At 42.4% G+C, this 71,854-nt stretch overlaps 3 protein-coding genes, 2 long non-coding RNA genes, 1 other non-coding gene and 1 pseudogene across 8 annotated transcripts; 2 read left to right on the forward strand and 5 right to left on the reverse strand.

The window, feature by feature from the left end:
- Positions 1-2,494: 2,494 nt before the first annotated feature.
- On the reverse strand, positions 2,495-4,914 carry LOC115107500 (alpha-1-antitrypsin homolog; annotated as a pseudogene).
- Positions 4,915-21,033: 16,119 nt separating this feature from the next.
- On the reverse strand, positions 21,034-23,363 carry LOC135564306 (uncharacterized). Its single transcript, XR_010460891.1, has 2 exons — positions 23,098-23,363; positions 21,034-22,394 (listed from the first exon to the last, which is right to left on the reverse strand). It is a non-coding gene; the product is annotated as an uncharacterized LOC135564306 (long non-coding RNA).
- LOC115108802 (small Cajal body-specific RNA 13) lies at positions 22,524-22,811 on the reverse strand. The gene has a single exon (XR_003860393.1). It is a non-coding gene; the product is annotated as a small Cajal body-specific RNA 13 (non-coding RNA).
- A 111-nt stretch (positions 23,364-23,474) lies between the features above and the next one.
- LOC115107948 (glutaredoxin-related protein 5, mitochondrial-like) lies at positions 23,475-32,407 on the forward strand. Its single transcript, XM_029631754.2, has 2 exons — positions 23,475-23,904; positions 29,824-32,407. The coding sequence occupies exons 1-2, from the start codon at positions 23,595-23,597 to the stop codon at positions 29,994-29,996; spliced, it is 483 nt and encodes a 160-aa protein (XP_029487614.1). The 5' UTR covers positions 23,475-23,594; the 3' UTR covers positions 29,997-32,407.
- On the reverse strand, positions 30,321-44,484 carry LOC115107949 (integrator complex subunit 9). Of its 2 annotated transcripts, none has more exons than XM_029631755.2 (16): positions 44,173-44,484; positions 43,698-43,825; positions 43,181-43,241; positions 43,021-43,083; positions 42,738-42,877; positions 42,328-42,414; positions 40,319-40,439; positions 39,967-40,213; positions 39,594-39,774; positions 39,290-39,350; positions 38,925-39,096; positions 38,547-38,671; positions 38,223-38,390; positions 35,964-36,062; positions 35,680-35,817; positions 30,321-34,966 (listed from the first exon to the last, which is right to left on the reverse strand). In XM_029631755.2, exons 1-16 carry the CDS (start codon positions 44,179-44,181, stop codon positions 34,790-34,792), a joined length of 1,977 nt encoding a protein of 658 aa, XP_029487615.2. In that variant the 5' UTR covers positions 44,182-44,484; the 3' UTR covers positions 30,321-34,789. The 2 variants fall into 2 exon arrangements, with proteins under 2 accessions (XP_029487615.2, XP_029487616.2); XM_029631756.2 differs by having other exon boundaries at positions 43,698-43,841; positions 44,173-44,482.
- A 681-nt stretch (positions 44,485-45,165) lies between these two features.
- Positions 45,166-54,806, forward strand: LOC115107950 (platelet-activating factor acetylhydrolase-like). Of its 2 annotated transcripts, XM_065008870.1 has the most exons (12): positions 45,166-45,304; positions 45,498-45,634; positions 46,469-46,619; positions 47,058-47,151; positions 48,140-48,208; positions 48,751-48,928; positions 49,158-49,271; positions 49,490-49,558; positions 49,684-49,775; positions 52,055-52,234; positions 52,738-52,886; positions 53,638-54,806. In XM_065008870.1, the coding sequence occupies exons 1-12, from the start codon at positions 45,181-45,183 to the stop codon at positions 53,727-53,729; spliced, it is 1,449 nt and encodes a 482-aa protein (XP_064864942.1). In that variant the 5' UTR covers positions 45,166-45,180; the 3' UTR covers positions 53,730-54,806. The 2 variants fall into 2 exon arrangements, with proteins under 2 accessions (XP_064864942.1, XP_064864943.1); XM_065008871.1 differs by lacking the exon at positions 49,490-49,558.
- A 321-nt stretch (positions 54,807-55,127) lies between these two features.
- LOC115107951 (uncharacterized) lies at positions 55,128-57,586 on the reverse strand. The gene is made up of 2 exons (XR_003860280.2): positions 56,536-57,586; positions 55,128-55,748 (listed from the first exon to the last, which is right to left on the reverse strand). It is a non-coding gene; the product is annotated as an uncharacterized LOC115107951 (long non-coding RNA).
- Positions 57,587-71,854: the final 14,268 nt, after the last annotated feature.

The raw sequence follows: 71,854 nt of genomic DNA on the forward strand, positions 1-71,854 counted from the left end.
TTAAGCATAATTTAAAACATTGCTCTCTGGAACTCTGACATGGAGTGCTTTTTAAAACGCATAAAAAAACATTGCATTTGATTCTGACTGTAAGGGTTTTCTTCTGGTGAAAGAGAGGCGGACCAAAATGCAGCGTGGTGGTTATTCATGTTTTTAATAAAGACGACTATACATGAACAGACTAAACAAACCAAGAAAAGTGAAAACCTAAACAGTCCTATCTGGTGCAAACACAGAGACAGGAACAATCACCCACAAAACCCAACACAAAACAGGCTACCTAAATATGGTTCCCAATCAGAGACAATGAATAACACCTGCCTCTGATTGAGAACCATATCAGGCCAAACATAGAAATAGACAAACCAGACACACAACATAGAATGCCCACCCAGCTCACGTCCTGACCAACAAGGAAAACACATACGAACGATGGTCAGAACGTGACACTGACTTGGAATGTCTTTTTTTTTTTGTAGTTCACACCTGAAATACCATCTGTGAGGATTTGGCTTTCTCGGGCTTCTGCTACTCTACCACTAGAAAAATGAACTTTTGACTTACGCCAGAGGACTGAAAAGTTCTGGAAATATGTAGAAAGCCTCTCACAAATGCTCCATATACAGTGCCTTCAGAAAGTATTCATACCCCTTGACTTATTCCACATTTTGTTGTGTTACAGCCTGAATTCAAAATAATATCACCCATCTACACACAATACTCCATAACGATAAAGTGAAAACGTGTTTTTAGACATTTTTGCAAATGTATTGAAAATGAAATACTGAAATATTTAATTTACATAAGTATTCACACCCCTGAGTCATTATTTGTAAACATTTGGAAAAGCATAATTCCACCTTGACATTATGGGGTATTGTGTGTATGCCAGTGACACAAAATATGAATGTAATCCATTATAAATTCAGGCTGTAACACAACAAAATGTGGAAAAAGTCAAGGGGTGTGAATACTTTCTGAAGGCCCTGTAACCTATACTGCTGTCCTTTTATTTAATGACTGCTCCTTTGTCATATTTTTTTACTGTATTTGTACTTTATTCCCTGTACACTGTCTGTATGTTGCACTTTGTTTTGTTGTCTGTGTAAACTTTGAAAAAGAAAAAAAAAACATTTGACTAAAAAGATAATTACAAAAATAAAACGGATTGAAATGCTACGTAAAAACAGGTTAGAGACATAATGGTAGGACGGTAAAACTTCAAAGCATAGATTTAGTGATATGGTCAACAGCTGAGCTGATCTGTGATACACAAACTGAAGAAAAACATCAAACAAAAAGCTCAGGCAGAAAACAATTGATGGAATAAAAAGCACCATAATAGGCTTATATTAAACAAACGTTCAGGTAGACTAGAGCGAGTTATCATTAATTCAATGTGGGCCCCCACCATAATATCTCTATCTTTTAGACGTTCAAATGACTGCTGGGGCCTTCAAGAAGAAGATGGTACATAGAGGTCAAAGTTCTCTTCAGTCAACTTTCTTCTTTACTGTTTTTTTCCCCCCTCTCTCTCTCTTCACAATTCTGCCCCAATGATTCTGTTTCTGTTTCTCCAGTCTCTCTGATCCAGCAGTAATACGAGGTAGTTCTTACGCAACCATGCATGAACCGCAGATTAAAACTACAGGCTTGATGTGATGAGCTCCTGTCCTTACTATGCATTATAGATGGCCATTTCACACAATCCATCTCCATGCCTGGCCTTGTGCATATCACGCCCTTTGATCTCTTTTAAGATTCAATATATGGAGGAGCAGATAAGAGATGACTGGGGTTTGGGGTTGAGACGACGAGGGGGTTTGAAGAAGCGGATGTACAAAGCAGTTTTTTTTGTGTGGTCAAAATGGTGGATGCTTTATGATCTGGTCTGAGACGCATGGGTAGATTAGACACCCCATGAGATGTTTAGAGTTCTCGAGACACCCCATTGAGATGCTATTTTAGACCTATGTCATCTTTGCCAAATTATATGTTGAGATGATCTCAGTTAAGAGGAGCCATCAGTAAAATTGCATGCAGTTAAGCCTATGCTTGAGACATCAGTCCAGTATAAACTATTCAAAATTGTGGGTTCATGTTTAACTTTTTATTATCTAACCAGTGTCTTTCGCAAAAAAAACAGTACATTTTTGGGAGATGCATTAGAAAAAAAACATCCATTCCAGAAAGGCTAATGAAGCCCTTTGTCCAATTGGATTATCTGAAGACAACTACAGAGTCAATCAAATGGAGGCTATGGACATCAGTAACATTTTGACAGAACCGCAAACACAGAGACACACACATACACACGACCCTATTCTTCTAGGTATGCAGTAAATAGTCAAACACATGTATGGGTTCAAAACTCCCTGACTTGCCTAGACAAAACATCCAACACATGAATGCTCTACAGCAAACCGAAAAGTCAGATTCTGATCCTTTATGTTTCACCACTAGCATGAGAGACAAAGACCTTCCTTCAATCTCCTCAGATGTTCCTCCCACTCATTATGTCTCCCTCCATCCCTCTCCGTCTTTCACTCGGCTGTGGGGTTGGTGATCCACGAAGATGATGCTCTTGGTTGTCCTCCAGGATGAAGAGCAGGAAGGGCCTGTTGAGTATGATGGTGTCTGAGAGGGACATGGGCATGATCTCTATCATAGTGACAGCGGCCGCCTCGGTCCCTTTCTCGTCTAGACTCAGCACAGTCTTGTGGGTCACCTGGGGTGGGAACATGGATGGGTTCATTTGATGTCAGACACCATTGTCCTCTAAGTGGCCATAATATAATATAATAAAATCAAAAGGAATTATTCCATCAGAGACAGAAACTCTTCTTCTACTTTGCTCCCAATTCCCTCAGGCACACAAGAGAAAAGAGACCTGAGATGGATGGTACGTATCATCAGAACCTAATCAAATCACAGTTTTTTTTAAATAAGTACAAATTTGAAAAAAGTAACAAATAATAAAACAGCAGCAGTAAAATAACAATAACGAGGCTATATACAGGGGGTACCGGTACAGAGGTAATGATGGATAGAAATCCTTCTTCACTTTGTGGCACAAGAGAAAGAGACCTGAGATGGATGGTACATCATCAGAACCTAATCAAATCCAATTTTATTTGTTGCATATGTAGATGTAGGTAGAGTTAAAGTGACTATGCATAGATAATAAACAGAGAGTAGCAGCAGCGTAAAATAGGGGTCTGGGTAGCCCTTTGATTAGCCTTTCCGGAGTCTTATGGCTTGGGGGTAGAAGCTGTTAAGCCTTTTGGACCTAGACTTGGCGCTCGTGTACCACTTGCTGTGAGGTAGCAAAGAGAACATTCCATGACTAGGGTGGCTGGAGTCTGACAATTTTTAGGGCCTTCCTCTGACATTGGCAAAACTTGATGATAGTGTTGGAGTCGTGCCTGGCCATGCAGTCGTGAGTGAACAGGGAGTACATGAAGGGACTGAGCACACACCCCTGAAGGGCCCCAGTGTTGATGATCAGCATGTCGGATGTGTTGTTACCTACCCTTTACCACCTGGGGGCGGTCAGTCAGGATGTCCAGGATCTAGTTGCAGAGGGTGGTGTTTAGTCCCAGAGTCCTTAGCTTAGGAAACCACACCTTCAGTTTGGTTTCCTCAGAGATGGCAGAAAAGTCAGCTTTGTTATTAAGAATAGATAATGTTATAATGAAAAAGTGCCCTTTTATCTTCTCACCTCCTGAAGAGGCTTTAGTTCCAAGTGCTACACAGACCACATGCCATGAACGAATAGAGAATGTTAAACTACAAAAGTGTCCTATAAAATCAAGTGTTCTCACCTGAACAGTTTCTCATGCACATGTTTCAGGTATATCTTGTCAATGAAGGCCTCCACCTGCGCCATCTTGCTCTTGTTTCCTTTGTAAGGCAGCATGACCACGGGTGGAGAAGTTATGCTGGTTCAACTCATAAAGACCCGTCCTCTTCATGTCCACATTGACCTTGGGGGTCTGCTTGGCATCAAAGGGCTTATCCCACTTCCTTGGGGAAGTAGAGGAAATTGCTACCAAGGTGTAATAAACACGGGGAAGCCAAAAATAGACTAAATGTTACAAGCCTAAATTGTTTTTCGTTCTGCACATACGTTTTCTTTTAATTATTAATTGACACATCTTCTGTTTACCACGTGTGGAAACAAACAATACGACAGTCAGTCAAGTGTATTCTATCATTGTTCTAAAAGCAAACAATAAGTGCAAGCCCGTTCTGTCCTACTACAGTGTCCTCCTACATCTGAAGAAGACGTAGTTGATGAGCACCATGGCCGTATCAGGGTCCAGATCCTTCACCAGGTCTGTGATCTTGTCCTAGGTCTTCATGGCGATGAACTCGTTGATCTCGGCGACGGGTTCTTGAAGTCAATGGTGAAGCCCTCGCTGGCATAGAAGTGCTGGCATCCTCCGGGAACTTGGCCAGGGGCTTGAATCCATCCCTCAGGGCCACGGCGCTGCCCATGTCCAGCTGCATGGCCTCCCAAGTGTGGCCCAACGTGGTTCAGGTGCTTGTAGGCCTCGTTCACCTGCTCCGGTGTAAAGGCACCATAGCCTAGAGCAGAGTACAGGTGGCTGTGGGTGTCTCCCTTAGCCCCAAGGGACAGCATAGCCAGGCTAGTGACAATTACCAGAGGAGAGAAGAAGACGTTCTTGATCTCAGTGTTGGCTTCGCTCAGGCTCCTGCAGAGGGCAAAGGTGAAGTCTGCGTTATGGGGGGCCAGCTTGTGCCAGGACTCCACGGCAGCATGGTGGAGAGTGTGGTCTTCTGTGTGACGGCGTGGTCCCCATTGAGGGGCGCGGCCCAGGATACGCAGAGCAACACAGTTGCTATCGCACAACAAGATATAGCCCGAATTTTATATACCTGGACACCCATTGGATTCTGGAGCAGTGGACATACATTTTCTGGAGTGATGAATCACGCTTCACCTATGGCAGTACGACAGACAAATCTGGGTTTGGCGGATGCCAGGAGAACGCTATGCCAACTGAATGCCAACCGTAAAGTTTTGTGGAGGAGGAATAGTGGTATGGGGCTGTTTTTCATGGTTTGTGCTAGGCCACTTAGTTCCAGTGAAGGGAAATATTTTTGGGGGGTAGATCAGCTTTAATATTGAATATAGATTGTAGTTTCTATCAATGTAATTGTCTGCATCATTTCCAATCCCCCATATCTTTTTTTGTAAATATATATACACACACTACTGTTCAAAATTTTGGGGTCACTTAGAAATATCCTCGTTTTTGAAAGAAAATAACATTTTTTGTCCATTAAAATAACATCAAATTGATCAGAAATACGGTGTAGACATTGTTAATGTTGTAAATGACTATTGTAGCTGGACTATATATCTACCTGGGCGTACAGAGGACCATTATCAGCAACCATCACTCCTGTGTTCCAATGGCATGTTGTATCAGCTAATCCAAGTTTATCATTTTGAAAGGCTAATTGATCATTAGAAACCCTTTTGCAATTATGTCAGCACAGCTGAAAACTGTTGTGGTGAAGCAATAAAACTGGCCTTCTTTAGACTAGTTGAGTATCTGGAGAATGAGCATTTGTGGGTTCGATTACAGCCGCAAAATGGCCAGAAACAAAGACTTTCTTCAGAAACTTGTCAGTCTATTGTTGTTCTGAGAAATGAAGGCTATTCCATGCGAGAAATTGCCATGACACTGAAGATCTCGTACAATGCTGTGTACTACTACCTTCACAGAACAGCGCAAACTGTCTCTAACCAGAATAGAAAGAGGAGTGGGAGGCCCCGGTTCACAACTGAGCAACAGGACATTAGAGTGCCTAGTTTGAGAAACAGATGCCTCACAAGTCCTCAACTGGCAGCTTCATTAAATAGTACCCACAAAACACCAGTCTCAATGTCAACAGTGAAGAGGCGGCTCCGGGATGCTGGCATTCTAGGCAGAGTTCCTCTGTCCAGTGTCTGTGTTATTTTGCCCATCTTAATCTTTTATTTTTATTGACCAGTCTGAGATATAGCTATTTCTTTGCAACTCTGCCTAGAAGGCCAGTATCCCAGAGTCGCCTATTCACTGTTGACGTTGAGTCTGGTGTTTCACAGAAACATGGCCCTCTCGGGATAAGTTGTCGAAGTCAGCACAGCCACCGGGTTTCTTAATGCTTCGCGCCAACAGAAATAAACATCACTCTGGGAAGAAGAAGGGTGGGGGTGTATGCTTCATGATTAACAACTCATGGTGTAACCATAACAACATACAGGACCTCAAGTCCTTCTGTTCACCGGACCTAGAATTGCTTACCATCAAATTCCGACCATATTATCTCACAAGAGTATTCTCATCAGTTATCGTCACAGCTGTGTATATACCTCCTCAAGCAGATACCACGACGGCCTTCAAGGAATTTTTACTTGGATTAAATGTCAGGAATTGTGAAAAACTGAGTTTAAATGTATTTGGCTAAGGTGTATGTAAACTTCCGACTTCAACTGTATATACACAGGATAGATCATACATATATTACTAATCGTGTCAAGGAAAGCACCTGTTGGACTAACTCGATATCATGGCTGGTTGCACAAAGGAAGGGAGTTGGGTTTGAATGAAAGAGTAGGAAGACGGAGGGACAAAGGAATTGGCTCTCTATCGGACCTTGAGAAGCTATGCTACCGTAAATACATCATCTTATGCATTCTAATAACCGCCCATTCAGAAAAGGAAAATGCAATATATATTATTACTCTGAGCTGCGAATCGATTGAAGATGGAAGACTGGTTTGCCCAGCAGAGATCACCTTTGAAGAATCTTTCTGGTCGTAATGTTGTAGAACGGTTACGTTGAAGTACCCTGTTGTTCTTAGGAGATTGTATGTCCTTTCCAAGACCACGTACATTTACAGCTGTAGCTGATAACTTGACGTCTAGGATATATAACTTCTTCTTTAGTGAATAATAGTTCAAAGTTCATACCAAGTTTCCATAATCAGCTCGTGCTGTATTCTGGCTGGTCTAGTCAAAATTCACCTCCATGTTCAAATTCGCCCTTCTAAACGGTTGGACATCAGTCCTCACATTTCTGGAACTAAGGTCAACATCCGTAAACAGGCTTTTATACTGTGGGAGAGAAGAGCATGTTTCATAGTTCTCAACCAATGTCTGTTCACTTGGGTGTGGCCACTGACTGGGCCTAAGTTTTACTATGAAACAATTATCTTATTTAGGAGGCTAAAATTACATTTAATCTTTTCACAAATAGTTTCATATTTAACCATTTAAATTGCACAACAATTCCATGTGAATCTGATAACTAGAATGTGTAGACTTTCCAAGATACAAAAGATTGGTGTGGAAAAACTTGACTGACCTGCACAGAGCCCTGACCTCAACCCCATCGAACACCTTTGGGATGTATTGGAACACCAACTGCGAGCCAGGCCTTATCGCCTGACCTCACCAATGCTCTTATGGCGGAATGGAAGCAAGTCTCCGCAGCAAACATCTATTGGAAAGCCTTCCCAGAAGAGTGGAGGCTGTTATGGCAGCAAAGGGGGGATCAACTCCATATTAATGCCCATGATTTTGGAATGAGATGTTCGATGAGCAGGTGTCCACATACTTTTGGTTATGTAATGTACTTTAAAGGGCAATTCTGCCACTACTCAATCCTATATTCATTATCTCTAGCACCATATTTCTACATATGTGAAAACGATGCATTTCTACTTATCTGTGGTTAAAAAGACAAGAAAGGTCCTAAAAATGCTTCTGTGACATCACAGGGTAGGATTAAAGGATTAAAAAATGGATTTTCAAAAACCTGCAACGAGTTCCTGGTCAGAGGAATGTTATTTTCTTTGTTCCCACATCACCACGAATCTCAGTTTTTGAAGATCACTGTTTTTAAAATGTTTCAGGTTTTGATGATGTCATTGGGTAAAACATTGTAACTTTAATTTTTTTCAACTAAACTTAGAAATGCGCTGATTTCACATATATGAACACCGGTATTGCGCTGGAGGTAATGAAAAGTGTCCCTTTAAGTAAAGCGTTACCATACTCTAGCACCTGTCCAGAAATAATTCCAATACACACAATATAAAATGTGTACAATTTGGGTATTTTATCATCTCAGTCATTTTGAAACCCTGTTTAACAACTAACACACCTCATGGCTTGGCTAAAAGAGTGAAGGAACTCAGCACTGATAAGATACACAGTACTGCATATGTTCATTTTAACCTAACATAGGAACATTTCCTGGGCATAGAATTTGATACATTTGTATTACCATTTCACCTTGCAAACACCTACTCATTCTCACAGATGAAGCACTTAATGCTTATTATAACTAGGTACTGCTAACTATCATAACTAAACTATGATATAATCAAACACTTTCAAAACAGTGCCTACCTTCCATGTCCTCTTTGCCAGAGACAGTTTGGCAGGAACTCTGTCAATTTATGGTCCTGAGAGGATCAGCCAATCACATTTAATCAATTATTTACCAGACCCACTCACTGACCTGGCTGAACAGGATATTCATCTGGCCAGGCTGACTAGCTTACATCATGATGCAACATGGCTCAGCCCTCTTGAGAAAAGCACTGCGGGGTTTAAAGGATGTTCCGGTATTCTTGGTGCTTTTCAAAATAACTCAAAACAAATGAAGAGGTGCAACATCAAGAAGTCTGTCATTCTTTCCCTGCATCACACAAAAAAAATCCGAATTACTTCATTATTGTAGGTCGTTCTTTGTTTGTAGTCCTGTCATTTCAGAAAGCAGGACTACCATGAATACTTTACAATCTCCACAATGTTTTATGGCATTCCACCCCTGTAGAACTGTAGCTGTACAACTAAACTCCATATTGGAACCACCGATTGGCTTATGATGGTGATCGGTCACTGTTGAAAGCTGGGAACAGATTATTGAGCCAACATATTCCTGCCACTCATGAGGGATCTGCTGTCTGATTCATCTTGCTCTATTCTATTCATCATTTTCATCTCCCCGAGTTTGAAATATCACCATGTAATCTGTGGGACTCCAGCATGGAAAAATTGAATCAGAGCTTTGTCTCTGTGTGTGTCTTCGTGAAATGTTTGATTCTAAAACTGAACTCCATCTTGTAATGTACACTCTTTGATAAAAGGGTTCCAAAAGGGTTCTTCGCCTGTCCCAATAGGAAAACCCTATTATGTTCCAGGTAGAATCATTTTTTGTTTGGGGTAGAACAATTTTGGGTTCCATGTAGAACCCTCTGTAGAAAGGGTTCTACATGGAACCAATCAATGTTCTTCAAAGGGTCCTACAGGGACAACAGAAGAACCCTTTTAGGTTATACAATCGTGGCAAAAAGTTTTGAGAATGACACAAATATTAATTTTCACAAAGTCTGCTGCCTCAGTTTGTATGATGTTTATTTGCATATACTCCAGAATGTTATGAAGAGTGATCAGATGAATTGCAATTAACTGCAAAGTCCCTCTTTGCCATGCAAATGAACTGATTTCCCCATAAAAACATTTCCACTGCATTTCAGCTCTACCACAACAGGACCAGCTGACATCATGTCAGTGATTCTCTCGTTAACACAGGTGTGAGTGTTGACGAGGACACGGCTGAAGAAGCCACTTCTCTCCAGGAAAAACATCAGGGACAGACTGCTATTCTGCAAAAGGTACAGGGTTTGGACTGCTGAGGACTGGGGTAAAGTCATTTTCTCTGATGAATCCCCTTTCCGATTGTTTGGGGCATCCGGAAAAAAGCTTGTCCGGAAAAGACAAGGTGAGCGCTACCATCAGTCCTGTGTCATGCCAACAGTAAAGCATCCTGAGAACATTCATGCGTGGGGTTGCTTCTCAGCTAAGGGAGTGGGCTCACTCACAATTTTGCCTAAGAACACAGCCATGAATAAAGAATGGTACCAACACATCCTCCGGGAGCAACTTCACCCAACCGTCCAGGAACAGTTTGGTGACGAACAATGCCTTTTCCAGCATAATGGAGCACCTTTCCATAAGGCAAAAGTGATAACTAAGTGGATCGGGAACAAAACATTGATATTTTGGGTCCATGGCCAGGAAACTACCCAGACCTTTAATCCCATTGAGAACTTGTGGTCAATCCTCAAGAGGCGGGTGGACAAACAAAAACCCACAAATTCTGACAAACTCAAAGCATTGATTATGCAAGAATGGGCTGCCATCAGTCAGGATGTGGCCCAGAAGTTAATTGACAGCATGCCAGGGCGGATTGAAGAGGTCTTCAAAAATAAGGGTCAACACTGCAAATATTGACTCTTTACATCAACTTCATGTAATTGTCAATAAAAGCATATGACACGTATGAAATGTTTGTAATTATACTTCAGTATTCCATAGTAACACCTGACAAAAATATTTAAGGACATTGAAGTTGAAAACTTTGTGGAAATTAATATTTGTGTCATTCTCAAAAGTTTTGGCCACGACTGTACACCGAGTACACAAAACATTAGGAACACTGTTCCCCCGTCCTTAGAACTGCCTCAGTCCATCGCGGCATGGACTCTACAAGCTGTCGAAAGCGTTCCACAGGGATGCTGACCCTGAAGTGGATTTAACAAGTGTCTTCAGTAAGGGATCAAAGCTTTCGCCCGGATTCACCTGGTCAGTCCGTCATGGAAAGGGCAGGTGTTCTTAATGTTTTGTGCACTGTGTATATAGCACCTTTTTTATTCTAAACTCGTTGCCTAAGGACAGGATGATGTTCAATGCTATGCTGTCTCTGTCATTGAAATGATTGTCAATCAATGTGTTCTAGTGTTCTTTCATCCTAATTGAAGTTGTAATGTAATAAAAGTCTGCCCTAACCTGTATAGAACATGAAACTAGTTTATTAACAGAAGAAAGTGTTTTATCTCAAATATTAAAGCAAAACCGAATCTAGAGCAGAACAAGTACATTCTTACCAGTTTTCTTTAACAAATGCCCTTTCATCCCATCATTATGGAAATCTGCTAAATGCAAACGAGCAGGTGGTTTCTGAATCCGATTTTAATGATCAAAACATACGCTTCAAAGTATCCATTTCAAAGGCACAGACAGTCCACAAATACCGTTTCCGATGCAACATTTCCCAAGTTTATATCACAGGGTACATATTAAAAAGAAAAAAGATAATTTTCCATGATCTGAAAACAATTCTTCATCTTATGATCACCAAAGGGACACAAACAGTGGTATGAGTGACAACAAAAGAAAAAGACTGAGGATGTTATATTTCTGTCGGGTCCATGATTGTCCCTATGAGCCGGATGAGGCCTGTGAGCTCATCATACACTCGAAGCATAAATGGTCTGTCGAAAGAAATACTGGAAGGGACAGAAGTCCAGGGCGATGTCCAAACTCCCCTCCCCCTCTGACTCAGTCTCATCCACCTCTAGAGCCCACAGAGAGAGGGGGAGGGGGAGGAGAGAGAGAGAGAGAGAGATGTGTTGAGAAGATTTGGTGCAAGAGGTCTACACAAACATGGCCACAGACACATGCATACACACTACACACACACAAACACACACGTGGATTTTGTATTGTAGATATGTGGTAGTGGTGAAGTACCCCATCATAGCACTGAGACTGCACTTGTGAAGGTGGTAAATGACATTTTAATGGCATCGGACTGAGGCTCTGCATCTGTCCTCGTGCTCCTAGACCTTAGTGCTGCTTTTGATACCATCGATCACCACATTCTTTTGGAGAGATTGGAAACCCAAATTGGTCTACACGGACAAGTTCTGGCCTGGTTTAGATCTTATCTGTCGGAAAGATATCAGTTTGTCTCTGTGAATGGTTTGTCCTCTGACAAATCAACTGTACATTTCGGTGTTCCTCAAGGTTCCGTTTTAGGACCACTATTGTTTTCACTATATATTTTACCTCTTGGGGATGTCATTCGAAAACATAATGTTAACTTTCACTGCTATGCGGATGACACACAGCTGTACATTTCAATGAAACATGGTGAAGCCCCAAAATTGCCCTTGCTAGAAGCATGTGTTTCAAACATAAGGAAGTGGATGGCTGCAAACTTTCTACTTTTAAATTCAGACAAAACAGAGATGCTTGTTCTAGGTCCCAAGAAACAAAGAGATCTTCTGTTGAATCTGACAATTAATCTTAATGGTTGCACAGTCGTCTCAAATAAAACTGTGAAGGACCTCGGCGTTACTCTGGACCCTGATCTCTCTTTTGAAGAACATATCAAGACCATTTCAAAGACAGCTTTTTTCCATCTACGTAACATTGCAAAAATCAGAAACTTTCTGTCCAAAAATGATGCAGAAAAATTAATCCATGCTTTTGTCACTTCTAGGTTAGACTACTGCAATGCTCTACTTTCCGGCTACCCGGATAAAGCACTAAATAAACTTCAGTTAGTGCTAAATACGGCTGCTAGAATCCTGACTAGAACCCCAAAATTTTATCATATTACTCCAGTGCTAGCCTCCCTACACTGGCTTCCTGTCAAAGCAAGGGCTGATTTCAAGGTTTTACTGCTAACCTACAAAGCATTACATGGGCTTGGTCCTACCTATCTCTCTGATTTGGTCCTGCCGTACATACCTACACGTATGCTACGGTCACAAGACGCAGGCCTCCTAATTGTCCCTAGAATTTCTAAGCAAACAGCTGGAGGCAGGGCTTTCTCCTATAGAGCTCCATTTTTATGGAACGGTCTGCCTACCCATGTCAGAGACGCAAACTCGGTCTCAACCTTTAAGTCTTTACTGAAGACTTATCTCTTCAGTGGGTCATATGATTGAGTGTAGCCTGGCCCAGGAGTGGGAAGGTGAACGGAAAGGCTCTGGAGCAACGAACCGCCCTTGCTGTCTCTGCCTGGCCGGTTCCCCTCTTTCCACTGGGATTCTCTGCCTCTAACCCTATTACAGGGGCTGAGTCACTGGCTTGCTGGGGCTCTCTCATGCCGTCCCTGGAAGGGGTGAGTCACCTGAGTGGGTTGATTCACTGATGTGGTCATCCTGTCTGGGTTGGCGCCCCCCCTTGGGTTGTGCCATGGCGGAGATCTTTGTGGGCTATACTCAGCCTTGTCTCAGGATGGTAAGTTGGTGGTTGAAGATATCCCTCTAGTGGTGTGGGGGCTGTGCTTTGGCAAAGTGGGTGGGGTTAAATGCTTCCTGTTTGGCCCTGTCCGGGGGTGTCCTCGGATGGGGCCACAGTGTCTCCTGTCCCCTCCTGTCTCAGCCTCCAGTATTTATGCTGCAGTGGTTTATGTGTCGGGGGGCTAGGGTCAGTTTGTTATATCTGGAGTACTTCTCCTGTCCTATTCGGTGTCCTGTGTGAATTTAAGTGTGCTCTCTCTAATTCTCTCTCTCTCTTTCTTTCTCTCTCTCGGTGGACCTGAGCCCTAGGACCATGCCCCAGGACTACCTGACATGATGACTCCTTGCTGTCCCCAGTCCACCTGGCCGTGCTGCTGCTCCAGTTTCAACTGTTCTGCCTTATTATTATTCGACCATGCTGGTCATTTATGAACATTTGAACATCTTGGCCATGTTCTGTTATAATCTCCACCCGGCACAGCCAGAAGAGGACTGGCCACCCCACATGTGTTCTCTCTAATTCTCTCTTTCTTTCTCTCTCTCAGAGGACCTGAGCCCTCCATGCCCCAGGACTTTGATGACTCCTTGCTGTCCCCAGTCCACCTGGCCGTGCTGCTGCTCCAGTTTCAACTGTTCTGCCTTATTATTATTCGACCATGCTGGTCATTTATGAACATTTGAACATCTTGGCCATGTTCTGTTATAATCTCCACCCGGCACAGCCAGAAGAGGACTGGCCACCCCACATAGCCTGGTTCCTCTCTAGGTTTTGGCCTTTCTAGGGAGTTTTTCCTAGCCACCGTGCTTCTACACCTGCATTGCTTGCTGTTTGGGGTTTTAGGCTGGGTTTCTGTACAGCACTTTGAGATATCAGCTGATGTACGAAGGGCTATATAAATAAATTTGATTTTTGATTTGAAGTAGGGGCCTGAGGGCACACAGTGTGTTGTGAAATTTGTAAATGTATTGTAATGTTTCAGAAATAGTATATATGCCTTAATTTTGCTGGACCCCAGGAAGAGTAGCTGCTGCCTTGGCATAAATAAATACATATACAAACTGAGGGGAAGTGTCATCTCTGCCCCAAATACTTTCTGATACACTTGTACTAAGTAGAACTTTGTTGGTTGTAAGAATTCCTTATCCTGATTAAATAGCAAATAAGCTATGGTTTTTCCAACCCTAACAATCTTTATGTATTGTCACATTAAAGCTTTCCAGTTATCCTCCTACCTGAATGAGTTTCAGGGTATTCTTTAAAGAAACCCCAGAGAAGTCGGCTGATACCCCAGACGCTTTCAGTAGACTTCACAAACTGCAGCATTTCTTCATGAGGAACTTTGGGAAGTGGATTTATGACTGCCTGTGTAAAAATACCAATCAATGTGTTAATGGATTGTGTTTAGAAAGCTGTCTTGTTATTGCATGAGCCCATGCGTTAGGCGACTTGACGCTTACTGAAGCAGAAATAAGTAATTATTGCTGACTCGGGATCAGCTCAGCACAATTCATCATTCTGCTAAACAACACGCACCTCATGACAAGAGTGGGTCTGTAGAAAAGGTCCCTCAACACAGCACACCATCAATCAATATACACCCACCAACAAACACACACCCACAATTCAAACCCACGCATTCGCATATGCACGTGCACATTCACACACGCAGAAACATATACACAAATCCATCCACCTGCCCACACAGACACAGTCACCCATTCACCCACACACTCGAACAAACATACACCCACTTGCTCCCTCCTTTGAGGAGAGTCGAAGCCAGTGTACCCAGGATTCAGGTTGGAGCCAAAAGTCCATCCTGGCTGCAGAGAGACACTCCTCCGGGAGCTGAACCTCTCCCTTGGGCAGCAGGAGGGAGGCCAGTCTGGGGGAGGCCTGGTGGAGGGGGTCAGGGGAGGAAGGATGAGTAGAGTAGCCACAGCACTGTGGTGGAAGAGTTAGTATCATACAGCTTCCTCAGCTCTGTAGACTTCACGGAACATCCTGGGAACTTCCACACGCGGCGACCCGTTCACGTGGAAACGTCGTTGACGGTGTGACGCCCGTCGAATGGATGCCTCCACTTACCTGTAGGGGTTTGCAAATATCAAATGCACTGTGGACGACACTTTCCTACCCTGTCATTCAATTACAAACATAGTACTTTCATAATATCTTGTTAGGTTTATTTCATATACTGTAGGCCACACCAGTGGTTCCCAACCAGGTGTACTCGGACCCCTGGGGGTACATGGGCCTATCCACAGTGAATACTTGAAAACTCGCCCATAAGGTTACTGGTAAAATGCATAAGAGGGTACTTCAGAGGTACTCTGGGCAGAGAGAAATTCAGTTGGTGGTATGGTAACCAAAGAAGGTTGGGAACCACTGGTCTACACTAAAGATAAAGATTACATTATTTACTGTGCTCAGAACTAATTTGACAAAGAGAATAATTAACTACTGAGTTAAACAAATATATTCCTTTCATTTGCATCAGAGAACTCGTAATTATATATTTTTCTAAAAAGGGAACATTGTACCTTTTAAAATGTATAAGGTTCATCAGAATGAGTTTGTCTGAGCCATCGTGACTGAGCTTCAGGTCTCTGACCAGCGTTTCCAGTGCTGTGTTGTTGTTTACGCTGGCCATGGCCTTCTGGGGTTGGGGCAATAAGATTCTTGAGTAACTTCTGGTAGTCTGGCTTTGGTTTCCTGTCCATGTGCAGGCCAATCCACACCGTCAGCTGAGCCCCACCCCACCCCACCCACGTTCCTCCAGCGGTGTGAGGGCAGGCAGCATAGCCTCTCCCCGCTCACGTGCCCCAACCCCAAGGTTGTGAGCAGCTCGGTCCAGAGACCCTGGAGAGAAGACCCAGGGCCAAGACCAGGCCCAGGGGGGAAAGAGGAGGCTGTGGCCCAGCCGGCTGCTGGCAAGGTCATGGTAGGGGCAGCATTGTGTCCAGCTGCTGGGGGCACTGGCCCTCCTCTCCTCCCCTGGCGTTCCTCTGGGAGGGTTCTCTAGCAGTGCTGCCAAGGCACTGAATAGTATGCCTAAGAGCCCAGATAGCACTGTAAGCCATGTTACACTGTTCATTATTAACACTTAACATTAAAACATGGCGAGTGGGTAGCAGAGAGACACTCGGTCCCCAGATGGCCCCTTCTCATCGCTGCCTGCAGTGTGTTTGCTGTTCACACACAGAGATGAGCTGAGAAACTTTTTAAAAAACTTTGTTTTATGTAACATTCCCTTTAGTGGTCGACCCTCTGCTGCACTGGCTTCATACAAACTCCCAGCCAAATAAATGTGTTTATCCAAAGTATGAACAACATCTGTCATTAACCATTTACTGTATTTTGACTGTGGACAATGGAGCATATACCCATTCTTTTTAAAAAAAAATATATATATATATATATATATACATACATACACACATTCAAGGCATGCTTATGTTCACAGAAGATACAAAAGTAATGTAATAATCAAAATTGCACATCAAATATGATCAAAGTTGTCTTTTTAATTAACCCCCAATGTTCAGCTCATTATTTGAATGTTTGCAGCTTTTGACGAAGCTTGTTAATACTAGTACGTCTGTTGAAATGTCAATGTGCTGATTAATCACTGCTTGCTTGAACTCACAATGACACCCATGCTAATTAACTACCTGGCAGTCAGTTTGTTACCAGGCCTACAGCACTGGAACTCATCTGAGAGACACTACTTACCTGGCCTTATGTTGCCATCTTGTGGCTAAGAATACACTAGTGTAATTAACTTAGTTCGGTTGGACTGCGGTTGCTTTGTTGAACTCATTTTATAAAGAGGTCTGGATTAGAGAAAGACAACCCAGACATCATGAATCCCTAAATTAGGTCCTGAACTGACAGCTCTCTCAATTTGTTGAGTTCATAGGCATGTACCTTAAACGGGTAACTTTGTCAAAATGATATTCACAAGTGTAACCATGATTTAATTGGGTCTGAGGTATCTGTAGAACAGGTCAGATGGTGAGGATGAAGAGACGGTAAAGAAGAATCCACAGAACTAGCAGCGCCAGCTCTGACATTACACCACAAGGGGGCGCAACATTCCTAGAAATAACACAATCACTGAAAGACCAGAGAGAAACAGCAAACATAAATGACTGAAACCTGGAGACAACCAGAACATTGAATTTACCTCGAGTTAACTGAAGGCAATTCCTTGAGACAATTGCAGTGTTGGTATAATGTTCAGAGGAGAGAATATTCACTGTATGAATGAACATACCCTAATGCCTGGGAATTGCCACTGTTTGCAGGAATCCATTTTTCTGGAAGAGTGAAGTCACTATGTCGATGAGAAGGATGTGTCCCAATCCTCAGCACTGTCATCTTGTGTGTCCTCCCTGAGATGGACTCCCTCTGTAACCTCCATATCCTTCTCAACTTCACAGCGCAGCAGCCTCCAGAATAGCACAGCAGCCTCCCGAGTTGGTGCAGCGGTCTAAGGCACCGCATCTCAGTGCAAGAGGTGTCACTACAGTACCTGGTTCAAATCCAGGCTGAATGACATCCGGACGTGATTGGGAGTCTCATAGGGCAGCGCACAATTGGCCCAGTGTCATCTGGGTCCGGGGTAGGCAGTCATTGTAAATAAGAATTTGTTCTTACCGGACTTGCCAGGTGAAATAAAACATGTTCTTCCTTTCTCCACCTATTCTCCAAAGCCATCCTCTGCATTCACATCTTCCTCCAACCTCTGCCATCCTATCTATGTCTTCTGTGACATCTAGCCTCTCCTGCTTAGGGACTGTGTGCTTTCCCTCCCGCTGCTCCTTGTTACTGCCCTGTCCAGCCTCCTTCAAAAGCTCCCCTTCCGATTCATATCCCTTATCTCTTCTCTACCCCCTCTAAGTTCTTTATTTTCCTCCTCTTCTACACTCATTTTACACAGTCATGCAACTTGCCACTGTCCTGTACAATTTCTTCCCTGAGATAATCATCCTCTTCACTCCACTTTTTTCTTCCTCCTCTTCACTGTTTCCTTGCTCCTCCTTTCCTTCCTCCTCGCCAAATTCACCCTCCTCCCTCAAAGCTGTATCCTCTTCTTTCCCCTCCTTCGGCACTCACCTCTTCCTCCACAACCACTCTCTCCAACCTCTGCCATCTCTCTGTCGTCCATCTATTTCTCCGTCTCTTTCCTGTTGCTCAGGGACTGTGTTTCCTGCTGTTGTTTGTCACCAAAAGGTCTCTTCTCCACTCACTTATTCCTTTAAATATTCCTGTTTGCCACTTCATTAATGCTCTCCTGAATACAGCCCAGTGTTCTGGTCTTTAGACTGGGCTCCCTCTCCTTCCTTCTCAACAGCACCATTCCTCAGGGTGACTTGACATCTCCATACGCTGTGGCTCAACATTCAGCTTCACTGTCGATCACCTCTGTTACATTCAGATCTAATACCGACCAGAGGGTTTGACTCCAAGCCGCTCGCTGTCGGCTCTAACCCTGATATTACTCCATAGAGCTTCCTTGTTCAGTGCCAGAACGTAGCTATACGTGTGCGTCCTCCTCGTCTGAGACAGTGTGTAGACCCCTTTCTCTGGGAGAACAGCGAGCTCTGCGCGGACGTCTCCTCCTCGGCGGCCTTCTCTGTCCAGATCCACACGTCCTTGTCAGCAGAGTGTAGATTGAGATTTAACAAGTACCTTTACTCAGACCCAATGGGGCATTTGACCCCCTGGGAATCATAGTACTCCTGATACACTGATTCCAATCTCCCCTATGGTGCTTTGAGGGCCATGTTGTGAGAGAGTCATAATATATACTGGATTGGGCAGACAAAATGTGTTCAGCCAGGGGAGAGGGAGTTACCTGGGTCTCCACTACATGGCTGGAGGTCCTCATCAGCCATGGTGGTTGCTCCCTGGTCCTCTCCCAAACCAGAGACATCTGGTGGAATCAGAGGTCTGGGTCAGGGTTGGGGACAGTGCTCTCTGCTGGGTTGAGGGTCTCTGGTGTTGGTTAGTATTGTCTCTGAACCGGATTACGATCATGTCAAAGTCAGATGCACTGTCCTATTGGAAAACAAACATAATAATTGAAAGAAGCCCTTATTGTTGTATTTTATTAAGAGCCACTGTCTTGTCAAAGGCTTTTAAAGAATATTGCCCTATACATGTAAATGGTTGGTAAAGCAACATTTGAAAGAATAGCGTAGTGTGGAACAATTACACATTCGTCCAGTCCAGGGTAGTGTTCTAGGAACTGGGACACAGGTTATGGACTGTTCACCTGGAGTACTGTGTGTGACATGTATTAGCAAAAATAAACAAGATATTACAAAGCAGAGACCTGTGTCTACTGATGATAGACAGTACATCGCTGTGCAGCAAAAGCCACTGGGCTCATCTAGATGCTTGGTTTCCACTGTGTATTAACAAGAAGGGAGTTCACTCTGTAGGGTGTCAGGCTCCAGTAGTGGTGGGATCCCCCAGGCCATACTGTGCTATCCTGAAGGCTTCCTCTACATTCTCCCTGGGCAGTGTGTCCCTCATGTCCACTAGGCCGGGATCTATCGACTTAACCAGAGCCAGGAAGGACAGGCCACTGCACCAGGTTCTGCCCAAAGTCACGCACCACCACAAACCTGACACAATAAATAATGGATAGGCCATTTGTTTACTGTGGGGAACGCACAACATAGGCTACTGTAACAAAACAATGTACAGTAGGCCTATATCAGAACACCTCCAGTGAAACATGGCCGATATTAGACCACCAACACAGTAGGGCTGATGGATCCTTACCAGTTCCTCCAGTAAAGCCATGAGGACCCTGCCACCCTGTCTGTCTGTGAACAGGTCCATCTCCAAATAAAGGGCACAATGGGAGAAAAAAAAATGTTGATGTTAATGTTAATTTTTTCCACTACAGTGGTCCTGAGTGACACACTACTCAGCTCATCAATGTCAAATATAAAATGTCAGGACGACAACTGAAGTGGACTTGACAGTTGGTTAGTGTAGTTTCAGAGGGTGTGCCTCAACTCTAACCCTGTCCAGGTGCATATTTAGCTGCCTGGTGAAAGTCTTCAGAATAGCTTCCCTCTCACCTGAGAGATATGTTTGATGATGTGCCATTCTTCTGCCATTATCAGACACTGCAGAGAAAGTTCACACGGAAATAAAAACGTGCAATGTTTTGGGCTGTTTTGGGGGTGCAGAGAGTAGGAAAGGACAGGCAAGCGCTACAGGTGATGGTGCAATGCACAATTAATATGAAATAAGGACAAATGTGAATGCATATCCATAACAGTCTATAAAATTACAATCTCCATTTTTTTTTTTAAAGTTTGATTTTATTGAATGCAATTGTCTCCCTTCAACACCATCTGATAAAAAAAATAGATTTCATCAAGCCAAGGAGTGATAGGAAACAATGTTTGAGGAAAAAGATTTGGGTATCAACAAGGAAAGGTCTATTAAAAATATTCAAATTAGCTTGAAGCACATTCAGTTGGCGACCACTTATTTCTCCAATAGATTCTTCGGTTTCAAAGAGATTTGCATTCGTCTGCCTTGCCATCAGGACGCTTAGATGTCAGACCCTAACATGAAGAATATCCACATTTTATTATATTTGTTCAGGCTGTAACAATGTCTAACGAAGTAGTGAAATAACTTTAGTTCCACACAAGTAAAAAAAATAGTTGTGTCAAAAAGAGAATTTAACCTGAACACACTAGAACTCCTCTACGTTATAATCCCTCCTAGGGCATAATCACAATTAACCTGGTAATGCAATCCTGTCATATACAATATCTAGCTATACACACAAAGTATGTGGACACCCCTTCAAATTTGTAGTCGGCTATTTCAGCCACAGCCGTTGCTGTCAGGTAAGTTAAAAAAAAAAAAATTTTTAAAACTCCTTAGCCAGAGGAAAAGCCTCACTGAAGAGCTGTTACTTTCAACATGGCACCGTCATAGAATGCCACCTATCCAACAAGTCAGTTCATGCAAGAGCTGCCCCAGTCAACTGTAAGTGCTGTTATTGTAAAGTGGAAATGTCTAGGCACAACAGCTCAAGCGCGTAAAATTATATAGTCTGTCTTCGGTTGCAACACTCACTACCAAACTGCCTCTAGACGCAACATCTGCAGAAGAACTGTTCAACGGGAGCTTCATGAAATGGGTTTCCATGGACGAGCAGCCACACATAAGCCTAAAATCACCATGCGCAATGCCAAACTCAGCTGGAGTGGTGTAAAGCTCGCCACCATTGGACTCTGGAGCAGGGGAATCACCATGTCAGTCCAACAGACAAATCTGCATTTGGCAGATGCCAGGAAAACACCACAAGCCCCAATGCCAACTGTAAAGTTTGGTGGAGGAGGAATGGTTTGGGGTTGTTTTACATGTTTGGGCTAGACCCCTTAGTTCTAGAAGGGAAATCTTACCTCTACTGCATACAATGGTTGACATTCTAGACGATTCTGTGGTTCCCACAGGAACAGTGGCTTAACTGCCTGTTCAGGGGCAGAACAGATTTGGACTAGTAACCTTTCGGTTACTAGTCCAGCGCTCTAACCACTAGGCTACCCTGCCGCCCCATAGAGAAATGGTTTGTCAAGATCGGTGTGGAAGAACTTAACTGGCCTGCAGAGCCCTTACCGTAACCCTCGTTGAACACCTTTGTATGAATTAGAGTGCTGGCGGCAAGCTAGGCCTAATCGCCCAACAGAGCCTGACCTCTGAAACAAATGGAGTTTATATGCAGATTTATAGACCCTGCCTCTTGTTTGTTAAATCTCAAACTTATGTTAAGCAGAAACACAATGCAAAAGGCTCAAGGGAAATTAGCAAACATCAATCTGAACAGAAACCGTTCTGATCTGGATTAACAGCTGAGGAACATAAAACTACAGTATGTGGCTGCACAGGTTTTGCATATATAATTACAATTTCAGAAGCCCTCAGAAAATGCACGCAAAAAAGTAACCTGAAGTCAATTCTGAAGGTAACTGTTGAAAAAGAAACAAGTTTCCACACGTACAGACATATATTCTGGTAGCAGTTTCAGAGGGTGGTGTGTGTCTTCATCCAGATTACAGAAGTAGGTGAAAACGTCTCCATAGATGTGTGAACTTGTGGAGATGTTTTCTGTTGACTGGGTAGGAGAAAGACAGACTTCCACAGTCCAGCTGTACTCTGATCATCATGCTTCACTGTGAGGGATCCCTAAAGGACAGGAGAGACCGCTCTGACACCCACCATGATCTACACACACAGAGAGAGAGAGCAGGGTTTATATAAAGTATGACAAAGGTAATTGAATACCAAAGCTGGGTCAGCAGACAGCTGGTGATGGCCAAAGAATGGATCCCAACTTTACAGATACTAGTAATAGAATGTGGTAACTCGACAGCGCATGACAGGAAAATCTTCCCCTTGCAAACAATGTCTGGTTACCGCAAATGGCTTTTTCTTCCTGCTTCAAGAAAAGGTGAGGATACATGTGGTTCCGTCACCGCCGTGGAAAGCAGGGTTCTCCGTAGAGAATCTGTCCAAGGAACATCGCACGTGAAACTCCTGAACCTCGAGAAGTCACGCCTTAGCTTCCTTATTTTAATTTATGCAACCTCGTTTCGCCACAAGCAATTGTCCTTGCAAGAGTTTGTCACAAGGTTGCAAATGACTGTGCATCTTTAGCATGTTACACGACCAGCAAGACAGGCCCTGGGGTGTAAGTATTAGTCTAAACTAATATTCACCCCACCCCCCAGTTTCGTCCCGATTAAGACATTTCTGGCAACAGAATCGGCGTAATGAATACGCCCCAATACTTACCTATAGCTAGCTACCTACATACTCACAAACAAACCCCAAACTTTCTCATCAACTTGTGTTGTGAAAACATATATAAAACCCCGTTTTCATAGCATTACAACTAGTATAGCGCTCCTCATAAAATTTTACAAACCCGTGTTGAATGTATGCATGCATGGCTCTTCTTTTCAATCTTCGTTTAAATTGTTCTGCTTTACCGGAAGCGGAAGCTCCCTAATGACGTCGTACAACCGGAAGCGGAAGCCCCTAATGACGTCGTATAACCGGAAGCTTATTTTCACATATTACGTTAAAACGTTTAAGAATTACAAATTGTTAGAAGATTCTGTTTAAAAATTATCTAAGTAATAAGTATTATTAAATAAATTGTTTTCTTACGTTATTTCTTTACCCACACTTGTGTAACGACTGTTATTGCCGTTTACGTGAACCAATGGCAAACGTGTCGGAATTTATGCTGTCCAATCAACGCTCAGATGTAGTTGCTTCCATCTTGGCACATTGTGGTGGATGTTTGCGCCTGAACTGAACTAAAAAAGCCGTACAGTTTGTACCGTCTTTGGCTAAACTGTGTTGCTGTCTGTCTGTGTATAATTCAACACAATATTTTGCTAAACTCTAACGAAAACCATGAACAACCTAATTCGGTCAACTGTTCGCTGTTTTCGGCTGAGTTCGTCGGTTTATCTACCGAGGCAAGTTGATGGACATAATGTGTCGTTGCCAACATTGAAGTCTTCGGCCCGGCTCATGTGTTCCGCGCCCTTACAGAAAGATCTTGGCGATATGGTGAAAAAAGACAAGGTGGTGGTGTTTATGAAAGGGACGCCTGCCCAGCCGATGTGCGGCTTCAGTAATGCCGTGGTTCAGATCTTGAGGATGCATGGTGTGAATGAGTACGCTGCATATAACGTGTTGGATGACCAGGATCTCAGACAAGGTCAGTACAGCTAGCTACCGTTACAGCTATAACGTAAGCTATAACTACTGTCACTTTTTACTTCCTATCCTACAGTACTAGCCTACTTGTTTTTTGTGGGGTTTTTTTAATATTTTTTATCTCGCCTGATTATATTTGAACTTCTTAATAGAAATGGTTTCAGTAAAATGACTAATCTATAGATGTGGCTAGCTGTATGTATGCTACATCACCTTGTCCAAAAGTAGTTGTGTGCCTTTTAAAATGCTATTAAGTAGGTTCACAAAGTTTTATCTGTCTTCTGCAGCAGGACAAAGAGGGCGTGGTTCATGTCAACGTTAAGACGACTCATGCACTGACATTTTATTAGGCTTTTTGTAGCAATTTCTGTGACTAGGATAGTATTCTTCATGTTTACCATGGCTGTTGCTATTCAATGGGTCTAGGAGAGACATTGTGTAGCAGCCTGAACATAGGGAAATGCCTACTTCCAACATGAGTGTGTCAGTTGTGGTAGATTCATCTTGCAACACCGGCCACACTGCTGAAATTGGGACATAAACCTAAAGATGGTGCCGTACTGTAGAGCAGCCTTTTTGCGAGCTCCGACCCAATTTTGCTAATTTTTGATTATTTAGCTATTTATTGATACTTTATTTTCACGCAATGTATCCGCTATCATTTCTTAGAACCGACAATAAACTTTTGAACATCAGATCGGCAGTTACTTAACTCAATTCAGACTTCGACTCTTTCTGTAATTCCTATCCAATTTTCGGAGTATCCAAGAGGAAACGTAGACGTTAGAGACAAGAGAGGAGGAGTCCCTTCGAGGTTAAGGTAAAACCGGCCACCTCCTCCCTCCATTTTATTGGCCAATCACTTGATAATAACATGGATGACCTCTGATCGCGGATTAGCCACCAACATGACTCTTGTAACTGCAATATTCTCTGCTTTTCTGAAACAAGATAAACCCCATGGGGAGGAGTTTGCGCTCGAGTCAACACACCATTTGTTGTAATTGAAACGGCAATGTAAGTCTTGACCCATTGTTCACCCATCTTGGTATGCCTGATGGTCAAATGCCGACCCTTCTACCTACCGGGGGAGTTTTCAGCTGTTATCATGACTGTTGTTTACCTTCCAAATGACAAGCTGGCACTTAACAAACTGTACAAGGCTATAAATAAATAGGAAAGCTTGTACCCCGAGGTTAACTTCTTCTTTGAAGTTTTATGGCAGACTACACCTATTGGTGTTTTGCCACCACCTACTGTATGGGATATTGAAACCATCCCACTCCTTCAGTCACATTCAAATCACATCCTTACACCAGCTGCCTGTGAGGACCAAGCATTCATCCACAGGATTCCTTGCAATGCCTCTGCAGCAAAGTCCCTGAGTCCCAAAAACCGCTCAGCCGCACTCCCAATGATGTCTATTTTCTCTGTTTCCCCCTCTGTTTGCGCTGTGAGGTTGATAACCAAATGCAAACAAAGTCCATCGTAACATGCAACATGTCAGGAACCATCTTGTCTCTATTCTTACTACCATTACTTCTTCAACTTCATGCCTTTCTTCTATTCACTTCAATGCCTCCGGATAGGAGACATTCTGGACAGACCTCATTCTTGCCACCTGTCTCCTTCTCCCTAACAGGACACTTCAGAAATGCAGGTGCATGTTCACCACCACAATTGCAGCATTTAGGCTCAGCTGGCATATAATATTCCTCCTGTCTACATACACATGACCAAATAATTTACATTTGTCATTGCATGGGTTTGGGCACGAAGGCACTCACAGGGAATCTCATATAACCCAAATACACATAAGGGAGAAACAATGGAATGGATGAAGTGGGCTTCCTCACTCCGTCTACCATGTGGGTCAGTCATTGTGCACCAACAACTTGATCCCACTCTTCACGTATATACTTTGCATTTACTTCTAGCCCCACCCCAGACAAAACACCTTTAATAGGCAACCTGATTCAATGAGCCACACAGGATACATTCCAATCCGACATCTTCTTGATGCACAAAACGCGCTCCTTCTGTTTCATAGAAATTCAAAAAAAATAAGCCCACTTGTTATTCTCATCGACGCCACCTTATCCAACACACCTACAATTTTAATAGTGACTTCAAAATGGATCTCCCAGGTAACAATATTGATTTATAAAAAATAAAATAAAAACTAGGTTTGGATTTACTAGTTTCCACTAGAGGTCGACCGATTTATGATTTTTCAACGCCGATACAGATTATTGGAGGCCCCAAAAAGCTGATACCGATTAATCGGCTTATTTTTATTTTATTTATTTGTAATAATGACAATTACAACAATACCGAATGAACACTTATTTTAACTTAGTATAATTACATCAATAAAATCTATTTAGCCTCAAGTAAATAATGAAACATGTTCAATTTGTTTTAAATAATGCAAAAACAAAGTGTTGGAGAAGAAAGTAAAAGTGCTATGTAAGAAAGCTAACGTTTCAGTTCCTTGCTCAGAATATGAGAACAAATGAAAGCTGGTGGTTCCTTTTAACATGAGTCTTCAATATTCCCAGGTAAGAAGTTTTAGGTTGTAGTTATTATAGGACTATTTCCCTCTAAACCATCTGTATTTCATTAACTTTTGACTATTGGATGTTCTTATAGGAACTTTAGTATTGCAAGTGTAACAGTATAGCTTCCGTCCCTCTCCTCGCTCCTCCCTGGGCTCGAACCAGCAACACAACGACAACAGCCACCATCGAAGCAGCGTTACCCATGCAGAGCAAGGGGAACAACTACTAGAAGACTCAGAGCGAGTGACGTTTGAAACGCTATTAGCGCGCGCTAACTAGCTAGCCATTTCACTTCGGTTACACCAGCCTCATCTCGGGAGTTGATAGGCTTGAAGTCATAAACAGCGCGATGCTTGACGCACAACGAAGAGCTGCTGGCAAAATGCACGAAAGTGCTGTTTGAATGAATGTGAATTTACGCGACTGCTTCGGCCTACCACCGCTCAGTCAGATACTTGTATGCTTGTATGCTCAGTCAGATTATATAAAACGCAGGACACGCTAGATAATATCTAGTAATATCATCAACCATGTGTAGTTAACTAGTGGTTATGATTGATTGTTTTTATAAGATAAGTTTAATGCTAGCTAGCAACTTACCTTGGCTTACTGCATTCGCGTAACAGGTAGTCTCCTTGTGGAGTGCAACGAAAGAGAGGCAGGTCGTTATTGCGTTGGACTAGTTTATTGTAAGGTTGCAATATTGGATCCCCCGAGCTGACAAGGTGAAAATCTGTCGTTCTGCCCCTGAACAAGGCAGTTAACCCACCGTTTCTTGGCCGTCATTGAAAATAAGAATGTGTTCTTAACTGACTTGCCTAGTTAAATAAAGGTATAAAAAATAATTGGCGCCCAAAAATACCGATTTCCGATTGTTATGAAAACTTGAAATCGGCCCTAATTAATCGTCCATTCCGATTAATCGGTTGACCTCTAGTTTCCACTACCATCTCCTTTTGCATTCACCAGTGTCTTCTCACTGTCATCTACTCTCGACACGTCATCTAATTCAAACAGAACATCCGCTTCCGCCAGGCTGCCTTCCTTGTTGCTAGTAATTTATTTCTGCGTCATTAAGACGCTTGATTCCCAATTTCCATGAACAGGTCTCCTTCGCCAATAGGGGCGACAAAGTCCACTGTTACTCTACCCACAAGCAAGCATACAAGGTCCTCCATATCGGCAAATCAGATCATGACTCCGTACTCCTGCTTCCTTTTTTACAAGCAGACCCTCAAACAGGAAGTACCCGTGATTTGCTTTGTTGAGAAATTGTCATCAGAATTAGACATTATGCTAGCGCTGATTGGAATATGTTCAGAGACTCTGCCGATCGACGAACTAACCACCTCGACGAACTAACCACCTCGTCCCTGGCTTTGTTAGGAAATGCATCAGCGACGTCCCCACAGTGAAGGTTCGCTGCTTCCCCAATCAAAAGCCCTGGATTAACACCGGTTGTCGCTAAGATAAAGGACAGGGCTACCACACACAGGACTATCGCAGACAACAACTCTGAGGCTACGGCTGAGGACCGGAACAAATACAAGGCGTCCCGCTATGACCTCCGCAGAGTCATCAAACAAGTAAAAGGACAATCTGGGAATAAAGGCTCTGACACCTGACGCATGTGGCAGGTCTACAGTCTATTATGGATTACAAAGAAAGACCCAGCAGTGATCTGCCCAGCGATACCGCTACCAGACGAACTGAATGCATTTTTATTCATGCTTCGACAATAACACCGTGATGTGCGTGAAGGCCACCACCAACCTAGAGGCTGATCTCACTCGGAGGCCGTCGTGAGTAAGGTCTTAAATCATGTCAATGTAACAGTACTCTTCTTGCGTTGTGTACAATCAATTATCGACACTAACTCCAACTTGTAGCACCAGTCATGGAGATTTATTCTGATAGAAACAGCACAAAATTGCACGTCGTGCAATGCACGGCTCACCATCCAACTCTGCACCTACGCACGCTGGTTTGGTGCATGTTCACTGGGGATGTAGTTACCAAAATAATACAATTACAATATAATATCTTTAACAATGTACCTGATAGGAACAGCACAAAATGCATGGCTCACCATCCAACTCTGCACTTACTCACTGTACAAAATATATGAACCCCCCCACCAGACACAGTAAGTTGCTAGCTAGTATTAGCGGGAATTCTTTACAACAAAATGCACAACAAATATTCTCCAAAAAACGCTGCATCTTATGTGTGATGTTCGAATAACATTTACAAACAAATTTATATAAATTGTACATTGAAATCATCACTTGGGAGAATAAAAATCACTTTTGGCACTATAGTATTGCCAGCCTAATCTCAGGAGTTGATAGTCATAAACAGCGCTGTGCTTTAAGCATTGCGAAGAGCTGCTGGCAAACGCAGGAAAGTGCTGTTTGAATGAATGCTTACGAGCCTGCTGCCTACCACCGCTCAGTCAGACTGCTCTATCAAATATCAAATCATAGACTTAATTATAATATAATAAACACACGTAAATATGAGCCTTAATTTCCAGATTTGACCATAGGGTCACAAAACATTTATTCTTTCAGTGACATACGGAACCGTTCCGTATTTTATCGAACGGGTGGCATCCATAAGTCTAAATATTGCTGTTACATTGCACAACTTTTAATGTTATGTCATAATTATGTAAAATTCTGGCAAATCAATTAAGCTCTTTGTTAGGAAGAAATAGTCTTCACATAGTTCGCAAAGAGCCAGGCGGCCCAAACTGCTGCATATACCCGGACTCTGCTTGCACAGAATGCAAGAGAAGTACCGCAATTTCCCTAGATAATATTGTCTGCTAAAGTGAATTTCTTTTAACTAAATATGCAGGTTTAAAAGAATACTAGATTTTAAGAAAGGCATTGATGTTTATGGTTAGGTACATTGGTTCAACGACGGTGCTTTTTTCGCGAATGCGCGTGTTAAATCATCACCCGTTTGGCGAAGTAGACTGTAATTCGATGATAAATTAACAGGCACCGCATTGATTATTGCAACGCAGGACAAGCTAGTTAAACTAGTAATATCATCAACCATGTGTAGTTAACTTGTGATTTTGTGAAGATTGTTTTTAATAAGATAAGTTTAATGCTAGCTAGCAACTTACCTTGGCTCCTTGCTGCATTCGCGTAACAGGTGGTCAGCCTGCCACGCAGTCTCCTCGTGGAGTGCAATGTAATCGGCCATAATCGGCGTCCAAAAATCTCGATTTGTTATGAAAACTTAATAATTAATAGGCCATGCCGATTAATCGGTCGACCTCTACTTTAAACATAATGGAAGTGTTATTGGTAATAGTGAACTCTAATTATGTGTCTCTCTTACAGGAGTGAAGGACTTCTCCAACTGGCCCACAATCCCACAGATCTTCTTAAATGGCGAGTTTGTGGGTGGCTGTGACATCTTCCTACAGATGCACCAGAACGGAGACCTGGTAGAGGAGCTCCAAAAGCTGGGGATCCGCTCTGCACTGGTGGACGCCGAAAAGGAATCCAAGTAGACAAACCCGTCGGTCAATGTCCAGTCCAGAGAAAGCTAGAGGTTGACTGTATTGCCCAGTCTCTAGTTTACTTTTAGGCCCGTTAACCCTGCACTTGTGTAGATCTGAGACAATTGGATTAGATATACTTGTAAGCCATATAGGGGACGCTCCACCTTGTAAGCCACATTGTGAAAGTTCTCCAAAGACATTGGCATGGTAGAGCTACTCGAATGTTGTTACATACATTTTAGTCATTTAGCAGACACTCTTATCCACAGCGAATTACAGAAGCATTTATAGTGAAGAGCCTTACTCAAGGGCACAGACAGATTTTTCACCAAGTTGAATCGGGGATTCAAACAAGCAACCTTTCGGTTACTGGCCCAATGCTCTTAAACACTAAGCTACATGTCCAGTAATTTCAGATCTACACAAGAGCCTAGGGGGATAGGGGCTAAGGGTTGATTTGGGATTGGGCATTTGAAGTGGTGGCTGAGCCCCAGTGTCCCTTCCACAAGCCCTATAAGAAGGTGTGTGTGATACTATAGAACCTGCTGAAGACCAAACTGCCCTCAGGTGACTAGGATATGAGATGTCAAACCAACACCCATATGATACCTCCAAAACCCACTGCCTATACAGTGCCTTCAGAAAGTATCCACACCCCTCGACTTTTTCTACATTTAGTTGTTACCGACTGAATTTAAAATGGATTAAATTAAGATTTTGTGTCACTGGATTACACACAATACTGTCAAAGTGGAATTATGTTTTTAGACATTTTTACAAAATAATTAAAAATGAAAAGCTGAAATGTCTTGAGTCAATAAGTATTCAACTCCTTCGTGGTAAGCCTAAATCCATTCAGGAGTAAAACATTTCTTTGGTTGCATTGACTCACTGTGTGTAATAATAGTGTTTAACATGATCTTTGAATGACGACCTCATCTCTGTACTTCTAACACACAATTAAGGTCCCTCAGTCGAGCAGTGAATTTCAAACACAGATTCAACCACAATGGCCAGGGAGGTTTTCCAATGCCCTGCAAAGAATGGTACCTATGATGGGTAAAACAAAATGTTAACACAGACATTGAATATTCCTTTGAGCATGGTGAAGTTATTACATGTTGGATGGTATATCCATATCAATACTCCCAGTCACTACAAAGATACAGGGTCCTTCCTAACTCAGCTACTGAGGATGGATCAACAATATTGTCGTTACTCCACAATACTAGCCTAAATGCCATGGTGAAAAGGAAGCCTGTACAGAATACAAATATTCCAAAACATGCATCCTGTTTGCAATAAGGCACTAAAGTAAAACTTCAATAACTGGTCAGGAAATATCCTGAATACAAAATGTTATGTTTCGGGCAAGCACAACAAATCACTGAGTACCACTCTTCATATTTTCAAGCATGGTGGTCTCTGCATCATGTTATGGGTATGCTTGTCATCGTCAAGGACGAGGGAGTTTTAAGGTAAAAAATAAACAGTAGAGCTAAACACATGCCAAATTTGAGAGTAAAATCTGGTTTAGTCTGCTTTCCAACAGACACTGGGAGGCAAATTCATCTTTCAGCAGGACAGTACCCTAAAACACGAGGCCAAATATACACTGGATTTGCTTACCAAGACCACAATGAATGTTCCTGTGTGGCCTATTTACAGTTTTGACTTAAATAGGATTGACAATCTATGGCAAGACTTGAACATGGCTGTCTAGTAATGATCAACAACCAACTTGACAGAGCTGGAAGAATTTTAAAAAGATGAATGTGCAATTATTGACCAATCCAGGTGTGCAAAGATGATACTAAGACGTATTGACTCTGGTGTGAATACTTGTGTAAATGAGATTTCTGTATTTCATATTCAATACATTTTCTAAAAACATGTTTTCACTTTGTCATTATGGGGTATTGTGTGTAGATGGTTAAAGGGCAAAAAACTCATCCTTTTTGAATTCGGGCTGTAACAAAATTTGGAATAAGTCGAGAGGTATGAATACTTTCTGAAGGCACTGTATATGTTAAGTTTTCAAATGTAGTATCTCACGCTTATTTTCACTGAAGCATTTGTAGGTCCGCTCAAACGCAATAATCCACTTCCACTTTTCTTTCTTCCTCAAGATGTTCACTTACCGGTATTTAATTAGAGAAGGGGAAAGTAATGTGATGGGTACCTTGCTTTTTGTCTTGTCTAATTTGTCAACTCAGTAGTCATGTCAAGGAAGGAAGTACGGGGAGGTTACACTTTTTAATGTATTCAAAACAGGGCCCTACTTCATGACAATCGATACATTTTCACCTGCTGCTTACATACATGTATTATCTAATGCTCATGTAGTACACTGTATATTTAATATATTTTACATTTAAAGGATATATGTATTTGATCAATTAAATATTTTACAACACAAATGGGCAGTGTCCTGGAAATTCCTGATTTGGATTATGTTGCACTCTCGGGTGCTTTTCAGGCTATGGGTAAAGTAGTTTGAAGTTGGTTTACATCAGTCTACTGCTCTTGAAACAATTGCTTATCATTTTGTTGCCAGAGGCGCTGGTTGTTGCTTTAGGGATCTCTGTGCCCTGCCTGTAACATGATCTAGCCTAAGGGAAATACTTGAGACGATATGGCCTATACCTCCACCTGCTCTCTCAGTATACAGTTGAAGTTTACATACACTTAGGTTGGAGTCATTAAAACTCGGTTTTTCAACCACTCCACAAATTTCTTGTCAACAAACTATAGTTATGGCAAGACGGTTAGGACATCTACTTTGTGCATGACAAGTCATTTTTCTAACACTTGTTTAGACAGATTATTTCACTTATAATTCACTGTATCACAATTCAAGTGGGTCAGAAGTTTACATACACTAAGTTGACTGTGCCTTTAAACAGCTTGGAAAATTCCAGAAGATTATGTAATGGCTTTAGAAGCTTCTGATAGGTAAATTGAAATAATTTGAGTCAATTAGAGGTTTACCTGTGGATGTATTTCGAGACCTACCTTCAAACTCAGTGGCTCTTATCTTGACATCGTGGGAAAATCAAAACAAATCAGCCAAGACCTCAGAATACTTTTTGGAGAAATGTCCTCTGGTCTGATGAGACAGAAATATAACTGTTTGGCCATAATCACCATCATTATGTTTGGAGGAAAAAGGGGTAGGCTTGCAAGCAGAAGAACACCATCCCAACCGTGAAGCACGGGGGTGGCAGCATCATGTTGTGGGAGTGCTTTGCTGCAGGAGGGACTGGTGCACTTCACAAAATAGATGGCATCATGAGGGAGGAAAATGTGGATATATTGAAGCAACATCTCAAGACATCAGTCAGGAAGTTAAAGCTTGGTTGCAAATGGGTCTTCCAAATGGACAATGACCCCAAGCATACTTCCAAAGTTGTGGCAAAATGGCTTAAGGACATCAAAGTCAAGGTATTGGAGTGGCCATCACAAAACCTCAATCCCATAGAAAATGTGTGTGCAAAACTGAAAAAATGTGTGTGAGCAAGGAGGCCTATAAACCTGACTCAGTTACACCAGCTCTGTCAGGAGGATTGGCCAAAATTCACCCAACTTATTGTATGAAGCTTGTGGAAGGCTACCTGAAATGTTTGACCCAAATTAAACAATTTGAAGGCAATGCTACCAAATACTAATTGAGTATATGTTAACTTCTGACCCACTGGGAATGTGATGAAAGAAATAAATGCTGAAATAAATTACTATTCTGACATTTCACATTAAAATAAAGTGGTGATCCTTACTGACCTAAGACAGGGAATTGGTCTAGGATTAAATGTCAGGAATTGTGAAAAACTGAGTTTAAAATGTATTTGGCTAAGGTGTATGTAAACTTCTGACTTCCACTGTATTTTGTAACCTAAAAGCTGGTTCTATAGTTTGTTTCCACACTGAGGCTTATCAGCTCAATCCTGTTAGGGGAACATCAAAATCATGACAACTAAAATGAACTAACTCTTCTGTTCCAATCGGTCTTGCTCCAGTCCAAAACCAAAACCTGGCTACAGACCCCTTCACTGAAGAAATGTGGACTTGGTCATGTCACGAGAGTTTAAGCTATAACAATTATTTTCCCTGTAAATTATGAAATCTAATCATGCATAATGGAGGGTTGAGCTGTCCTGTCTTAAAGCATTTGGCAGTGATGTACTTTGACTAAATGGAGCCTATTCTAGTATTGTACTCTATCAGCATGATAAATCTGGTTTTCATGACCTCCAAGTGACAGTATTGAGGAACTGCAATTATGGAATAAGGAATTCTACAAAATGGCGTCTGTAAAGTACTGTCACACCCTCCTGTGGAATCCGGAGGAATTTTCACTGACTTCCCACTGTTTGTTACTTTACCCTGAAAAGACTCAAATGAAAGTGTATGCTAGTGAATACAGGACCCTTCAGAACTGATTCTAATATTGGTCCTAGACATTTTGTGTGTGCGATGATTCTTTTGAATCAATAAAAGTTACTTTTTCCTTAATGTAGTTTATTACAAGACTATTTATAAAAGTACTACCTGCTTACACACAAAACAAACAACAATGACATCACCAGCTGAACAGAGGAGACAAGCTGAGGAAGCCACTTCCAGCTATTGCAGTAGAGAAAGTGCATATTTGAGATTGACTACATAGCAGTTGGTGACTCGATGGACTGATCTACCAATTATAATAAGTAGCCATTTAGAATGCCAGAACAGTCCGTCTGCAGTTGCCAACTGCAATGTAACACTCAAACGCGCACATTGAGGAAAATCGGTGCCGTTGAAGGTCAAAGTTTCATGAGGAAGCGCAGCACCAGGTCCCTGAGAGCGGTACGGAGTGGCTCGTTGTCGTCACACACAATGTGTGTCCCGTCCTCCTCCAGCTGGATCAGGGTGTCCTCGGCCTGCAGGTGCAGAATGTGGCCGTCTGCGGTCTCCTCTACCTTGACCTCCGTGATACCGTGCTGGGAAGGAAGAGAAAGGAAGAAGACCGCTGAGCCTAAATGGGTGCATATATGAAGACACCGAAGTGCAAGGCAGAAGCTCTCCTGAGCCAATTGGTAGCTATGGAGAGCTATCACCATACTGTTTACATGAACCCCATCTCTTAAGATATGCTGATGCCAAATGAATAGGGGAAAGGCATACACATATGTAATCAGTGTCCAATGCTTTGAAGGTGTCCCGCTCACCCAAAATAAATGGACACATCCACTGATCATGTGACATTATTTATTCTTATGTTTAGACTCAATAGCGCATTGAAGCCAAATTAAGTCGGTTAAGATGGCATCTCATGGCAGAAATAACATGCGCAGTTTGAGCTATTCCAGGAAGTGATGTTGCAGGCTTGCTCAGTGCTGCCCCCTCATTGAGTAACTCAAGTTGAAGTCCGACCAGGGTACTGCAGGCTGTCATTAGCAACTATATTATCCTTATAACCTCTGTGTTCGATTCTAAAATAATCAGTTCAAGGACATACATCTGGTTTATTAGAAGCAACTACTGGTACCGTGATTGCCTTTGAAAAATGTCTTTATTTACACAAATATTGACATTTTTCCATTCACTATAATGGGGGGCCCTGTTTTCTGCAAGCAATGACTGCAGTACTGCGGTCGGCCTTTAACCTCCATGGCTTCAATAAGAGGGGGCAGTCGTTCTCCCCTGTTCTCACCTTGTGTAGCATGGCTAAGAAGGCTTCCAGGGGTACAGCTCCACTGAGCAGGGGTTTGGGGGCCAGCACTTCTGGGGGCTCCTCTACTACACGCTTCCTCTTCTTACTGGGGGGCAGCGGAGGAGGCTTGGGGACTGGCTGGTAGCACACAGACAAGATAGTTAGTGGTGTATACATCACAGCTTTGATGCTGATACTAATGAATTTTCCTTTCTGGGCAATTTACTTATTCAACACATAATTACACACACATACACACACACAAAACCTACACTCACACTGACCTGCAACGTATGCTTGTTATCCTTGGACTGCAGAACTGCGGACACAGTTGCTACAGAGATGCCAGGTTTGATCTCAGAGGGCACTAGGGATTTGGCCAGCTACAGAGGGTAGGGGTTTAGAGACTGTTAGAAAAAAAACTAAACAACACCCTAATGTTCCATATAGTGCACACTACTTTTGTCCAGAAGAGGTTTATACAGTGCCTTGCGAAAGTATTCGGCCCCCTTGAACTTTGCGACCTTTTGCCACATTTCAGGCTTCAAACAAAGATATAAAACTGTATTTTTTTGTGAAGAATCAACAACAAGTGGGACACAATCATGAAGTGGAACGACATTTATTGGATATTTCAAACTTGTTTAACAAATCAAAAACTGAAAAATTGGGCGTGCAAAATTATTCAGCCCCCTTAAGTTAATACTTTGTAGCGCCACCTTTTGCTGCGATTACAGCTGTAAGTCGCTTGGGGTATGTCTCTATCAGTTTTGCACATCGAGAGACTGAATTTTTTTCCCATTCCTCCTTGCAAAACAGCTCGAGCTCAGTGAGGTTGGATGGAGAGCATTTGTGAACAGCAGTTTTCAGTTCTTTCCACAGATTCTCGATTGGATTCAGGTCTGGACTTTGACTTGGCCATTCTAACACCTGGATATGTTGATTTTTGAACCATTCCATTGTAGATTGTGCTTTATGTTTTGGATCATTGTCTTGTTGGAAGACAAATCTCCGTCCCAGTCTCAGGTCTTTTGCAGACTCCATCAGGTTTTCTTCCAGAATGGTCCTGTATTTGGCTCCATCCATCTTCCCATCAATTTTAACCATCTTCCCTGTCCCTGCTGAAGAAAAGCAGGCCCAAACCATGATGCTGCCACCACCATGTTTGACAGTGGGGATGGTGTGTTCAGGGTGATGAGCTGTGTTGCTTTTACGCCAAACATAACATTTTGCATTGTTGCCAAAAAGTTCAATTTTGGTTTCATCTGACCAGAGCACCTTCTTCCACATGTTTGGTGTGTCTCCCAGGTGACTTGTGGCAAACTTTAAACAACACTTTTGGATATCTTTAAGAAATGGCTTTCTTCTTGCCACTCTTCCATAAAGGCCAGATTTGTGCAATATACGACTGATTGTTGTCCTATGGACAGAGTCTCCCACCTCAGCTGTAGATCTCTGCAGTTCATCCAGAGTGATCATGGGTCTCTTGGCTGCATCTCTGATCAGTCTTCTCCTTGTATGAGCTGAAAGTTTAGAGGGACAGCCAGGTCTTGGTAGATTTGCAGTGGTCTGATACTCCTTCCATTTCAATATTATCGCTTGCACAGTGCTCCTTGGGATGTTTAAAGCTTGGGAAATCTTTTTGTATCCAAATCCGGCTTTAAACTTCTTCACAACAGTATCTCGGACCTGCCTGGTGTGTTCCTTGTTCTTCATGATGCTCTCTGCGCTTTTAACGGACCTCTGAGACTATCACAGTGCAGGTGCATTTATACGGAGACTTGATTACACACAGGTGGATTGTATTTATCATCATTAGTCATTTAGGTCAACATTGGATCATTCAGAGATCCTCACTGAACTTCTGGAGAGAGTTTGCTGCACTGAAAGTAAAGGGGCTGAATAATTTTGCACGCCCAATTTTTCAGTTTTTGATATATCCAATAAATGTCGTTCCACTTCATGATTGTGTCCCACTTGTTGTTGATTCTTCACAAAAAATACAGTTTTATATCTTTATGTTTGAAGCCTGAAATGTGGCAAAAGGTCGCAAAGTTCAAGGGGGCCGAATACTTTCGCAAGGCACTGTATATACAGTGGGGCAAAAAAGTATTTAGTCAGCCACCAATTGTGCAAGTTCTCCCACTTAAAAAGATGAGAGAGGCCTGTAATTTTCATCATAGGTACACTTCAACTATGACAGACAAAATGAGAAGAAAAAAAAATCCAAAAAACTTTTGTTATTGACCAAATACTTATTTTCCACCACCATTTGCAAATAAACTCATTAAAAATCCTACAATGTGATTTTTGGGATTTTTTTTTTTCATTTTGTCTGTCATAGTTGAAGTGTACCTATGATGAACATTACAGGCCTCTCTCATCTTTTTAAGTGGGAGAACTTGCACAATTGGTGGCTGACTAAATACTTTTTTGCCCCACTGTAGCTAGCCCCGATTTCCAGGCTTCTTCAAAACAGCAGAGTGATGAACAAGACTTAGGAGTATTGAAACGTCAGACAAGTGTGTTGCAACAGGGCCTACCTCTGGCAGCAGCTGGATGCGTTCCCAGCGGCGTCTGAAGGGTAGGCCCAGCACAGAGCAGCGGCGATAGGGCATGGGAGGGGGCTGCAGCTCCAGCATCAAGTCTGAGCGGTGGGACTGGGCTGGTGGGGGCTGGGTGTACTGCTCTGGACACACCACATGGAGAGGCTGGGAGGGGAGGTTATGTGCAAAAAGGTAGAGGATTATCCATGTATAATTGTGGTTGATTTGAACAAACTCAGTATCTCTTCACTTTCATTTTGAACTCAACATAGATTCATTCACTTAAAAAAAAAAGTTCCAGATATTGAGTAAATTGAGTACCTGGACCTCCTTGAGCAGCTTGGAGACCTGGTGGAAGTTGAGGCGAGTGTCAATGGGGCAGTAGACACACTTCATGGCTAGGGGCTGGTACGGTGCTAACGCATCCAGGTAGGAGAAGTCTGGTTCTATGGGAGAAAGAGAACCATTTCAACAGTTCATTTATTAGACCACATATTTTAGGCACAGACCGTAACGAAAAGCGCCTTGGGACCACGGAATCTGGCGTTTAGTTTTATATTGTCTACTAATTATATTTCTTATAGACCACAAAGCTTTAAGGGCAGGTCAAGTCTCTTGACAGACTATCTAGCTAGCACAAGATTAGGGACACGGTACCATGGCTGGCAACTTGCCATGTTCTGGTACAGTTGTACTCACCAGTGAAGATTATAGTGTTGAGGCTGGATTTGCCCCACAGTTCCATGAAGTGCACTACGTCCCCGAAGCGAAGAGAGGGGTGTCCGGTGAACACCACACACGGTTGCCGGAACTCACTGCTGAAGTCGCCATGGATACTGGGGTAATGCTTCAACTTGTTCGTCTGAATGAGCTGAAACATATATAGACACAAGTGTCAGAGATAGGCCAACATACAGCTAAATTATAAATAACATTTTGGTTAAAATGTATAAAGTTATGATAGATTGAGTAAGTCAAAGATGCAAATGAAATGCACAGTGCAATGTAATTTCATATGGCAGCAACTCTCTTTAAAACGAATGAATTTAAAGACAGAGCCTTACCTCAGCGTGAGGGAAAGGAGGTTCTGGAAGGTAGACCTTGGACTGCTTATTGTGACAAAGCCTGTTGGACGTGTAGGGAGAGGGGAAAAGACTTATCTCCAGGGGCAAGTTTGCTACCAAAAGTCATTTTTGTTTAACCCAGGTTAACCTTTTTTACAGGTTTGTCTTATTAAGATTATTATTTTTTTTATAATAATAATTACAAGAAAGAGATGGCAAGGTGAAATCTACAGACAGCTCAAAAAGCACTGGTCATAGAAAGAATATGCAAGAAGAATTTGAATTCTATGGCTCTGGAACTCACCACTCTGCGAAGATCTGTGAGAACTCCAGAGAGCTGTTGGCGACGGGCGAGATGAAGTAGAAGGGGGTGGAGCCTAGATTGGCGTTCTCTATGAACTGGTAAAGACACTCCAGGAGATCATAGATCACCCCCGAGGAATAGCATGGCACCAGCACGTTGCCACCCGCACGGATCGTCATGGCTACAAGCACAACAGACAGTTTGGTCCGACACAACGTCATAGGTCAACCTGTAGTTAGCTTTCTGTGTACCTGTCTAAAAGCAAAGATTAGGTAATTGCACTGTTGATGGAGCAATGGACACTGATGAAAGCCAATGACCATAGGAGTTGGCAAGACAGTACAAACAGATCTGGGAACAGGACACCACATACCTAGGTTACTGCAGAAGTCCCCTAGCATGCCATCTGGGTTGGCGGTTGGCATCTGTGTGAGGCCCGTCAGAATCAGAACGTCACTGTTCTTTAGGGAGCTCTGATCCATGGGCTGTGGATGTGTGGTGAGGAGGGAGGAGCCAGAGACATACGAAACCTTCTCATAATGTGATTGGATGATCCAGTTAGAGCTACCCAATGAGTAACCAGAGCTCAGGGGTGTGACCTGCACGGCACCAAACAGCTCCTGGAGAGAGAAATTATAAAAGTTAGCTTAAGTTATTAGGTGAACTGGTGTGTGTGGGTGTGTGTGTGTGTGTTTGAATTATAGTGCACAAGATGGATCTCTTACCACTTTCTGCGAGTAGCCCACGAGCTGCACCTTGCTGAGAGCAGAGTTGACATCCTGCATACTGTAGCATCTCTTCCAAGTCGACACTTCAACAGCATCCTTCAGCGGACCAGGGAGCAGCCTAAACAGACATTCAGTCTCTATATTAAGGGTCTTTCATATTTTCTTGCCCAGGGACCCCCATCATCTTAGCAAATAAGGACAAGTAATCAACATTTTAAAATGAATAGATTTGGTAGATAGTTTCATTATTTTGACCTCCCCACATTACAATTAGAAGAAATGTAAACTCTAACATAGCCTGTTAGCTAGAAAGGTAACTCCAAACTGGAGAAGTACATTTCCTAAAGAAAATGTGTGTGCTTGCTAGCTTAAACAAAAAACGTATTTATGATATTGAAATAAGTTGCAGTAGTGGTAGTGACTGCTTAAGTAATGTTAGGGACTGGTTATAGCTGAAAAAGTAGTTAGACGGAGAAATGTATTGACTGACTGACTGGCTAATTGATTGGATAGGATTGCCTGAACATGTGAAAGTTGGTTTGGTGTCTCTAGCTTGAACGGTTTAACATTTAATGGCTAAACTCAAATGCGAGCATGTCATTTATTTTAGAATGCGTTGTTTTGAATTATAATGACTCAACTGAAGCCGGGCTGGTGTGTTGTCCGCTTTGACACCTCGCTCAATTAGAAGGCTTCTCTATTTTTGCGTTTTAACGATGGCGCTGTATCACACAACACATAAAAGATCATTATTCACATCTTTCAAGCTCATTTGAATTGGAAGAGGTAGCTAAGGCTTGAGGCTTTACCATACATGCTAAATTAAACCAATTCTTCCACTTAAGGAAACACAACATTGCTACCGGCAAAGATGATTGAAAAATTGGCCAATCCTGCTAGTGTAACCGGTGTGAAATGGCTAGCTAGTTAGCGGTGGGAGCTAATAGCGTTTCAATCGGTGACGTCACTTGCTCTGAGACCTTGAAGTAGTTGTTTCCCTTGCTCTGCAAAAGCCGCGGCTTTTGTGGAGTGATGTGTAACGATGCTTCAAGGGTGACTGTTGTCTATGTGTGCAGAGGGTCACTGGTTCGATCCCAGGTAGGGGCGGAAGCAATACTGTTACATTGATGCTGTTGACCCAGATCACTGGTTGCTGCGGAAAAGGAGGTGGTCAAAAGGGGTGTGAGTGTAACCGGTGTGAAATGGCTAGCTAGTTAGCGGGGTGCGCGCTATTAGCGTTTCAATCGGTGACGTCACTTGCTCTGAGACCTTGAAGCAGTTGTTTCCCTTGCTCTGCCGCGGGGCTTTTGTGGAGCGATAGGTAACGATGCTTCGTGGGAGGCAGTTGTTGATGTGTTCAGAGGGTTCCTGGTTTGAGCTAAGGTTGGGGCGAGGAGAGGGAAGGAAGCAAAACTGTTACACTAGCATACAGTCAATACTCTGCCTGTCCCGTCTTTTCCACCTGCCTCACTCTGCCTGCTTCTGGTGAGTTTTAGCTTTACTGTTGGCGAGTTATTTTATCCCAATTAATGCAAATGTATATTGTTATAGTTGATCAAAGTTTATACGAATTTTAAGTTAGGATAGCCTGAACGTTTTAAAGTTGATCTTGTAGCTTAATTGGCTAAGGAGTAGGAGCATTTTGAATAGCTACCACTGTGTTTCTATGCTTCTCATTCCAACCCCTGTTAATTTATGCACATTTTAAATGGTTAAGCGCTAGAGCAAATAGAATAACAGTAATAAATAATGAGAGTACCGGTATTCAAGAAATCTAGAATTGTGCTTCACCTTCAGCAAGCACACCTAACTAGGGCTGTGAAGATTATGTAATTACTTGTCAAGTAATCATGATTACTTGTCAGACCCCCGGTTGAATAACCCTGCTCTATATGATGTTTTTTTCTCATGAAAATAGTGTGCTCTCAGTTTGTGAATTACCATAAATTGACATATCCTAAACTAATACATGGAGGGCATTGGTCAGGCCTGTCACCAAGCCATACCTTTGTATTTCCTTATACTTCCAGCAGGTAGCAGACTGGGCCTTGGGAACTCTCTCCATGAAGTTTACCAGCTCCTCCATCAGAAGTCTGAGGGCAGATGGGTAGAATCAGCTGGTGATATTCAAGATCCCCTTGACATTTTTTCTGGAATGTTTCCATTCTAATGATTCTAGAATGTGATTCTAAAAAGTGAATTGCTAGAATCACATTCTAGAATCTCTACATTTTTCTCCAATGTTGCCAACAAGTCTTTACATTCCCTGTGTTGCCGATCCTAGTGACTCTAGAATGTGATTTGCCATTTTTCTGAAATTGCTGCCAATTCTAGAATGTGATTCTAGAATGTGACAGATGATTCTAGTCACGGCAGTCTGACAGATGATTCTAGTCACGGCAGTCACCCTCCCTACCTGCCGATCTGCAGCGTTGGTTCTGTGGCATACACAGTCCCAGTGAAGCCTGTGTGCTCGGTGATGTAAGGCAGGGCCATCATACAATGGTAGTTGGAGATCAGGATGACGTCTATGGTGGACAGGTCCAGCAGCTCTTTCTGAGTGAGGAAGATGGACAAAGACACGATAAGTAAGACTACCACATTAACATGGGATGATGTTAACCACAGTGAATTATGAAGTGCCCAGGATAATTGTATTTACAGGTTCAAGGTCTGAATTATATCCAGGTTTACATTACCTCAGGGAGACAGAACTCTGGCTGTGAGTCTACAAAGACGCGACCTGCACACTCTTTCAGCTCCTGAAGGTAAACATGTGTGGAGGAATGTTGGTCAACTCAAATTATGAATAAATCCATAGTAGATGAAATAGACATGAAACAAAATGTGACCTCATACCTTCTCAAGGTTTATTGTGCCATCTTTAGACACCCATCCAGGAAGCTTGGAAAGCCTTGGGCTGGAAAAGAGAGAGGGTACTCGATCATCACGCCATGGCAGATGTAAGGGGAAATATGTCTTAATGGGAAATGTCTTTGTAATGTTAACCTAAGGGATTACTTTTTTTTTGGGGGGGGATGTAGCCTCAATGCTAGCCTCGTTGAGAACCAGGCTTTCATAAATGGGAGTCATGACAACAATGTGGTTTTCGAAGTGTGCAACGGGAGACCACCCCAATGCTAACTGCTTTGTGGCCGATGTACAGCAGCACTCTTGTGAACCACAGGCTGCTGCTGAGAGGACGGTTCATAATAATGTCAGGAACGTAGGGAATAGACATGAATAGGAACCATGTGTTTGATGTTATGTATTTGATACCATTCCACTTATTCCACTCCAGCCATTAGCACAAGCCCATTCTCCCAAATGAAGTTGCCACCAGCCTCCTGTGTTGTGACCATCACTTTAGTCTCACCTGTGCACCAGAGGCAGTGGTAGAAACTGCAGGACAGAGGTCGTGTCCAGCCCACAGTCCAACATGATGGTGGTGGATTTGAATTTGAGGACATTGCAAGGCAGGGTGGGGTGACCTGACAGACAGTACTGAAAGAAAGAGATGCTACACACATGTTATCTCTCAACAGGCATGATAGCGAAGTTAGCTAGAACAACAACAATAGCAACTTGCATAGCAAATGCAACAGAAAAACGGTCTTGTCAATAATTGGTTGCTGGCTTGTCAGTGTTCAAAAACGTGCAAATGTGTGATAACTAATTGCAGTTCGTTAACTGTTAGCAAGGTAACGTTAACATGCTAGTCATGGCAAACAAAAAGAGCTACCGGTATTTGGCTAACCAGCTAGCCTAGCCAAGAAGCCATATCAACTGCACTAGCATACAAAATATAGTGTATGTTCATGGTAAATTCTCCTCATGTTGGATCAACTCACCAATTTCATCTTTATCGATTATAATGTAGACAAATCAAGTCTATCTACAGCATTGTGGACAATTCTTACTTTTGGACTACCGCTTTGTTGCAAACATAAATTGTTGAATTTACCACCCCCTACAGTTGTGGAGTACCAAGTGTCCTTGCATGAAAGAGTTCATCCTTGACCTGAACACTATTGGGAGAGAGTGGCTATGCATATTCATGTAATGAGGCTCGCAGCGTAGCATCTCTCCATTGAATACAGACGGTCGACGTCTACAACCCTTATTCAATATTCAAAAATGGATTACAATAATGAGATGTATCCACCAATCCAAATAAATAACAGGCGGAAGCTAAACAGCCCCCCGTGCCGCTTTGTGGTCAATAACTCCTATTGTTAGGGGACAGATATGTATCTTGACAGTATATCCATACTCTTTGGATACACGCGAAATTAGTTAGCTAACGTTACATTAATTCCATGATGGGACGCAAATAATCTCAAACAGATTGCCTACCTACACACATATTACTACATAGAAGCCATGCAGAGAGAGACGCCAAGACCGTGCCCTGTAGCTGTCAGTCTATAGATAGCAAATGCTAACACTAAACTAAACAACTATATACGTCAGTCCACTTAATAACAGATAGAACAACGAAACAGATATTTCACTGGATGTAAAATGTGAAGCATCCGCTTGGCGTTTCCACTCACTACCAAATATGGTAGGGAGATGGCGGGCAGTTGGACAATATGGAACGAGATGAATTTGGCCGAAATTCTGCTCATTTTCTCATCGATGAAACATTTGATCTCAATACAGTATTCTGTTTCCAAAACTAAAATCTGTTACGAAAAGAATAGACTAGGATTTGTAGACTTTAGCCTTTGCAAAAGGTGCGCAAAGGCGAATTTGCGCACGCGCACTTCAGTGTAGGCGTTCCCTAACGGATATATGCAGATGTTTGCTAGAAACGCCAATAGGATCTCGTAGGCTCGTGTTTGGCTCTGCCCACTATGACTCATTTGTTCACGTTGGAAACGACAGGCGGTGGTCTATCTTGGTTTACTGATAAAGTATTTGACTTCATCGTCACAACAAATGTTCCCGACTTGTTCCCAACGAGAAACTGCTGCACCGGTAACTATATCTAACTAACTTTATCAGCTGCTAGTCAACCTAGCAACTGAGGTCGATTTAGCTAATGATGGACTCTTATAGCTTCGAAGACCAATAGTATATATTTTTTTTTTTTACATTGTACTAACTCTCTTGGTTGCAAACAAAGCTAGCTGGCTCGGTGACATTCTAATGTGTTTACTGCCTTTGACAGATCTGAGGTTTGGCAAGTTGAGTCTATTCGCAGGAATGGGAAATTCAACCACCTGTAGTAACCATCTGGGGATCCCCCCAGCAAAAGGGCCCAATGCCGTGGGATGTTCAGATTTCATGATGGATCATACTGTAAAGGTAAACAGTGTTGTTTTCATTTTCCTAAATGCAAAACTAACTGGTAACAACTATTGAAACTGTCAGACTGGTCTCATAGACTTGACGTAACATAGTAAACGTAAATCCGTGAGACTGAAATTAGTATGACATGTTAACTTTGGTATGGTTACATAAGATACAAGGTTACTTAATAAGGCATTAGGGTAAAACGAAAGGGGGTGGATGGTTGCTTGTTTGATTCGTATCATGGACAACGTTAGCATTTTAGCTTATTAGCAACTTTTCTACAGTTTTTTTTTTTTGCTACTTTTCAACTACTTACCCACCCCCAAACCTTAACTTTTTTTCATTTTACTTTTTATTTCTTTACTTAGCTATTGTTTACCTAATACCTATTTTTTTTATTTAAACATTACACTGTTGCTTAGAGCTTTGTATTCGGCACACATGACAAATAAACTTAGATTTGATTCCCCTAATCTTAACCCTTTTGGCTAACCATAACCCTTTAACCTAACTCCTAACCTTAACCCCTAGAGCTAGCAAGCGTAAGTGTTAGCCACTAAGCTAATGTGAGCCGCAACAAATTGGAATTCGTAACATATCATACGTTTGTACATTCGTAACCTATTGTACATTTTGGAAATTCCTAACATTGTATGCATTTTAATTTGGAACTTTGTACAAATTGCAATTCATAACATACACAAAATGGATGATGGAAATCCACAAATTAATACAGACTATATGAAACATCATACCAAATGAGTGATCATACTAAATGGAGTGTCTCGGATTCACCTACAGAATAATAGGAAATTCTGAGACCATGCTGAAACTGTCTGTCACTAGGGTACCTTCTTTCGGCTATACTATCCATGTGTAGCATGCGAGGATGCGGAAAAACCAGACTGGATCCCAAGCAAAGAATATTTCTATGGGCTTGCAGACTTCATGAACATCAACAGAGGCCTGAGTGAACTGATTTTTAATTACCTCTTTGGTAAATATATTTATTCTATGATAAATTACCATTTAGTTTCTTTTAGCTATAGTGATCCTGGAACATGTCGTACAACTCAGGTAGGCTAGATGTACCATGTTTTATGTTTCATTTAGTTTCTTTTAGCTATAGTGATCCTGGAACATGTCGTACAACTCAGGTAGGCTAGATGTACCATGTTTTATGTTTCATTTAGTTTCTTTTAGCTATAGTGATCCTGGAACATGTCGTACAACTCAGGTAGGCTAGATGTACCATGTTTTATGTTTCATTTAGTTTCTTTTAGCTATAGTCATCCTGGAACATGTCGTACAACTCAGGTAGGCTAGATGTACCACGTTTTATGCAGCACCGTGTTTTATCCAGTGTAAATTATATGTTATTCAATCACTCACAAACTGTATTTTGAGTTGTTATAACATGTTTTGTTTTGCAAAGGATCTTTTAAGATACCTGCTGCCATGAATGCCCCATATAAACAGAATGGGAAGTGTCCAGTAATTGTCTTCTCTCATGGACTTGGAGCTTTCAGGTACAAACAGAAGTTAGCATTTAATTGTTCACATTACATGTACAGTGCCTTCAGAAAGTATTCACACCCCTTGACTTTATCCACATTTTATTGTGTTACACAGTGGTGTAAAGTACTGAAGTCAAAATACTTTAAAGTACTACTTCAGTAGTTTTTTGGGGCATCTGTACGTTACTATTTATATTTTTGACAACCTTTACTTACACTTCCTAAAGAAAATATTGTACTTTTTACTCCATACATTTCCCTGACAACCCAAATGACTTGTTTATATGCTTAGCAGGACAGGGAAATTGTGAAATTGACACACTTATCAAGAGAACACATGGTCATCCCTACTGCCTCTTATCTGGCAGACTCACTTAACACATGCATCTTTTGTAAATAATGTCTGAGTGTTGGAGTGTGCCCCTGGCTATCTGTACATTTTAAAAACAAGAAAATGGTGCTGTCTGCTTTGCTTAATATAATGAATTTGAAATGATTTACACTTTTACTTCTACTTTTGATACTTAATTATATTTGAGCAATTACATTTACTTTTGATACTTGAGTAAAAGTATTGGTTTAAAATATACTTAAGTACTATTTTACTGTGTGACCTTCACTTTTACTTGAGTAACACTCTATTAAGGTATCTATACTTTTACTCGAGTATGACAATTAGGTACTTTTTCCACCACTGGTGTTACAGCCTGAATTGAAAATGGCTTAAATTGAGATTGTGTGTCACTGGTCTACACACAATACTCCATAATGTCAAAGTCGACTTTTTTGACACTTTTTTAAAATGAAAAGCTGAAATGTCTTGAGTCAATAAGTATTGACCCCCTTTGCTACCGACTTGTCCAGTTTAATGCCACTCTGTAACACAACAAAATGTGGAAAAAGTCAAGGGGTGTGAATACTTTCTGTAGGTACTGTACATTCTCCACATTATCTTATCTTATAAGGACATTATTTTATGCCTTTCATCTTTCCCCCCCAGAACTTTATATTCAGCCATATGCGCAGAACTGGCCTCACAGGGTTTCATAGTAGCAGCAGTGGAACACAGGTAATCCACATGCTCTTTACACACACTCTCTCCCATTCTCTACACACGCTGTCCACAGTCTCTGTCCACTTCATTCATGAAAAGAGACTTTGTCTGAAAATCACTCCCGAATCCAACGGGCAGAGGAAGGGATGCTCCAGTCTACATTACATTTACTTAATCTAACGATGACAGAGTACTCTCCGTAAATACACAGACCGTCTCCCCCACATAGGCTACAGGCATGAGCGGCCTGCCTGTTTATCTCAGGGTGGGAGTGGGAAGGATATGCAGACAATGGTACAAATTAGGTCATCACATTTCTATCAGTACTATAGTACTATATGGATAACATAATGCCTGTTCTATGGCCTAACCCCATCTGTCATGGTCATGGTGGTCAACCTAACCCCATCTGTCAAAGCCCATCACACTATACAGGTTAAGCTTTCTGCTGTGAACTTCAGTGTAATTTTTCACGTGGCAGCGTTTTACAACAACCAAAATAACATGTCAGTATTTGTGCCGCTGAAAGAGACTTCTTATTCGTTGTTTTACTCGAGGGATGAATCTGCCGCTGCCACATTCTTCTACCATGGAAAGACTGAAGAGCCTGAGGAGAAAGAGGAGTCGCTGCCGCCTAAACCCAACCCCGAGGCCCCAGAGAACCTGGTAGAGGAATGGATGTACTACAGATCTCTGAAACTAGGCGAGAGTGAATTCCCCCTCAGGAATAAACAGGTACACATAGTAATATACAGAAATCAATGTCACATACAATGTAATGTGTTGATTTCGGGAATGTTTGCTCCATTCCTCAGTACCCTACATTTGAGTAATACATTTGACTTATGAATGTAATACCACTACTGCCATAACATTGAGGAATATTGTATTTCTCCACATTTGCATTGCCTTCTGTTAGGAAGACAAATTACATTTAGAAATGTGAAATTAACCCTCTTCATAGGTGTTACAGAGAGCCGATGAATGCATAAAGGCTTTGGATATACTCATCCAAATCAACTCGGGAAAGAAGATGGAGAACGTGCTCGGGACAGAGTTTGACTGGATGACTTTGGCGGTGACTATTTTTTTATGTCTGAAATGAAAGAATCAGCGACCAGCAACTCTTGAACCTTTTGTGTTCTCTACTATTGTGAACGGCTAAATACACTGCCTTTTAGATCACGCTCAGCTTAATCACAACACACCAAGTTACTTTATAACCCCCTTTTTTTGTAGAAGAAACTAAATAAGCAAGGCCATCTGTTTTCATCAGTTAAATTATATATTTTAAAGGGATATTCCTCCACATTGGATAATAAACAGGCCCTAAGAGTTGTGCATGAACAATCGATTCATATTCAGGTAACTTGTGTAAAAACTTGTATTACGATTACTTGTCTTCTGTTTGGATCATACCCTGGCATTTCAATCATATCCTATGATGCTGGTAATGAATGACCTCACCCAGTATCTTCCCTCTTTCCCAGAACTCTATGGACTTGTGCCGGATAGCAGTGATGGGCCATTCTTTCGGTGGAGCAACAGTGATCGAAGCCCTCTGCAATGAGGTCAACTTCAAGTAAGAGCTATCCCTCTCAATTTAGTCCCATTTTTAAACGGTCGTTTCAGTTTTCAAATGTAGATTGCATTTCTCTCTCGACAAAAGTATTCAAATGGCACATTTTTAAGCTCTGGTTTCGATGGTTGGTTGGAACGTGGTTCTTTAACACCAGAGTTTGATTTCCCCCATGGTTCCATATTGTAAACTGAAAATATACAGTGTCACTTTGGATAGACATGCCTTCTAAATCAGTGTTTCTCAGTGTGATGTTGCAGACCAGTCCTTTAGATGGTTGGCTTATACCAATAAGTCTGTTTTTCAAGTGCTAGAGAGGACCCAAGAAATCCCCAGCTCTCTTGCTAAATTACCAAGTTATATCAATAATCAATAATCAATAATGCTATTCTACACATTTTGTCATGAGGCTGAGAGAGAATGTTGCCGTTTTAAAGGCCCAGTGCAGTAAAAAAAACAAGATTTCCTGTGTTTTAAATGTATTTCCGCACCATGAGGTTGGAATAATACTGTGAAAATGATGATTATGCCCTTTTTAGTGTCAGAGCTATTTGAAAAGACTGCCTGAAATATCAGCCTGTTTTGATGGGATGGAGTTTTGGCCTGCTGACATCACCAGGCGTTATGTTAGTTAAATGACCAATAAGAAAGAAAGGGTTCCAACCTTTTCTGCCAATAACAGCCAGTTTTTCAGGTTCCCACTCAGACCTAGTTAAATTCTTGCTTGAGAAATTGGTCTTTACTGAGAAGCAATAAAATAAAAAAATACCATTGTTAAAAAAAAAATCAAAGTAAGGTACTTAATTGTTACCCAGAAATAATTTAGTATTGAGATTAAAACAGCTGCATTGGACCTTTACCCTAACACCTAGCAACCTTGTCAAGAGGTTTGGATCTCTTGGCTACCCCCCCAAACTCACAATAATATTAGTTGTACACTGAAGAAAAAAAAAACGCAACTTGCAACAATTTCAAAGATTTTACTGAGTTTACAGTTCATATAAGGAAATCAGTCAATTGAAATAAATTCATCAGTCCCTAATCTGGATTTCACATGACTGGGAATACAGCTTTGCATCTGTTGGTCAGAGATACCTTTAAAAAAAATAAAAAATAATAAAGTCACCAAACCAGTCAGTATCTGGTGTGACTGCCTCATGCAGCGCGACACATATCCTTCGCATAGAGTTAATCAGGCTGTTGAATGTGGAATTTTGTCCCACTCCTCTTCAATGTCTGTGCGAATTTGCTGGATATTGGCGGGAACTGGAACACGCTGTTGTACACATCGATCCAGAGCATCCCAAACTTGCTCAATGGGTAACATGTCTGGTGAGCATGCAGGCCATGGAAGAACTGGGACATTTTCAGCTTCCAAGAATTGAGTGTAGATCCTTGCGACATGGGGCTGTGCATTATCATGCTGAAACATGCGGTGACGGCGGGTGAAAGGCATGACAGTCGGCTTCAATCTCAACATGGTATCTCTGTGCATTCAAAATTGCCATGGATAAAATGCAATTGTGTTTGTTGTCCGTAGCTTATGCCGGCCCATACCATAACCCCAACGCCACCATGGGGCACTGGGTTCACAAGTTGACATAGGCAAACCGCTCGCCCACAGAAGATGAGCATTTGTTACGACGCCAAACTGCAATCGGGTCAAGACCCTGGTTAGGACGACAAGCATGCAGATGAGCTTCCCTTATATGGTTTCTGGCCGTTTGTGCAGAAATTCTTTGGTTGTGCAAACCTACAGTTTCAATCAGCTGTCCGGGTGGCTGGTCTCAGACGATCCCGTAGTTAAAGAAGCCGGATGTGGAGGTTCTGGGCTGGCGTGGTTGCACCTTGTCTGCGGTTCTCAAAAATTAGGTTGGAGATGGCTTGTGGTAGAGAAATGAACATTCAATTATCTAGCAACAGCTCTGGTGGACATTCCTACACTCTACATGCCAATTGCACGCTCTCTCAAAACTTGTTGCATTGTGTTGTGTAACAAAACTGCATATTTTAGAGTGGAGTTGTCTCCAGCACAAGGTGAACCTGTGTAATAATCATGCTGTTTTATCAGCTTCTTGATAATCCATCCACTTGACACGCATGTCAAATCTTGGCAAAGCAGAAATGCTCACTAATGGGTATGTGAACAAATTTTATGCAAAAAAATTGAGAGAGAGTGTTTTGTGCGTATGGAACATTTCTGGCATCTTTTAATTTAGCTCATGATAACAACACTTTACGTTCATTTTTTTGTACAGTGTATATGCTATTGATCTCCTCAGGTGTGGCATTGCCCTGGACGCATGGATGCTCCCCCTGGATGAGGAGATCTATGCCAGGGTAAAGCAGCCCATCTTCTTCATCAACTCTGAGAAGTTCCAGTGGGCCGAGAACATCATGGCCATGAGGAAACTGGTCCCACCTGACTCCTCCTCCACACAGAGGAAAATGGTCACCATTAAGTACGGAAAGAGTATACATTCATTGTGTCTGAGATGACAATGTGAAAAATTCGATTTGTTTTACACACCTATTCGGTTTAGCTGATCAATGCACAAAAGACCAAAACAAAACAAACACCATCTCTGAATCCACTCTGGTCTGCTGTAATTTATCTCGTGTCTGGCACTTGCAAAACCACTTCCTTATTTGAAACCAGTCTATCAGTGCAATAAAACCTCAAGAGTTGTGTATCCTCCTCAAAGGAGGAACTTCTTTTTACAGATCAACTTCACAGTTCATAATCCAAAGAACACACAATTGCCTCAATTATGTGAGAAGCACATCGATGACATTTGTGTTGTCCTTTTTGCTTCTGTGGCTGACCTGGGCTTTGGACTCTGCAGGGTCTGTGTGTGTGCGTGCATTTTGTTTTTCGGGGAGTTGGGTTAATCAAAAATACATTTCTGTGATTTGAAAATGATAATGGCCACTCAAGTATTCTTCTTCTATTCTCCCACCACAGGGGAACGGTTCACCAGAGCTTCCCAGACTTCACCTTCCTGACAGGCAATTGGATCGGGAAGATCCTGAAGCTGAAAGGAGAAATCAACCCTCAGGTTGCCATCGATCTCTGTAATAAAGCATCGCTAGCATTCCTGCAGCGACATCTAGGTAAGGATCTGTATGGTGTTCATTTGATTTGTAAACGAGGGTTGCTTCAACAGTCGCTATGAAACCAGATGTTGAATTGCATTCTCCGTTGGGCAGAAATGAGAGTTTTGAAGCAGGAAAGTTTCCTCTCATGACCTCTGCAAGCTAGAATGTTTAATGAAATGGTATTTTAACATACTTGGTCCATTTGGTGGTATGAATGTGATGCAATATATCCAAAGTATAATTACATCCATTTTCAAACCGCTGGTAGTGCTTTCAGATTTCTGTCACCTGAACCATGCGCGCAATATAAAATACATACACAACACACCTATATGAACTTGCTGAGTTCGTGCACGTGTTTACATGGTTCTACGCATGATTCAGGTGATGGAATTCTGAAAGCACAACGGGCGCTTTGAAATGTTGACGCAATTATAATTTCCTGTGGATGTCTCTCATTCCAACTGCCAAAAGGACCAACCTCACAGACAACAGGTAAAGTAAGTACGTTAAAATAAAATGTTATTCAAAATTCTGGCTTGTAGAGGTCGCGAGAGGAAACTTTCCTGACTCAAATGCTCATTTTTGCCCGACGGAAATCAATTTCAGGTTTCCAGGCAGCTTCAACAGGTGCATCAGACGTGTTCAAATGGCATTCTGTGTTCTGGAGATTCTTTCCTTTGAAAGTTTTTCCATTTAATAAAACAGGAAGCAAAGTCATCTTTGCGTGGGTAATGTGTCAATTGTGTTTGTCTTTGTTTTGCAGGTATGGATAAAGACTTCAATCAATGGGACCATCTAATAGAGGGCAAGGACGACAACCTCATTCCAGGCACCAATGTCACAGAACTACCTTAGTTCAATTCCATCTAAACTATGCACTTTACACAGAGGGGGATGTTGGATTTCCAGACAATACCACTAGCTGAACTTAAGGTGCCAATATTTGTTGCACTGAGCCTTGAAACTGTTTAATCATAGACAAAATGTAAAATAGATGCAAAGCAATTTCTACTACAGGCCATCTTAACCAGTACCTAATTATGATTGCTCGGCGAGGGTGCATATCTCCAAGTATTGAGAAACTGCTTTTACTGGTTTCATAGTATCTATATAGAGCATCTAAGAACACAATCTGCTGTACTCAGTATGTTTTACATGAACAAAGTTATGGTTGCAGTGTGCTATGCGATTATACACCTGTATGGGATATTATTCAAGAGTACGGTTTAGAAATGGTTTGGATCAAGGAGTCTTAATACAGTTTCAATATTTCATTTTATAACCCCTAGATGGTTAATGTGATTACGACTTTGATGAACTATTTGGTGTTTATTTAGCGTGATTGCACAGAGTACAGATTGAGATCATGTAGCATAGATACAAGAATCGAACAAATTGATTACACTTAGCTCACAAAGGATGAGATGTTTCTCGATTCCTTTGAATCAGATCCATAAATGTATCATGTGCCTTAACCTACAGCAGCCTAGCTGTGTCCTTCCACCTGGGTTGTATTTGTTAGTCACCAAACGGAAAACTCACGTACACAACCTGAACTTGCCAATGAGAAATGCTCCTTTTCCGTTTTCTGTTGCAAAACTTTCAGTAGTGTGGCCTAATGCAGTTTCTTAACTCCTCGGGTTAACCCCAACAGCACATATTGTTGTGGCCCCAGACAAACTGATTCTACTCGGAGGGCTTGATGATTAGTTGACAAGTTGAATCACGTGTGCTTGTCTGGGCCTCAACAATGTGTGCTGTTTGGGGTATTGGAGGACTGGAGTTGGGGAAACACTGCACTAATAAATACAACCCTGGAACACTCAAATGTAACAGCTTATTTTTCTGTCCTTCATTTCCATGCTTTTCATATTTACACTACTGTAATCCAATGCATCTAATTTGTATACAACTATAAATGGATACTGTGAACATCGAGTATTTGTGTCCTTGATCAGTGACAATTATGTGGTCATAAATATGATCGTAAGATTATGCACCATCACTTTCTAGTGATGTTCTGGAATGTCATAGAATGCAAGCTACATCTACACCGGATTGTGGAGGACATTGAAGATGTGGTGGTATGAGAAGATCATAGCAGCTGCTGTAAAGACTAAGAAAATGACTCCAAGGAAGTGCAAGATGATGTATTGTGTAAACAAAACAAAAACATTTGTGACTGTTGAATTTAATTCCAAGGCTTTCACATTGAAATGTCTGATTTTCTAACTTCAACAATAATGGAATATGTAAATCTAGTGCTTTATTTTTGACACACTGGCAAAATTACAAAAAAGAAACATTACAAAAACATTTTGAACATATCAATCTTGCGGTTTTATATAAATGCAATAGACTGGTGCAAAAGCCCTGGATGAAAGAGTTCTGTTTAGAACTACTGAAACAAATGTCAACAATCATCCTAAAATGGTGGTGTTATTTTACAGAATGTCCATAGCACCAAATAGTTGAGAAAAATTGACAAGCCCCAAGGAATTTCTGATCAGCAGCCGAATAGCTAACTTGAGCCAAATGAGGTGAAGCTGGGTGATTTAAGAACGAAAGGAAAAAGCAAGGCAAATTACTGGATAATCTAGAAGTAAATTCTGGACACAGAATGCAAATAAAATGCCATTGAACTGACAAGAAATTGTCACTGAACAGTTTAATTGATAAACGTCCCAGATTCTAACCTGGAATAGAATGTGTCTCTGCACAACCTACTAGTCACTGGACTGGCTTCCTCTTTGGCTACTGCTCCAGCGTTTCCTGGGTGGGCCGGGCCGAGTCTCTTCCCCAGAACTCTATGGACTTGTGCCGGATAGCAGTGATGGGCCATTCTTTCGGTGGAGCAACAGTGATCGAAGCCCTCTGTAAAGAGATCAACTTCAAATAAGAGTTATCCTTCTCAATTTACTCATATTTAAACAGTCGTTTTAGTTTTCAAATGTAAACTCAGCAAAAAAGAAATGTCCCTGTTTCAGGACCCTGTCTTTCAAGGACAGTTCGTAAAAATCCAAATAACTTCACAGATCTTCGTTGTAAAGGGTTTTAAAACTGTTTCCCGTGCTTGTTCAATGAACCATAAACAATTAATGAACATGCACCTGTGGAACGGTTGTTAAGACACTAAATTCTTGCTTGAGAAATTGGTCTTTGCTAAGAAGCTATTTTTGTTTATTTGTTTACCATTTTAATTGAAAACAATAACAGTAATGTACTTAATTGTTACCCAGAAATGATTTGATATTGAGATTTTAAAAAACAGCTGGATTGGACCTTTAACATAACACCTAGCGACCTTGTCCAGAGGTTCGGATCTCTTGGCTACCCCCCAAAATCACAATAACATTATTTCTGCACTGAACAAATATGTAAAACACAACATGCAACATTTTCAAAGATTTTACTGAGTTACAGTTCATAACATGTCTGGTGAGTATGCAGGCCATGGATGTACTGTGACATTTTTAGCTTTCATGAATTGTGTATAGATCCTTGTGACATGGGGCTGTGCATTATCATGCTGAAACATGCGGTGATGGCGGCGGATGAATGGCACAACAGTCGGGCTCAGTCGTGGTATCTCTGTGCATTCAAAATTGGCATCGATAAAACGCAATTGTGTTCGTTGTCCGTAGCTTATGCCGGCCCATACCTTAACGCCTCTCTGTTCACAACGTTGACATCGGCAAACCGCTCGCCCACATGACACCATACACGCGGTCTGCCCGGTTAAGCTGAAAACGGGACTCTTCCGTGAAAAGCACACTTCTCCAGCTTGTCAGTGGCCATCGAAGGGGAGCATTTGCCCACAGCAGTTTGTTACGACGCCAAACTGCAATCAGGTGAATTCCCTGGTGAGGACGACAAGCATGAAGATGAGCTTCCCTGAGATGGTTTCTGACAGTTTGTGAAGAAATTCTTTGGTTGTGCAAATCCACAGCTTTTCCGGGTGGCTGGTCTCAGTCGATCCCACAGGTGAAGAAGCCAGATGTGGAGGTCCTGGGCTGGCGTGGTTACACGTCATCTGTGGTTCTCTAAAATTAGGTTGGAGACGGCTTGTGGTAGAGAAAATAACAATCAATTATCTAGCAACAGCTCTGGTCGACATTCCTACAGTCAGCATGCCAATTTCACACGACCTCAAAACTTGTGACATCTGTGGCATTGTGTTGTGTAACAAAACTTCACATGTTAGTGTGGCCTTTTATTGTCTCCACCACTAGGTACAGCTGTGTAATGATCATGCTGTTTAATCATCTTCTTGATATGCCACACCTGTCAGTCGGATGGATCATCTTGGCAAAGCAAAAATTCTCACTAACAGGGATGTAAACAAATTTGTCCACCAACAGGGATGTAAACAAATTTCAGCTCATGAAAACAACACTTTACATGTTGCGTTTATATTGTTGTTCAGTGTATATGCTATTGATCTCCTCGGGTGTGGCATTGCCCTGGACGCGTGGATGTTCCCCCTGGATGAGGAGATCTACGCCAGGGTAAAGCAGCCCATCTTCTTCATCAACTCTGAGAAGTTCCAGTGGGCCGGGAACATCATGGCCATGAGGAAACTGGTCCCACCTGACTCCTCCTCCACACAGAGGAAAATGGTCACCATTAAGTACGGAAAGAGTATACATTCATTGTGTCTGAGATGACAATGTGAAAGATTCGATTTGTTTTCCACACCTATTCGGTTTAGCTGATCAATGCACAAAAGACCAAACAAAACAAACACCATCTCTGAATCCACTCTGGTCTGCTGTCATTTATCTCGTGTTTGGCACTTGCAAAATCACTTCCTTATTTGAAACCAGTCTATCAGTGCAATAAAACCTCAGAGTTGTGTATCCTCCTCAAAGGAGGAACTTCTTTTTACAGATCAACTTCACAGTTCACAATCCAAAGAACACACAATTGCCTCAATTGTTATGTGAGAAGTACATCAATTGCTGTCCCCAGTCCACCTGGCCGTGCTGCTGCTCCAGTTTCAACTGTTCTGCCTGTGGCTATGGAACCCTGACCTGTTCACCGGACGTGCTACCTGTCCCAGACCTGTGTTTTCAACTCTCTGGAGACAGCAGGAGCGGTAGAGATACTCTTAATGATCGGCTATGAAAAGCGAACTGACATTTACTCCTGAGATGCTGACTTGCTGCACCCTCGACAACTACTGTGATTATTATTATTTGACCATACTGGTCATCTATGAACATTTGAACATCTTGGCCATGTTCTGTTATAATCTCCACCCGGCACAGCCAGAAGAGGACTGGCCACCCCTCATAGGATGGTTCCTCTCTAGGTTTCTTCCTAAGTTTTGGCCTTTTTAGGGAGTTTTTCCTAGCCACCGTGCTTCTACACCTGCATTGCTTGCTGTTTGGGGTTTTAGGCTGGGTTTCTGCACAGCGCTTTGAGATATCAGCTGATGTAAGAAGGGCTATATAAATTGATATGAATTGATCAATAACTTTTGTGTTGTCCTTTTTGCTTCTATGGCTGACCCTGGCTTTGGACGCCGCAGGGTCTGTATGTGTGTGCGTGCATTTGTTTTTCAGGGGGTTGGGTTAATCGAAAATACATTTCTGTGATCTGAAAATGATGATGGCATCTCAAGTATTCCTCTTGTATTCTCCCACCAAAGAGGAACGGTTCACCAGAGCTTCCCAGACTTCATCTTCCTGACAGGCAACTAGATCGGAGATCCTGAAGCTGAAAGGAGAGATCAACGCTCAGGTTGCCATCGATCTCTGTAGTAAAGCATTGCTAGCATTCCTGCAGCGACATCTAGGGAAGGATCTGTATGGTGTTCATTTGATTTGTAAAGGAGGGTTGCTTCAACATTTGCCTGGGAACCCGATGTTGAAATGCATTCTACATTTGGCAGAAATTAGCATTTGAATCAGGAGAGTTCTCTCACAACCTCTGCAAGCTAGAATGTTTAATAAAATGACATTTTAATGTGCCTTACTGTTTGGTAGTTTTGGCCGAGCTCGTTCACTTGTTTACATGGTCCTACGCATGATTCAGGTGAAAGCACAGCCAGCGCTTTGAAACGTTGAGGCAATTACACTTTCCTGGGGATATGTGTTATAGTGTGGCACTATAGAAATAATTACATTGAATATGTTATTGTACTTATCTGCAGTATAGTATGATTACTATTCATGTGTTCATGGTTATTATTGGCATTGGCCTTGACCATGACCTTTCCCCTTTGATGATGTCATCACCCAGAGTTGTACCTATTCAATGTGCCTCTACCACAGGTTGAGTGTTGTGCTGTATCACTTTGCTGTGTTTGTACCGTTTGTACACCTTTGATTAGGTTGAATGTAAAGGAAAGTAATATTGAATTGCGTGTGGGCTTTCCTTGTCAAGTTACTACAATATGTATCGCATTCCTAAAACATAAAGGACCAACCGCACAGACAACGGTTATAGCACGTTAAAATACACTTTTATTCAAAATTCTGGCTTGTAGAGTTCGTGAGAGGAAACTTTACTGATTCAAACGCTCATTTTTTTGGCCCGACAGAAACCTGGAATAACCTGGAAAATCATTTTGAGTTCCTGCACAACACACTCGTCACTGGACTGGCTTCATCTTTGGCTACTGCTCCAGCGTTTCCTGGGTGGGCCGAGTCTCTGACACAAAGACGACGTCATCGTGGCCTTTCTCCTCCACTCTCAGGGTGAGATGCTTCACCTGTGACATCACAACTTCTGTATGGAAGAAAGGTGAGGGCAGAGAAAGGTGAGGGCAGAGAAAGGTGAGGGCAGAGAAAGGTGAGGGCAGAGAAAGGTGAGGGCAAGATCAGGAAAAATAAGACGTTTGTTTAAATGGAGAGGAAGAGGCAAAGCGAGAGGATTTACTTGAGATAAGCACTGTTTTTGCATGGAGGTCTATGACAGTGTCAAATTACGTGACGCTTATTTGATCTAATAGACGTTTTGTAATGTTTGCTGTTACTGTACTGATATAAGTGGATGCACGTGGCATTCCTGCAACTTTGAGAAATAACGGCTTAGTTGTGCCTGTTGTTCACATGCCTATCTGCCCTCTCATTGGCTAGAATGGTCCCACCTGATCTCGCCAGCCTTCAATCATTGAGGACATGTACAGTACAGTGAGCTCCAAAATAATTGGGACAGTGATATATATTTGTTTTTCGACTCTGCACTCCAGCACTTTTGGATTTGAAATGATGAAATGACTATGAGGTTAAAGTGTAGACGGTCAGCTTTAATCTGAGGGTATTTTCATCCATATCGGGTGAACTGTTTAGAAATAATAGCACCTTTTGTACATAGTCACCCCATTTTAGGGGACCAAAAGTATTGGGACAAATTAACTTATGTGTATTAAGGTAGTCAAGTATTAAGGTAGTTTAGTATTTGGTCTGTTGGGTTTTGAGAATATGAAATATACTTATTCATGTCACTGAGGGAGAGACGGTAATGTATAATGTTTACATTATGTCAGGATATGTTGTTGTTAGCCATCAGGGATCCTATGGGAAGGATCCTCCGTGAGGAGAAGAAACACAGTGGTGGTACCAGTCACCATGACAGATGTGAGTTGGGGAGGAGTGAGAGGTCAGGTCAGATGAAGTGAGGAAGAACAGATATCACTAAAGTTCTGTCTAGCAACAGAGATGCATTGGCTGTTCGGTTGTGTAGGAGGAGACTCAGCCTAGGAAAAAGGGTTAAATATCAGTGCTTGTATGAAAATGTCTTTGTCTAATGCAGCTGTATTGATCCTCTGGGAAGAATTCAACTTGGTTAATCTTTCATAGTGTCCGGTGAGTTATTTTACTCAGAGAATTAGAACCTAACAGGTCCCATATTCCTAGCACACAATAATTACATCAAGCTTGTGACTACAAACTCGTTGGATGCATTTGCTGTTTTGGTTGGGTTTCATATTATTTTGTGCCCAATAGAAATGAATGGTAAAAAAATGTGTTGTGTCATGTTGGAGTCACTTTTATTGTAAATAAGAATAGAACGTTTATTAAAACACTTAATGTGGATGCTACCATAATTACGGAGAGTCCTAAATTAATTGTGAATAATGATGAGTGAGAAAGTTAGACACGCAAATATCATACCCCCAAGACAGGCTAACCTCTCACCATTAAATCCAATTTATGCTTGTTCTGGAAATGCTGTCCGGAGGCTCATTACCGAGGGTGTGATGCAATTGCAGAGCCTCTGGTGGCTTGTGGAGGCCAAAGTAAGCTCCATATGGGGATGAGGTGCGCCTCCCAAATTGTGTAACAATGCGGAGGGCTCCGTCTGTCTGCCTGCGGTGGGACATTTAGTCACTCAGCTGTGAAGGTGGCATCTGCACTTCGGTCTGCAGGTAGTATAACTTTTCATTACATTTCATTACATTTCATTATAGTACAACGGTTTGATTTGTCTAATCTTAGCAATTTCTTCTTAGCTAGCTACATAGCCGTCTTTGTATCAAAGATAATTGCGTAATTATCGTATTTCGTCGTCCTAACGCAGTCTACACTGCTATCTGCCCAGCAGCTAGCCAGCTAGCTAACGCCCACCGTCTACATAGCTAGCTACATAGCCGTCTCTGTATCAAAGATAATTGTGTAGTCTAGAGCGATTTTCTAGGTTACCTAGCCAGCTATTGTCGTTCTTTTAACGCAACGTAACGTAATCAACACTGCTAGCTAGCCAGCTAGCCCCTGAATCAACAACGCAGCCACTGCCAGCTAGCCTACAAAGTCAACAACGCAGCCACTGCCAGCTAGCCTACTTCAGCAGTACTGTATCATTTTTAATCATTTTAGTCAATAAGAATAGCAGCACTGTAGAAACTATTACCCTCAACTGAACGACTTGATTAGTGTAGTGTTAGCTAGCTACATAGTTGTCTTTGCTGTCTTCGTATCCAAGATAATTGTGTAGTTTAGAGTGTGTAGTTTTAGAGTGATTATCTTAATTTACCGAGGTTAGCTAGCCAGCTATTTGTCGTCCTTAACGTAGGAGACACTGCTAGCTAGCCAACAGCTAGCCAACGTCTACCGAATAGAACTCAACAACCCGGTCGCATTCCGCCTCGCTCCACAGGTAGTATCACATTTTCATTTCATTTCATTACAGTACAACGGTTTGATTTGTTTGATCGTAGCTAGCTACATAGCTAGCTACATAGCCGTCTCTGTATCAAAGATAATTGTGTAGTCTAGAGCGATTTTCTAGGTTACCTAGCCAGCTATTGTCGTTCTTTTAACGCAACGTAACGTAATCAACACTGCTAGCTAGCCAGCTAGCCCCGAATCAACAACGCAGCCACTGCCAGCTAGCCTACAAAGTCAACAACGCAGCCACTGCCAGCTAGCCTACTTCAGCAGTACTGTATCATTTTTAATCATTTTAGTCAATAAGATTCTTGCTACGTAAGCTCAACTTTCTGAACATTCGAGACGTGTAGTCCACTTGTCATTCCAATCTCCTTTGCATTAGCGTAGCCTCTTCTGTAGCCTGTCAACTATGTGTCTGTCTATCCCTGTTCTCTCCTCTCTGCACAGACCATACAAACGCTCCACACCGCGTGGCCGCGCCACCCTAATCTGGTGGTCCCAGCGCGCACGACCCACGTGGAGTTCCAGGTCTCCGGTAGCCTCTGGAACTGCCGATCTGCGGCCAACAAGGCAGAGTTCATCTCAGCCTATGCCTCCCTCCAGTCCCTCGACTTCTTGGCACTGACGGAAACATGGATCACCACAGATAACACTGCTACTCCTACTGCTCTCTCTTCGTCCGCCCACGTGTTCTCGCACACCCCGAGAGCTTCTGGTCAGCGGGGTGGTGGCACCGGGATCCTCATCTCTCCCAAGTGGTCATTCTCTCTTTCTCCCCTTACCCATCTGTCTATCGCCTCCTTTGAATTCCATGCTGTCACAGTTACCAGCCCTTTCAAGCTTAACATCTTTATCATTTATCGCCCTCCAGGTTCCCTCGGAGAGTTCATCAATGAGCTTGATGCCTTGATAAGCTCCTTTCCTGAGGACGGCTCACCTCTCACAGTTCTGGGCGACTTTAACCTCCCCACGCCTACCTTTGACTCATTCCTCTCTGCCTCCTTCTTTCCACTCCTCTCCTCTTTGACCTCTCCCTCTCACCTTCCCCCCTACTCACAAGGCAGGCAATACGCTCGACCTCATCTTTACTAGATGCTGTTCTTCCACTAACCTCATTGCAACTCCCCTCCAAGTCTCCGACCACTACCTTGTATCCTTTTCCCTCTCGCTCTCATCCAACACTTCCCACACTACCCCTACTCGGATGGTATCGCGCCGTCCCAACCTTCGCTCTCTCTCCCCCGCTACTCTCTCCTCTTCCATCCTATCATCTCTTCCCTCTGCTCAAACCTTCTCCAACCTATCTCCTGATTCTGCCTCCTCAACCCTCCTCTCCTCCCTTTCTGCATCCTTTGACTCTCTATGTCCCCTATCCTCCAGGCCGGCTCGGTCCTCCCCTCCCGCCTCCGTGGCTCGACGACTCATTGCGAGCTCACAGAACAGGGCTCCGGGCAGCCGAGCAGAAATGGAGGAAAACTCGCCTCCCTGCGGACCTGGCATCCTTTCACTCCCTCCTCTCTACATTTTCCTCTTCTGTCGCTGCTGCTAAAGCCACTTTCTACCACTCTAAATTCCAAGCATCTGCCTCTAACCCTAGGAAGCTCTTTGCCACCTTCTCCTCCCTCCTGAATCCCCCTCCTCCTCCGTCTCTGCAGATGACTTCGTCAACCATTTTGAAAAGAAGGCCGACGACATCCGATCCTCGTTTGCTAAGTCAAACGACACCGCTGGTTCTGCTCACACTGCCCTACCCTGTGCTCTGACCTCTTTCTCCCCTCTCTCTCCAGATGAAATCTCGCGTCTTGTGACGGCCGGCCGCCCAACAACCTGCCCGCTTGACCCTATCCCCTCCTCTCTTCTCCAGACCATTTCCGGAGACCTTCTCCCTTACCTCACCTCGCTCATCAACTCATCCCTGACCGCTGGCTACGTCCCTTCCGTCTTCAAGAGAGCGAGAGTTGCACCCCTTCTGAAAAACCTACACTCGATCCCTCCGATGTCAACAACTACAGACCAGTATCCCTTCTTTCTTTTCTCTCCAAAACCCTTGAACGTGCCGTCCTTGGCCAGCTCTCCCGCTATCTCTCTCAGAATGACCTTCTTGATCCAAATCAGTCAGGTTTCAAGACTAGTCATTCAACTGAGACTGCTCTTCTCTGTATCACGGAGGCGCTCCGCACTGCTAAAGCTAACTCTCTCTCCTCTGCTCTCATCCTTCTAGACCTATCGGCTGCCTTCGATACTGTGAACCATCAGATCCTCCTCTCCACCCTCTCCGAGTTGGGCATCTCCGGCGCGGCCCACGCTTGATTGCGTCCTACCTGACAGGTCGCTCCTACCAGGTGGCGTGGCGAGAATCCGTCTCCTCACCACGTGCTCTCACCACTGGTGTCCCCCAGGGCTCTGTTCTAGGCCCTCTCCTATTCTCGCTATACACCAAGTCACTTGGCTCTGTCATAACCTCACATGGTCTCTCCTATCATTGCTATGCAGACGACACACAATTAATCTTCTCCTTTCCCCTTCTGATGACCAGGTGGCGAATCGCATCTCTGCATGTCTGGCAGACATATCAGTGTGGATGACGGATCACCACCTCAAGCTGAACCTCGGCAAGACGGAGCTGCTCTTCCTCCCGGCGAAGGACTGCCCGTTCCATGATCTCGCCATCACGGTTGACAACTCCACTGTGTCCTCCTCCCAGAGCGCTAAGAACCTTGGCGTGATCCTGGACAACACCCTGTCGTTCTCAACTAACATCAAGGCGGTGGCCCGTTCCTGTAGGTTCATGCTCTACAACATCCGCAGAGTACGACCCTGCCTCACACAGGAAGCGGCGCAGGTCCTAATCCAGGCACTTGTCATCTCCCGTCTGGATTACTGCAACTCGCTGTTGGCTGGGCTCCCTGCCTGTGCCATTAAACCCCTACAACTCATCCAGAACGCCGCAGCCCGTCTGGTGTTCAACCTTCCCAAGTTCTCTCACGTCACCCCGCTCCTCCGCTCTCTCCACTGGCTTCCAGTTGAAGCTCGCATCCGCTACAAGACCATGGTGCTTTCCTACGGAGCTGTGAGGGGAACGGCACCTCAGTACCTCCAGGCTCTGATCAGGCCCTACACCCAAACAAGGGCACTGCGTTCATCCACCTCTGGCCTGCTCGCCTCCCTACCACTGAGGAAGTACAGTTCCCGCTCAGCCCAGTCAAAACTGTTCGCTGCTCTGGCCCCCCAATGGTGGAACAAACTCCCTCACGACGCCAGGACAGCGGAGTTAATCACCACCTTCCGGAGACACCTGAAACCCCACCTCTTTAAGGAATACCTAGGATAGGATAAAGTAATCCTTCTCACCCCCCCCTTAAAAGATTTAGATGCACTATTGTAAAGTGGCCGCTCCACTGGATGTCATAAGGTGAATGCACCAATTTGTAAGTCGCTCTGGATAAGAGCGTCTGCTAAATGACTTAAATGTAATGTAATGACTTAAATGCATAGCGACATATAGCTCCGCATTGACATGATTGGTTGACGGTAGGTGGGGATGGTACATCCTGTATAAACACAAACTCGCGTCCTTGACAACAAACCTGGAGAACTTTGATGAAAGGCTATCAAAACAAGTTCACAAGTAAAAACATATTTAATGATACCTTGTGTAGGGATTTCAAAGACATGAACATGTGTTTGAACACCTGGAAAGCGAGCGGGGAGGTAATGGGGAGATGCAGTAAAGAGGTCAATGGAATGCCGACTGTGGGGGATAGAAGGACGCACACATTCAACAGATCTGATCTAACAAAGTCGATATTTGATTGATGTATTGTAAGAGGCCCACAATGTTTCTACTAAAATCTGATGTGGATATATCTGGCTGTTTTCCTTGCGTAACATTTACAAGCTGTACCGTTATCGGGTTTATAAAAAAGTTAGTATTTAACTGTAATGCAGTTGATGACGATGATATGAAGATGTATTGGGGTTGACGTCCATGCAAGCATTACACTCCGGTTTTTACACAGTGTGAAAGACACAAACAATAGCCTAAATATAAGCACATTTTGCTGGGGAGGGGGTTGGGAGAATCGGGATGGAGAAGATGTAAGGAGGGAAGACGGTGTAGGCTTTTACTTCCTGCCATCTTGGCTGACCAATTTATTTGATGTGTTATGACAGTTATCCCAAGCGCAAGTGTTGCGAACGCTCTGGCTTCTGCGGAGGCCGCATCGCAGTAGATGCTGTACAGCCATTGCTGATCTGGATTGACCATGCAGAGCCTTTTACATTAACAGGGGAGATTAGCATTTTTGTAAGGGGGTGATATTTATGCCTCTTTCTCACTCATCAGTATTCACGATGCATTCAAGTGTATCCGCAATCATGGCAGCATCCACATTCACGTGGAAGTGTTTAAAGACATATCATATTCTTATTTACAAAAAAGTGACTCCAACATGACACAATATATTATTTACCATTCATTTCTATTGGGCACAAAATAGTCTGAAACACAACCCCAACTAACAGCAAATGCATCCAACAACTTTGTAGATTCACAAGCTTGATGTAATCATTGCATGCTAGGAATATGGGACCAAATACATAACATTTGACTACTTCAATACATTTGGTGAATTTGTACAATGAGGTGACTATGTACAAAAAGTGCTGTAATTTCTAAATGGTTCATCCATCACTTGATACAACATCTGCATTAGGTATCTTTCTTCATCTCAGCCCATGGTCTGTCGACACAACTGCAAAAGGGTATTTACAACGATCATTTAAATCAACAAACAACATGAGTGCATTTGCCCCTGTGTGGATTTGGCTGACACCAATCCAATCAGCTGTGATGACATAACCATTACAGTCTTCAATGAGACGTATAGCCACTCCAAGACATGAGGTGTCTTCCTCAAGCACGGCGTCATCCTAAAATGGAACGGAGTATTTTGAGTATTCATAGTTCAGTTTGATGAAGACCGGCTGCTGTAATGAGCGAGCCTTTCACACTCACTCTCCCCCTTGTGATTGTATAACATTTCAATATGCAATTGCAGAAAAACAACATCTTTGGAAGCAATGAGTTGTCTCTATCAAAGAGGAGAGGTTCTCAGCTTTTGAAAGGTCTAATTGTTATTTGTCAACGATCCTTGTTGAACTCAAAACATAATGTCTTCACAATCAACATACACTACATGACCAGAAGTATGTGGACATCTGTTCATCAAACATCTCATTCCAAAATCATGGGCATTAATATGGAGTTGGTCCCCAATTTGTTGCTATAACAGCTTCCACTCTTCTGGCAAGGCTTTCCAACTAGATGTTTGAACATTGCTGCGGGGACTTGCTTCCGTTCAGCCACAAGAGCATAAGTGAGTTTGCAGTCAGCATTCCAATTCATTCCAAAAGTGTTTTATGGGGTTGAGGTCAGGGCTCTGTGCAGGCCAGTCAAGTTCCTGCACACCAATCTCGATAAACCATTTCTGTATGGACTTCACTTTGTGCACGAGGGCATTGTCATGATGATGAAAGGCCTTTCCCCAAACTGTTGCCACAAAGTTGGAAGCACAGAATCGTCTAGAATGTCATTGTGTGCTGTAGCGTTAAGATTTACCTTCACTGGATCTAAGGGGCCAAGCCCGAACCATGAAAAACAGCCCAGACCATTATTCCTCCTACACCAAACTTTACAGGTAGCGTTCTCCTGGCATCCGCCAAACCCAGATTTGTCCATCAAACTGCCAGATTATAAAGCGTGATTCATCATTCCAGAGAACGCGTTTCACTGCTCCAGAGTCCAATGGCGGCGAGCTTTATACCACTCCAGCCGACGCTTGGCATTGCGCATGGTGATCTTAGGCTTGTGTGCGGCTGCTCGGCCATGGAAACACATTTCATGAAGCTCCCAACGAACAGTTCTTGTGCTGACGTTTGAACATATTGGTACATATGCAGAAACACACATGAAATGTGATGTAAAAGGTAAAAATATATCATCTGCCTAAATATATCATCAAAGGTGTATTATCAAAAGTTGTACACAACAAATGGGCAAAACACCAAATCAATAGATAAGCATATCAAATGCCTTTAGTGATGGAGAATGTCATTTGCCTAGTTTGAGAGCTATTTCCAAGAATGATCTTTGGTGTCTGGTAGTGCGGTTTGTTGCTTTCAACTCGTGAGAGCATACTGTTGCTGTGTACGTGTTAGACATTTGTGCAGAGCACTTGTGTGATCGTGCAGGACCACAAGTTGTAGGAAGTGCCAATGATGTGGCAGCAGCGTCTCTGAACACTTTCCAAGTCCTTGGAGAGACAAGAGAAATGATTCTACTCAATGATATGTTCTGTTAACATGTTGACTATGTCACTTGATTTATTTCTGTCCTGTACACTACTTAAAGAAAAGTCAAATGTACACAGAACTAGAGGAAGGAAGGTATACCATATCTGATAGTATAGTAGCACTTTCCTGCAGTCAAGTGACTACTGGCCTCATGGTTGGAATGTCATTAATATTTTTCATAATTTCATAATTCATGTATATAAAGTCTAATATTAGCATGCAAACTCATAATTGAATACATTTCAACTTTATATCTGACATGGTACATGTGTTTTTGTTTTTTAAGCCCATAACCATGTGTGTGAGGAGTAAACTTTGAAACATCAAGGCTAGTACATAGCTCACTGAGGTGTGAAATAATGGGCAGTGGTGTAAAGTACTTAAGTAAAATACTTTAAAGTACTAATTAAGTGGTTTTTAGGGGGGTATCTTTACATTACGATTGATATTTTTTACTACTTTTACTTTTACATCACGACATTCCAAAAAGAAAATGATGTACTTTTTACTCCATACATTTTCCATGACACCCAAAAGTACATGTTACATTTCGAATGCTTAGCAGGACTGGAAAACTGGTCCAATTCACACACTTATCAAGAGAACTTCCCTGGCCATCTCTACTGCCTCTGATCTTGTGGACTCACTAAACACAAACACACATTTGTAAATGATGTGTTTGTGTGTGTGTTGACGTGTGCCCCTGGCTATCTGTAAATACATTTTTAAAAACAAGAAAAGTGTGTAGTCTGGTTTGCTTAATATAAGGAATTTGAAATTATTTGTACTTTTAATTTTGATACTGAAGTATATTTGAGGAATTACATTTACTTTTGATATTTAAGTATATTTTAAACCAAATACTTTTAGACTTTTGCTCAAGTAGTATTTTCCTGGGTGACTTTCACTTTTACTTCAGTCATTTTCTATGAAGGTATCTTTACTTTTACTCAAGTATGACAATTGGATACTTTTTCCACCACTGATAATGGGTCACCTGTGTGACATGAGCCACAATAATGATTAGACACAATACTGGTATTTGCTGATCATCTTCAGAATAAAGGTCCCCATAAAAATACATTCAAACGGATACAAATAATTGAAGCTAAACAAGGTTGGAATGTTGTTACGTAATTTAAAATGAAATACAATAATGAATTTGACAATTAACATAAAAAACTGTTGAAATCCAACTGTGGATGCGATGGACTGCCTAATTGCATTGGGGGCACAGCCTTACCCATGGATTGTGTACCCATGAAATGGAACATCAGCCTACTCAGTAACACCCACAGAACACAATTATCAAGAGTTTACACAAATATTCGCATCTTAGCTGTAATTGCTGGACTTTGACTGTGGGAAATCACCTCACAACTCAGCCTGTTGTTGGGTATTGGACATTCATATTAGAGATATTGGATATTCATAGCACTTATTACGGGACTCTGAAACCACTGTGAAGTGAGATACATTAGCTCACCAGTCAACCTGCTATGTGTATTGGACATTCATATTGTACTGTACAGACTACACAGGGATTCCCGCAGAACACTCAAATTTGTGTAAACTCTACATAGTTGTGTTCTGTGTGTATCACTGAGTTTGCTGCACAATCCATAGGTAAGGCTGTGCAGTGCAATATTAAAAATGCACAATATGCTGACTGGGAAGGTGATTTCCAACAGTCAAAGTCCTGCAATAAGAGAGAAGATGATACTATTTGTGTTAACTTTACATGGTTGTGTTATGTCCCACTGGGCACAGACGTCAATTCAACGTCTTTTCCATGTTGGTTCAATGTAATTACATTGAAATGACATGGAAACAATGTTGATTCAACCAGTGTGTGCCCAGTGGGGTGGCTGTCACTGAGTAGGCTGATACCCCATTCCATGTGTGCACAATCCATAGTTAAGGCTGTACAGTGCACACAACTATGCCCAAAGCAACTCTGCAGTCTAACATATCCACAGTGGGATTGAAATCGTTTTGTGTTTATTGTCAAATTAATTCATTATTGTATTACATTTCTAATTATGTAACAACATTCCAAACTTGTATTGCTTTATCTAGTCCAAACATATGGCATGATTCCACTATTTACATTCGTTTGCATCACTTTCAGTGAAGAACTTTAGGTTTGAAGGTGAACAGCAAATTCCACTGATGTGACTAATAGTTATTGTGGCTCATTTCACACAGGTACATTTACGTATGCGAACTGTCGATGGTGGTAGGAGAGCTGGCCTCTGTTTCATGCCATGCATAGCGCTATCTCTCACTACTCTCTGAATGGGCCCTGCAGCATTCTGTTACCGGTATTCACAAATTTAGCCAGGAGTCAGTATAATTCTCAATCATCAGAAGGTATCAGAACTTGAATTGTTTTTGGTAACCTGCAAAAAAGGTGTCGACTTTTCATGGTCAGCTAAACATTTTGTAGAGGCAAATCGTGAAATACAAAAAAACAATGAAAAGACAAGGTCTCAATATCTTGCCAAGTCTGCACTGCAGCATCATCTCACTACTGGACAGCACAGGGGATTTGACCTGCTTCGTTTCCGACCTGGGCCGGTTCACCCCTCCTTAGACAACCTGGTGGTCCTGGGATCCCCCGGGCTCCCCCAGGAACACCATATCGATACCGAACTTAGCGTGGACACCCGTTCGACATAGTGTGCTGCAGCCCAGAGCTCCTCAGCTCACTTGATCCACCAACCTCAGCCTCCCAGTGACTTGGATTACAGGCACATGCCACCGCACCCGGCGAGATATTCAGCTGCAGGTAAAGGTGATAGAGGTAGGAGTCTGTGACGTAATTACGAAGGATGGTTGTAGGCTAAAGGCCATTGCATGGGAAAAACTAAGAAGTGCTGCTTCTATAAAGCTAGTGCATACACTGTCATTGGATGTCCAGTTGGGCCCTTGGTAGGTTTAGGTTGATTTGAAGATATTGGTACATATGCAGAGACACACATGAAATGTGATGTCATGCAAAAACAGGTAAAAATATATAATCTGCCTAAATATATCATCAAAGGTGTATCATCAAAAGTTGTACACAACAAATAGGCAAAACACCAAATCAATAGATATGCATATCAAATGCCTTTAGTGATGGAGAATGTCATTTGCCTAGTTTGAGAGCTATTTGCCCAATGCAATTATGCAGTCTAAAATATCCACAGTGTGATTTCAATTGTTTTCTGATTATTGTCAAATATATTAATGATTATATTTTAAAATTATGTAACAACATTCCAACCTTGTATAACTTAATCTAGTACAAACATATGACATGATTCCACTTTTTGTATTCGTTTGTATCACCTTCAATAAGGGACTTAATTTGAAGGTGAATCTCCAATTCCAATGATTTGACTAATCATTATTGTGGCTCATTTCACACAGGTAAATGAACCTATCTGAACTGTCTGTCTGTCGATGGTGATGGGAGAGCTGGCCTCAGTTTCATGCTAAGCATCGCGCTAGCACTTACTA

This window comes from Oncorhynchus nerka, linkage group LG24 (genome assembly GCF_034236695.1).
Source record: "Oncorhynchus nerka isolate Pitt River linkage group LG24, Oner_Uvic_2.0, whole genome shotgun sequence".
NCBI lineage: Eukaryota > Metazoa > Chordata > Actinopteri > Salmoniformes > Salmonidae > Oncorhynchus > Oncorhynchus nerka.

Bases quoted from the DNA above. Each gene is read 5' to 3' on its own strand.
- LOC115107948 (XM_029631754.2), top strand. From the start codon at position 23,595: ATGAACAACCTAATTCGGTCAACTGTTCGCTGTTTTCGGCTGAGTTCG. The intron at 23,905-29,823 runs GTCAGTACAGCT...TCTCTCTTACAG, and splicing joins TGACCAGGATCTCAGACAAG to GAGTGAAGGACTTCTCCAAC.
- LOC115107949 (XM_029631755.2), bottom strand. The intron at 40,440-42,327 runs GTATGGCTTGGT...ATGTCTGTTTAG, and splicing joins AAGTATAAGGAAATACAAAG to GCTGCTCCCTGGTCCGCTGA. The intron at 39,775-39,966 runs GTATGTGGTGTC...TTGTGCTTGTAG, and splicing joins GGACTTCTGCAGTAACCTAG to CCATGACGATCCGTGCGGGT.
- LOC115107950 (XM_065008870.1), top strand. From the start codon at position 45,181: ATGACTCATTTGTTCACGTTGGAAACGACAGGCGGTGGTCTATCTTGG. The intron at 46,620-47,057 runs GTAAATATATTT...TGTTTTGCAAAG, and splicing joins GATTTTTAATTACCTCTTTG to GATCTTTTAAGATACCTGCT. The intron at 49,776-52,054 runs GTAAGAGCTATC...TGATCTCCTCAG, and splicing joins TGCAATGAGGTCAACTTCAA to GTGTGGCATTGCCCTGGACG.